The sequence below is a fragment of the Patella vulgata genome, chromosome 2, assembly GCF_932274485.2.
Source record: "Patella vulgata chromosome 2, xgPatVulg1.2, whole genome shotgun sequence".
Lineage (NCBI taxonomy): Eukaryota > Metazoa > Mollusca > Gastropoda > Patellidae > Patella > Patella vulgata.
In genome coordinates, this window is record NC_065880.2 from 40,917,637 (window position 1) to 40,989,725 (window position 72,089).

General features: G+C 35.6%; 3 protein-coding genes across 4 annotated transcripts; 1 reads left to right on the forward strand and 2 right to left on the reverse strand.

The window, feature by feature from the left end:
* Positions 1 to 10,122: 10,122 nt before the first annotated feature.
* Positions 10,123 to 49,738, forward strand: LOC126811832 (glutamate receptor ionotropic, NMDA 2B). Of its 2 annotated transcripts, XM_050537762.2 has the most exons (17): positions 10,145 to 10,263; positions 22,146 to 22,656; positions 26,735 to 26,949; positions 30,846 to 30,962; positions 33,515 to 33,651; positions 36,868 to 37,051; positions 39,345 to 39,474; positions 40,300 to 40,517; positions 41,770 to 41,905; positions 42,634 to 42,820; positions 43,346 to 43,474; positions 44,359 to 44,579; positions 45,361 to 45,521; positions 46,395 to 46,576; positions 47,176 to 47,411; positions 48,039 to 48,202; positions 48,740 to 49,738. In XM_050537762.2, the coding sequence occupies exons 2-17, from the start codon at positions 22,216 to 22,218 to the stop codon at positions 49,056 to 49,058; spliced, it is 3,177 nt and encodes a 1,058-aa protein (XP_050393719.2). In that variant the 5' UTR covers positions 10,145 to 10,263; positions 22,146 to 22,215; the 3' UTR covers positions 49,059 to 49,738. The 2 variants fall into 2 exon arrangements, with proteins under 2 accessions (XP_055954596.1, XP_050393719.2); XM_056098621.1 differs by lacking the exons at positions 45,361 to 45,521; positions 46,395 to 46,576; positions 47,176 to 47,411; positions 48,039 to 48,202; positions 48,740 to 49,738 and having other exon boundaries at positions 10,123 to 10,263; positions 43,346 to 43,483; positions 44,359 to 44,493.
* A 1,457-nt stretch (positions 49,739 to 51,195) lies between these two features.
* LOC126811841 (RING finger protein 151) lies at positions 51,196 to 54,628 on the reverse strand. Its single transcript, XM_050537785.2, has 5 exons — positions 54,514 to 54,628; positions 53,155 to 53,269; positions 52,446 to 52,492; positions 51,955 to 52,021; positions 51,196 to 51,547 (listed from the first exon to the last, which is right to left on the reverse strand). Exons 1-5 carry the CDS (start codon positions 54,567 to 54,569, stop codon positions 51,245 to 51,247), a joined length of 588 nt encoding a protein of 195 aa, XP_050393742.2. The 5' UTR covers positions 54,570 to 54,628; the 3' UTR covers positions 51,196 to 51,244.
* A 778-nt stretch (positions 54,629 to 55,406) lies between these two features.
* LOC126811838 (uncharacterized) lies at positions 55,407 to 58,415 on the reverse strand. The gene has a single exon (XM_050537774.2). It carries the CDS (start codon positions 57,527 to 57,529, stop codon positions 56,240 to 56,242), a length of 1,290 nt encoding a protein of 429 aa, XP_050393731.2. The 5' UTR covers positions 57,530 to 58,415; the 3' UTR covers positions 55,407 to 56,239.
* Between the last annotated feature and the right edge of the window lie 13,674 nt (positions 58,416 to 72,089).

Below are 72,089 nucleotides of genomic sequence, written 5' to 3' on the forward strand. Positions count from 1 at the left end.
GGTTTCCTCCCACAGCTAAGGACCCTACGCGCAAGCGAATTATGGAAATAAAAAAATTGAACCATATGTTAGTCCCGAAATGACCTAGTTTGTGTCGAGTGGACGTTAAACCCCATTTCTTCTTCTAAAGTTTGACTTGATTTAACTACACACAGTTAATAGTCTATTGCACGAGCTAGGCAATAATGTCTACATTTCCTAGAAAATATAACACCACTTCGTGTTTATTTTGTATTTTATTTTTTGGTACTTTCGTACTTACACAATGAGACCAGTGGTGGGACTGAACATTGCCCTGGGGTTGTCTTTTGACAAGTATGTGTAGCTTAGCCGTCTCTAATCCATGTCTAAGCTATCTCCCTCTTTACTTACAAGTCACTGGACAAGTTACTAAAGGCAGGTGTAGAGCACTGAACAGGCTACATTATCTTTTTGTTTTACTACTGTATTTGACCTTCAACTTTGCACGACCTGAAACCTTAGGCATGACATGGTATTATTTTTCGATTGCTCTAATTCCGTAAATCGCTGTCACTATTTAGACCTTTTTATATTTTGGAAATCTAAAGTTTTGAGGCAGAAAGTTATTCTTTTGATTTTCCACGGATCAAGTGGAATATACAAAAACCAGATGTTATTATGAAATATTGTAAAATGTATTACAAATTTATTACATATCAATATCGTTATTACTTTTTTTGAAATAAACAAAGAAATAATAGATCTATTAACGGCTAGACACATGGGTTATTTTTTGTATCAACCTGTCAATTTAGTTTCGTATTTTGACATAATTGATAGATACATGGTCGGTGGTATCTTCATCTAATTAAATTCATCGCTCATTCCATTTAGTTATTTTGATGTCTGTATGACGTCTTTACCAGCGAGGCATGTGCTAACCCCACATCTTCATTTTACTATTTTATTCAATAACGAAACGAGTGACTTGTAATAACATATAATTTAATAACAACTCTTTTTGACATTGTGCATATTCAACAATCTAGAAAGATTGAAACTGAATTTAATAACGATATGACCTTTATCAATTTATTAAATGTACATTATATAAAAAATGTTTTGTATCAAGTTGCAAGTCCATCATCTGTGACGAAATGATCAATACGATTTTGTTTTGTTTTTTTCACATTCCCGTAAGCCTCATCAACACAACCATCCACTTTGTAAAATTATCTATTTTTTCTCTGTTTCCCATTTTTTAAAAGATTTAATAAAACTCTTGATATTTGAAATGGGTGTCTTAAGATTTATCAATCATTCAAAGGGGCGATATGAAGATATGACTATAACTGGCACTATAAATCATTTTTATATATGTTAGTTCAATAGGAATTGTTTGACATATTGTTTTCTTACCCGCTTTAAAATGGCGCCCACGGGAAATATTCTTAATATTTTAATCCGATTAGGTGTTCAAAGATATCAATTTTAACACCTTTAAAAAAAATAATCTAAAAAAAGAAGCTTAATTTCTATTAATAGGACATTAAAGGAAAATTAAGTTTAAATATTGTTTTGGAAAGGTATTGGGTATGGAAGAGGGATATTAATAAGCATTATTAGCCCATCTGTTGAGCCCACAATACGTTTATTTTATTTCTAATGCAGGGAAATTAATATCATAGACTAAAACTTGAATTATCAAATATTTATACATCGCCAACGACCGATTTGCAATCGAATGCTGTCTCCCTAGTGCCTTAGAATTAGAGTGACGTGTGCTGGTTTTTTGACTTGATATATCTTACAAGACATCATTTGGCAACAGCTATATATATAATTTATGGTTAAAATTTATTTTCCAATCAATGGTTACCGATGATATCTTTAAAAAGATCCAAAATAATGTATTAATCTCTGATATAGAGCTATTTAGATAGATTACCTTGACGTTATCTTCTTGAATTAGGTTAGAATGTAAATATGTTGTTCGCAGAACACGTCTAAATTGCAGGGGTACATCATATCAGTACGTTCAGACACTAATAAAAAAAGTACCTGGTAACTGGTTTATAAAAGCAAACATTAAGGATTTTAATGGTTTATTCCAGAACAACTGTTTTCATCTTAAGTCTTAACTTTATCAACATGCAAATAGCATCAATAATTAGACATCTGTTAGGTATTATGTTTCTCCGCAGCGATTAAAGATTTCTCTTACTAAATATTGCCAAATCAACCAGACTTTCTTTCTTTAACGGAATGAAATGGGGTTTGGCGTCCTACTCTTTCTTTAAACCAAGACGGCAAAATTTTTTAACGAGATATAATAACAACAATTTCTAAAAGTTGGTAGTGGGGAGGGGTTTGAGGGGGGTTGGTTAACGCGTGCGATTTAGATTATAAGGTCAGTCATTAAGTCAAGTGGGGTGGTAAGTGACAAGGAGTAGAATCGCCTGTTCATCCACGGGTCCTCCGGTGTCCTCCCACAGCTAAACATCCGTACGCGCAAGCGAAATGTTGAAATAAAATAGAACCATATGTTCAGTCTCGAAATGACCTAGTTGTGTCGAATGGGCATTCAACCCAATTTCTCTCTCTGCATGCACAATTGACAAGCTTTTCTCGACCCTTGCCATGTTGCGGCTTTTTAGTGATACTACATGTATATCCACATATATTCGCTCAGGGCCTAATTAGACAGGGGCTTAAATTCACCCGGGGGTCAAATTTGCCCGGGGTCCAAATTCGATGGCCTAAAACATTCACGGGGTCATGCGGCGACGAATCGTGATGGGCGAACATGCACACCCGTACATACGCATACATAAAGACATCTTTGATTTTATTTATAATCTTGACCCTTTAAAGTATAACTTGGTCAGCTATGAAACTGAACGGATATAATTATAAATATACTATTCAAAAAAAGTAGGGGATATTTGATTTTGGGGGCATAATACTAAAATATGCAAATGACTACGAAAAAAGTCACTATAGAACCTAACAGAAGAAACATTTCCAGTTACATGTGACGCCCAAACGCACCAATAGCTACCGCATGGAATGCATGTGATGCTTGGGATCATCATGGGGGTCCAACCCAAGATTTGCACGACTCTGACTTTGAATGTTACAGTCATTGTGGCATTGAATTCCAGGGTGGAAACATCAGTTTAATTGTTTTAGTGACCAGAAAACAAATTTTGATATGCGTCGGCTTACCCAAAATGAAAGGTTACGTGCCCTTGGCATGCTACAGATCGGCACAACACAGGCGGTTGTGGCGCGGACGATGAATGTTTCTCAGTCTGCCATAAGCAGGCTATGGTCCAGATACCGTGATACACAATCTGTACAGGACAGACCACGCTCAGGTCGACCAAGGGCGACAACTCAAGCCCAGGATCGATTTATCCGTACCTTGGCCTTGAGAAATCGTGTCATCACAGCAAATCAGATCAGCGCTCGTCTTCAAACAGACACTGGTGTGAGAGTGAGTGGCCAGACGATTCGGAATCGACTGCATAGGGGTCACCTTCGCGCCCGACGTCCTCGCGTGATCCCTTGTTTGAGAGATCATCACATTCAGGCAAGACGTCGTTGGTGTAGACATCGTCAACACTGGGATAATCGACGCTGGAGCAATGTGATGTTTTCAGATGAGTCAAGGTTCACTGTTGATTTTTTGGACAGACGTAGGAGGGTGTGGCGTCGTCGAAACGAGCGCTTCCAAGACGTTAACGTCATCAGACATGATCGATTTGGGGGTGGTTCTGTTATGGTGTGGGGAGGCATCACTGTTGCTGGAAGAACGGCTTTACATGTTGTTGCAGGGCGTGTTACAGGCCAGTACTACCGGGACAACATCTTGGCAGTCCATGTTGTGCCGTTCGCACGACGTCATGGCCGCCGTTTCATCTTCCAGGATGACAACGCAAGATGTCACAGGACCAGCATCGTTACAGGTTACCTCCAACAACAGAACATCACCACATTACCTTGGCCAGCACTGAGTCCCGACCTCCCCCCCATCGAGCATGTCTGGGACATGCTTGGACAGAGGTTACGTCAACAACGTCAACAACGTCCTGCCAATGTCCAAGAACTTGCTGCTGCGTTGCAACAGGAATGGGACAATCTGGACCAAAATGACCTTAGACGTCTCATTAGGAGTATGCCACGTCGGATCAATGCAAACAGAGGGGGATTTACCCGTTACTGACTTGGTTGTTATGCTGTGGTATCATTTTACCCTTATAATGGTCAGTCTGTGCCTTACTTAGTCTAACGATCATTTGGAATAAATCGATGAATGTGAACTTCATTTCATTTTGTCATTTGTTTCTTCGTCAGTTTCATTAGGTGACTTTAATAACACTTAAAAATCAAATATCCCCTACTTTTTTTGAATAGTATATTAGGTTAAGTGTCCTTTATATGATCCGAATCGATTGAAGATATCCTGTCGTTTTCGAAATTTCCAAATATCTTACCGAATCCAAGCAGCCTGAAATTCGATGTGTTAATTCTTAACATCTCGCATGTCTTTAGCTTATTTTGCAGAGCTAAGCCTTGTGTAATACCAATACCAAAGGGACGATATTATGTTTTAAACTGTCAGTAGTTCGATGATAAAGTGATAAGAATACAGAGGAAAATCTTCATGGAATCAATGATGTACATAGACATGAAACATGATCGGCTTTGGTGTGGGGGTTCTTGCCTGTGGGGGATCATCCGATGAACGTTAAAAAAATGCAAATATGGGTTAATTTGTGGTTAACATTAAATTTGAAAGTTTATATCATCTCTGTATCTTTCTGCATTCCAACGTTTTATGTGGAATGAAAAGAAAATAACTCAGTGACATATCATGTTCTATTCTATAGTGAATTGATCTCTAAAAAGACAAATTTATTTCTCAATAAAACCTTTAGCTGGAAACAACAAAATTTATTTTATCAGTGTTGAAGAGAAAATCATTAAATCAAGATAGATGTTTTTGGTGAGTTCTTTTTTTCCCTAAAAAGCTGTTTTAAATTGAATTTGTCGATTTTGAGTTTTTGTGTTTAAGCCCATACCATCAGAGATCTATATTATTGCTTATGGTTCCAAACTAAAAATATACAAAACAATACAATACAATACATATTGAAATTAAAGACGGCAAAATAAAACTACATTTGTATGCTAACGTTTTCACCGCATTTATTATACAATCTATATATATATTTGAGACTGTCGTTTGTCTGTCAGTCTGTCTGTCTGTCTGTTTGTTCGGGGTTGGCGGCTCCATTAGGTCTGCCCCGAGTCTGAAATTTGGGTTATAGGGGTAGCTCGGACCGGGGAGTAACATAGGCCAAGTGGTGTTAGTCTACCACTTCCGGTTTCGGAGTTATGACCCCCGAGCGAAGCCCGTCTGTTCGGGGTTGGCGGCTACACTAGGTCTGTCCCAGTCTGAAATTTGGGGTATAGGGGTAGCTCGGACCGGGGAATAACATAGGCCAGGTGGCGTTAGTCTACCACTTCCGGTTTCGGAGTTATAACCCCCGAGCGAAGTCTGTCTGTTCGGGGTTGACGGCTACATCTGCCCCGAGTCTGAAATTTGGGGTATCCGGGTAGCTCGGACCGGGGAGTAACATAGGCCAGGTGGCGTTAGTCTACCACTTCCGGTTTCGGAGTTATGGCCCCCGAGCGAAGCCGGTCTGTTCGGGGTTGGCGGCTACACAAGGTCTGCCCCGACTCTCAAATTTGGGGTATAGGGGTAGCTCGGACCGGGGAGTAACATAGGCCAGGTGGCGTTAGTCTACCACTTCCGGTTTCGGAGTTATGACCCCCGAGCGAAGCCGGTCTATTCGGGGTTGACGGCTACACTAGGGCTGCCCCGAGTCTGAAATTTAGGGTATAGGGGTAGCTCGGACCGGGGAGTAATATAGACTAGGTGGCGTTAGTCTACCACTTCCGGTTTTGGAGTTATGACCCCCGAGCGAAGTCTGTCTGTTCGGGGTTGGCGGCTACATCTTCCCCGAGTCTGACATTTGGGGTATAGGGGTAGCTCGGACCGGGAAGTAATCTACCACTTCCGGTTTCGGAGTTATGACCCCCGAGCGAAGCCGGCCTGTTCGGGGTTGGCGGCTACACTAGGTCTGCCCCGAGTCTGAAATTTGGGGTATAGGGGTAGCTCGGACCGGGGAGTAACATAGGCCAGATGGCGTTAGGCTACCCCTTCCGGTTTCGGAGTTATGACCCCCGGGAGAAGTCTGTCCATTCGGGGTTCGCGGCTACACCAGGGCTGCCCCGAGTCTGAAATTTGGGGTATAGGGGGAGCTCGGACCGGGGAGTAACATAGGCCAGGTGGCGTTAGTCTACCACTTCCGGTTTCGGAATTATGATAACCGAGCGAAGCCGGTCTGTTCAGGGTTGGCGGCTACACTAGGTCTTCCCCGAGTCTGAAATTTGGGGTATAGGGGTAGCTCGGACTGGGGAGTAACATAGGCCAGGTGGCGTTAGTCTACCACTTCCGGTTTCGGAGTTATGACCCCCGAGCGAAGCCGGCCTGTTCGGGGCTGGCGGCTACACTAGGTCTGCCCCGAGTCTGAAATTTGGGGTATAGGGTAGCTCGGACCGGGGAGTAACATAGGCCAGGTGGCCTATCGTTTAATTGACAGGCGTTAACTCCACCTACATAATCTTTGTTGTCTTTTGCCTGCTGTCATCATATCCGAATTTGTGTTTTACCTTTTTGGATTTTTATAACAATTGAACAAAATGAGTGAGAGGGTAAATTTTCATTCTTACTTGTATTTTGGGCATGCATTAAATCAATTGAATATAGGACATAATATTATAATACAATTATGATAAATCTATAGGTATACACCAGTGGCGTCGTGCCTATTGGGGAAATAAAAATATTTTTATTGATATTATTAAGACAGAAGACCTGTCCGTCTGTATTAGTCATCACACGGTCTCCAGGAATTGTATAATTTGTCATTATGTTTGTTTAGTTTATTGCACTTTAAATAGTTTAGATGTCATTAATTGTTAAGGCATCGCTCAACAGCGGCCTCGCTTGGTACACTCTATCATTTAGCCTCGATCCGGGAGTACGACGTCAACGTAACGGTTAATCTCCGCTCACGACGCCATTTAAAATTAAATCAGTCAACGAAATCCCGTTTAAATCCAAGCTGAATCCAAGCCACCCGTGGGTCTACAGAGTTGATTTTGTGCTTGTTGTGTAAATAAAGATCTAATTTATAATTTCTATGACATCTAAAGCCTAAATAAAGACTTGCAATAATCAGATTTAGCTCTTGCATAATGTATGTTTAAGTCTATATAAAGAAAAAACACTAAATTTGCCCCCACCACATACTTCAAGATGCCCACTGAGCGGGATCATCCTGTATTTTGGTTGAAGTATATGCTGACAAGCAGTAGGGTGGCTTTAACAATCTCGTGGATTCTCCCCGGGTTCCTTCGTTTTCCTCCAACTGCTAAAGATCCCTACGCACAGGGGATTTATTGATATAAAAATTGCACGATATTTTAACATAGTATGTTTCGAGTGGATGTTAAACCCCATTTATCTCTCATTGTACCGAACGGCCTGTGCTTTAAATGAAACTTTACATGTATACATTTCATTTTATCCTTTTGATGTCTTATTTAGAGAGATATGGTTTGGTATTTTATCTTTTCAACAGGTATAAATATTTCAAAAAAAATTACGAATACAGCCCATGCACCCGATTAGATTTTATTACATACTTCGAGAAGGTATTTGTTGAGTAATAAAACCTTCTAGTAGTTTATCGAGGGCTGGCCGTCTTTACCGCAGGGTACAAATAAAACCTTCTAGTAGTTTACCGAGGTTCGGGTGCTTCCGGAGTCCAAAATGGCCGCTTTATATAAATGAGAATTTTGGGGATAGCTAACCCGAACCCTAACCCTAACCCTTTTTAAAAGACTGAACTTGGGTCTAATTTAGTTTTTACTTCTCTTAAAAGGGTTAGGGTTAGGGTTCTGGTTAGTATTCCCCTAAATACTCATTTGTATAAAGCGGCCATTTTGGTATGAGTTCTGGCTTGTTCTGGAATTTGTTGCTTCTAGTGGTGATAATAATTGTACCGTGCGGTAAGTACGGCCAGCCCTCGATAAACTACTAGAAGGTTTTATTACTCAACAAATACCTTCTCGAAGTATGTAATAAAATCTAATCGGGTAGCCCATAAGACATAACACTGATTAGTGTCACTACTTTACCTTTTTGGATAATTCCTTTATCATCTTTCTAAAACATTGTATTTAATTAAATCACAAAAAAATACAAAGGCTGGGTGGTAGAAGTGAGGGTGATTAGATTAATTCAATTAACAAACTAATGACATCATATTAAATCTGGTTTTACTTATGATATGGCCATGCTGTCTAAATTTGTTGCCTGACATTATAGTAGATCAGTGGCGTATGTTTTCCTACTAGTTGTATCACTATACCACCAGACCATTCACCTTACATGATTTTCTAAATTATACATTTTCAACGGGAAAGCAGTCCTGAAAATATGTTCATGGAAACTCCTAATAGAAGATTGGGCACATATTCGTGTCTAATTGTTTCTTCGATCCCGGTGTTAATCGAGAAAGTTCCTCTAGATTTTACAGTATGGTCTCCTCCTATCAATGGTTAAGACAACCAGGTCTCGCGTACAAATTGGCTTTTACTTGAAGGATCCCTTGGAAGTTCGAATTCGAAGAAGAGTAGGCGGAAACGTTGCTTTCTTGGCAAAACTTCCCCACATCATTACTGCATGCTGTATGCTCAACCCGATTCAATTTTCATTTCATTTCATTTGGTATACAGCATAGCTATCAATCAGTGTTATTTTTTTTATTTATTTATTTTTTTAACGCATCGTCAGAATAAGGCAGTCTGGTGGAGTAAAAAAAACAAATACTTGAAATAATACATTTTACAGCTCTTGTTTGTGTGTGTTCATACTTTGATGTGAGATGAAATTACACAACAACATATGTAATAATAAGGTAAGACATGACCAGAAAAATGTATTAATGAAGTTTTAGTTTACAAACATTAACGACATGGTGTATAACTCTGGATTAACATCACCAAGTACATCAACCTTTTATTTTACTCAATAATCTGTAAGATTACTTGAACCTTACGAAGTCATGCAGTGAGTGATGAAAACGTCTTTTAACCTGTTACCTACACTACACGAAATAGTTCTAGTTAAAGGGAGGGCTTCCTCGAAATTTGATGATACCATCTTAAATATCGGTTAATAATTGCACGTATTATTATTAAGAAGTTCTATTAGATGTTAGGGGTAAGCATACACTGTTTTAAAGTTCGGATGGCTCTATTTTTGGAACCTTAAAATATACGAAAATGGTTCTTAAAGCACATATTAATGTACTATGAATGTATATAAAGTGATTTATATTCAATTTTACCCCTGATTAGTTTTATCGTTCTTCTACATTGTCTTGTTGTTCATTACAAATGGCACCCAAAACCGTAGAATACACGAATCTTGTACTGACTTTAACATGTTCATTATATCATAAATATTGGATATTAGGATCCCATATTTTCACGGCAAGATAAAAACATCAATATTGATTGAAGTGGACCAATATTGAATTTTAAATCGTGTTTTTCATTTCGAACCTTTTCGAAAATACTCAGTTATAGGTTTAGCTCCTTTAAGTCACAAATTTCGTTGCAAGTAAACGAAACAATAGCTGGATTTAGATAACATTAATATTTAAACAGATCTCATAAGATTTTTTTCATCGTTCAAAATCTTTTATTAGTGGATTTATATATTTCACATTGAGTTTACCGATTTCTGAATACTGTACATTTTAATAAATTCACGAAATTATGAAGTTTATACCACTTTAATGTTGGAAGAATTACCCCCTCCCCCATATGAATATAATAGTACATGTTAATGGTGTCTGTTGGAGTCATTATTGTCTACTACGTAAGCCATTCTGTTCTCAGATAACATCAAGTGGGAAATAATTAAAGCCACTAACTCGAGTATAAATATCTTATAACTCAGGTATAAATATCTTATATACAGTATTACACTTTAACCTCTTGCCAGATATATACTGAAATATTGGATACATACACACATGCGTACTCGGAGTACTATGTGTACATTGACTTGTGGCTGCTACCTTGTTATGTCCCAACATTGTGCATGGATAATTGGTAAATACAGGAGGTGAGAATTTGTCTTCACATTTAGAAGTAAGTGTTTATTTAAATGTTGAAGAATGTTTATATTTCTATCCACTTGTACGATAATTTATTGGGGCTTTTTTTTTAAAAAAAAAAGAATAATACTTTTATTAATTTGTTTCCTTAATGTTTTGTTAAACTTTCCACTCGTGTAGTTTACGAAAAAAATGTTATTATGGCTGCGATATTTGCATTGATTATCTATGCTGTGCATTGTTTTCATTCTTGTGCAACATCCAATTAGTGAAACAGCTCCATCTTTATATTAAAACGTATTAAGAATTTGAAAAAAAAAATGTTTTTGAATTTAGATTAATCTCTTAAACACGAATATAATTATTTGTCTAATACCGGTAGATGAAATCAAATTCATTTGTCGCACTCGTGCATGTATAATAGGAAGAAATCGGTTCAGGATTTCATTTCCGCCGTATGATAGGCTTGCTTTTTCGTTACTGTTCGTACGCCCTGAGATTGTTACAAGAACTAAAGTTAATGACTTTATGATGAAGTGTCTATGGTCTGTGATCACATTTGGTCAACAGAGTTCAATCTCTATTTAATCTGTCTCGTAGTCATCATAACAATCAGTGTACCGATTATAGAAATAAGTTATAGAAACATTCCGTGACCATAGATAACGGTACAACTTTACTACAACAATAATAGTACTCATAAAGATAGGGTCTGAAAGATAAAATTATTAACGGTTAAAGTGGCGAAACATATTGCTGCCCAGTGCTACAATATTACAACAGATACAGCTATATATTAGTTTAATTTCAGTCCGATTGAATACGGATCTACATTTCGAGTTTTTTTTATACTTTCGAAAAAACTAACATTTAAAATAAAAAAAAGTAGGATTAGTGGAATCTGATTAAAACACAGAACAAATTTCGTTTCGATTTGTATAGTTTAAAATTTCAAATCTACTTGTCTTTACTATACTAGAATCTGGAAGAGTTGTTATATAACGGCAAGTTCTTGGTGTGAGCTGCACGGGGCTGTGGGTAACCCACTAGAAACATCAACGCTGATTGGTTAATCAAATGCCTGATGTCATAGGGTCAAAAGCCGCTCGTATGACCTCCGGCGCGACCTTTCACTACAACCGGTCAGATCTTCATGTAGTAGGGTCCATCCAAAGTATAAAAAAACGAAACGAAATAAAGATATGTATTTTAATCAGATTGGGATTAATGCTGAATGCAAAACAATTATAATGTCTTAAAGAATATTTCAGTGATCTAGTCGAAGGGGAGTCTTACCCAAAATGTGTTAACCCGTAGAAATGGAAACCTTGAACAAAGGGGTTAAGGGTATAGGGTTGCCATATTGTTTTATGATTCAGAAAAAAATATAGCTAATATACATCTGTAACTTTGTTAAAGCTTCGTATTTGATTTATGTTCGCTTTATGAAAGAGTTAATAATCTTGCCGCTTATTAATCTTTCTGCTTTCCACTTATACCAACAATAATATTGGTGTTTCACATTCTCTTATTCTAACATATGCCCTTCCTTGTTTTCTTTTGGCTGATATTTATTGTTACATGTGTAACGCGAAGCTTTCATTGTGCTTAGAATAAACTCTTACATGTGATAAGCGTTTTGTAGATACATGTTCTACCATCTTATATTACGCAAGCTGCATAAATATCATGAAACGCACACTGATAAGATGTACAACATTTAGAATAATTATGATGTCTTCAGCTGAAAAACTGACAATTACTCATCTTGAAAGTATCATTCTTTCTTCACACATCTTAGAAGCTTTGATTTGGGATTTGATCACTCTTTTGCTTGCATACAAGGATTCACAATTATCTGGTGATTTTTTTAATTTTAACAGCTTGCTCAGATCTCTAAAACAAAGGGTCTAATGATTTTGAACTATTGCGAAACTTATTTCCATAGTAAGATGACGTCAACACACAAAAGAACTGTGGTTTTACTAGATTATGGAATTCGAAAAAAGACAATTATCATTAAAGACAAATATAGTCCGAGCTATTTTTAGACAAATGTTTCCTTCCCCTGCATATGTCCTCCATAATTCGATCAAGAGTGCTTGAGAAGGATTTGCAACGTTATTGTAGGAATGAAATGAAATGAATTGGGGCTAAACGCCTACTGTTCTGTTCCGACTGGACTAATGAAGACGGTGTCTGCATCAGAGATAGTTTGATGTTATGAGTTTACAACTTTTAATATAGAGGCTTAATAGACGTATGCATTTGAAACTAACAGTAATTACACGTGAGAAGGTACACAGACTATTTTGCTTACCTTTTTATTTTTAAAAAAAATCAAGATAAGGATATAGTTCACAGATATCTGGCACTCAATCTTGTCAAAGTTTTTATAGAAAGTACAGATCTAGTTAGAGCTCTATCTAGTTTCACCTGCGCAACATGTTGGGTGTTTTTACCCCAGTCTTGGCAGCCTGTATTCTGCTTTTGCCGTTTTCGTTTTTCCTCACACCTACATTTTGGCAAACGCTGATGTCAGAAAACCATGGTGGTAATTGTGTCTACAGTGAGAGAAGTTCTCCGATTTAAAAAATAAAGTGAACAATGTAACGATTAGGTTATATATATATATATTAAAGATGCTTTTCTTCACCCATCCTCTTCATTTAACCCTGGTCTGTCGTCAGGAGACAAGAGTTTGGGTTTGTGATTTTTAAATGTACAGTGTATATTTGAGATGCTAAACGGCAAAGTCTTGCATAACTAAAATTGTATAAACTCGTTTGTTTCAGATGCGGTAATCAGCAGTTATCAAGCGTTTTAACCCTTTTCGCTAGACCTTTTTAGTTTTTGATTTTACCCAGTTAACAAATAAACTTAACGTCTCGCATCCCGATGTTACATTTTATTAGGTTTACTTTTATTCTTTTAACGAACCGTGTTAACATTTACTGTGGTTATTTGTACTGCAGACTTCCATTCTCGTTACAAATGGATATTTTTTATGTCATCAATTCTGAAAGATCTCCATTTGCTTCCAGTCCGTCAACGCAACAACTTTAAAATACTGTATATTACACATTCTGCTCTGTATGACGATTCTTCAACTCAATACCTCAGAGACCTTCTAAACACTAATATGCTTTCCAGAATCCTTCGATCACAATCAGACAATCTCTTAAGCCTTTTTCAAATACTAACTCCGTAGATACATCCTTCGAAATGAGTGCTCCAAATTTATGGAATTCGATATCAAACGAAACCAAAAGCACAAATTTTATAAGAGTTTTTAAAATGTATCTTTAAACTGGTTCAATACGGTTCTAGCTGTGTTTGTGTCAGACTTTTGTCACACGTGTATTAAATCATGTTTCAGTGATTTTAATGGTTATATCGTTTAACTGATTAATGTTTATCATTGTTGTAATTTTATTTATTTTTAAAGTTGTACTCATGTAAAAACAAAGCACCCGAGAGCAGTTCGCAGAATTGATGTGTCGGCCCTAAATAAATTGCTTGTTATTATATATTTATTACTAATTACCAAAAAACACTGCAGACTTCCTGCAGCTACAATTTATGTTTTGTGGGTTGACGCCCGCTGTAATAGGTAGATCATGGTGTGAGTAGGAAATCTCTAATCAAACTAATTGATTTGGCTATAAAAGGTAGTCGGTGTCAATTGACAGTAATCAGCATTACCTTGAAAAAGTATATTATAAAGGTTACACCTTATGACATTATCTTCTTGGCATGTGTATAGATCGATGGTTGACAAATTATATAACAGGGTTCGGATTCGGTCTCAAAGAGGGTTGTCTTACAGTTGTATTACTCTCAGGGTTCGGCGTATGATTGTTTTAAAACCAAAAATGGGCAATGCATAATGACGACGCCAATCACATTAAATATTTAAAATTAATGATACTTTCCACGTATTTTTAAATTTGAAATAGAGTAATATTGCTCGACTGTAACTCAAGATATGCTGTTTTCTGAAATACTTATAATTCGATATAGCTTCAGACAACGATTATGGTGGTGAGAAATCGGAGGCCATAGGAATTTACTTTTTAAAGATATAATGAAAAACTGCAAATTCTTATAGACATTTGTCTAAAACTCACTTTAAGCTAACCAATAATAAATGAATACAGTTCATCTGAATGTATAGAACATCATTTTATTGTATCTGACAATGATATTAGTATTTGGAAATCAACTTCAACCTGTTGTGTAACTCTAATAAAACCACGTCAATTGTAGACACAGTTTGATTATCGCGAACGTGTTTTCTTTAAAACTTCATTTTGTTAGAAATTCGACAGAAACGGGACTCTCTGAACGACTTCAAAATCTGTCAAATTACAGTCCAATTTTCTTAGAAATAAACATTTCTGAAAAGAGAAAAGGAACTGGATGCAAATTGAATAAGCAAATGTCATAAAGGCATTCTATGCACCACTGTACGAACTTGGTCACAAGGGCAACAATACAAACATAACAAATCAGGTTTATTTGATTAAATAAGATTCATACGCCAGGGTGTTATTTAAATAAACATAATATACGTCTAATCCAGTCACACTGTATTCATGAATAAATATTGTGTTGTTTATTGATATTTTTTGGATAAATATATCAACATTGCATACCTACCTATAAACATAACACGGGTACTTAGATTAAGAAGAGAAACGCATTAAATTACCAAATGTTACGCAGATGTATTCAAAAAAAGTTGTTTTGATATAGTTTAAGGATACTGTGATTTCATTAGACAGTTGTTAATGTATTTGGTAAGGTATTAATTCTGTGTAGTTTAATGGCCGAGAGTAAGACATTAAGTAATATATTGATACTGCACGAGGACGTTAGTCCGAGTGTTGTTTCAATATATTACACAATTTCTTGCTCGAGATCATTAAATAACTTAAAATACATACATTATTCCGCGCCTGCTTTTCCAATCGTATAGCGAGCCCAATAGTTCATCTATACTTTGAAATGATGTACAATTGGCACGGTGTCAGTACATGTTTTTTTAAATAATGGTACGCTAATGGTGACGCCACGTCTGTATTTTAATCGTCAGTAAAAAAACTCCCAATATTCTTGTGATATGGTACTTTATGTAAGCTTATAAAGAATCAGATTTGGAGGCACTATTTCTAGAAAAGTCTTCAGTGAAAGGGTAATATTTAGTAAAGCGTCAGAAATGTCCTGAGGTGTATTTTATTTGGAAACCTGATCCAGAGTATGGTTAACAAGCGTGTAATGAAATTATTCTGAATCGTTATACACAAATTCCAACAATTTGTACATTTCCGAAGCAATTTTTTAATTATTACTACACTTACTATGCTAAAGTTGTATTTCCGACTGGAGTCCAACTGGAAAATGTCCATCATAAGTCGGTAGGACGCGAGACGCAGTAAGCTCGATATTTCCAGGACTCTCACTCATGTTGTTCCAGGAATGCAATGAACAATAATGTATTGCTGAAAAAATAAATGAGCTGTCTTTGAATGATGTATATATAACACATTCTGGTCTTAACAGAAGTACGGGGTAAAGAGCACAAGAACGTCTAAAACATTGTGCAATTTTGCTGGCAGGAATTTTTATTTTCGTGCTTTAGTATTCGCAAAGTATTATAGAACTTGGTAAAACTGTTGATAGCTGAAACAGATAATAATTATATACCATTACACTCTAATTTTACTTCAACAATTTAATTTGTTCAAAAGTTATCAGCTGAAGAATTCATTCGTTAGTATCAATGTTACTCCAGTTCTAAGTTTGAAAATAAATATAATAATCTGAAAAAAAAGAAGAGAAATGGGGCTTAACGTTCACGCGTCAAAAACTATGTAATTTCAGGACCTATGATATACTACAATGTTATTTCAATAGTTCGCTGGCGCGTAGATGTCTTTAACGGTGGGATCAATCCGTAAGACGTGAAGAATACCCACGAGGTTGGAAAGGCGACCCTACTCCTTGTTACCGAAATCAAACCACTTGACACAATGACAGATATCGACCACCCAATGCCCCTCTTGATAGTAGGAACTGCATTACTAACTTAATAACGTGCTAAGCAACATATTTATTGGGCCGAGTTCATATTCGGAAATCAGCCCCCAAAAGTCGTAGACGGTATTATAAAGATAAATAAATTACAAATACTACTGTACTATTTTTTTGTTAACCGCCCACAACGTTAACTTGTTCTTCCAGAGCATGCATCAAACAACGCCAAAAAAAATAATCAAAATCCAGATTTAGAGAAAATGAAAAGTCAAAGGTTTACTACGGTTTGGTTTAGATGACTATCATTTTCGATCTCGAGAGACAACACCAACCCGCTGATTCATGGGGTATATAAAATAAAGACACGCAAACTAATGTAGGTGTGATGTTGTTTTATATAGCAATTGTATAAGAGCGTGCAAACAATTTTCAGTTGACGAAGCTGCTCGTTCGAGGTCGGTGTTTTTTGGAAGTGTATACATATTATAAAAGAAATTAGGGGGCTACGGTGGCTCAGTGTATAATACACTAGCTCACTTACCAGAAGGTCCTGGATTTTCAAGCGTGATATTCACTGGTCCGTGGTGTAGGACTGGGCGCCTGACAATTAACAAAGTCGTTCAGGTGGGTGGGAAAACCGAGGTCCCGTGTACATCTTGGAGTAGGCCTACGCGTAAAATAACCCTTGACAGTTGGAATTCAAATAGCACTCTGCATGACATATGTCCGTCTTCAATAGCCTGGTCGGTGGAGACAAGTAGGACATTAAGGGCAAGGTAAAGTGACACCATCTTGTTGCATAGTAGTCTCAACACCAACAAGGCTGAAGATATTATTTCTCAACACAGAATAATGGCCCTTGGATACACACGTCCAAAATAAACTCTATTACTCACAATAGACTATTTCACTGTCAATACCCCTTTAATTCGTACATCCGCGTGTTATCACGTAAACGAAAATTTCAGTTTCATCACTTTCTTGCCCAATCGCGGTTACACCTACAGACAAAACGATAAAACTTGGGGACAGCTATTATCTCTTTATTTATACTCTGATCTATGTAGTACAGTAGTCGAGTCCTAGATTTTCAAGTTGCTTTCCTATTTCCTTGTAGTGTGAGATTTCCACGTCCTTGCTACCACGGTGTTGGGATCCGCCATTTTCTTTTTCAATAATTGTTAACTGACAACGCTTAGCGGAACATTGTATCGATATGCAAAGGTCATTTACATCACCATACATACAATTATGTCATATTCCCTTTAGTAATAACACATTTCGCCGTTGTATAAATGTAAACAATGTTTCGTAGTTAGCTTTTCGTGTCCGAATATCTGGTATGTCTTTGACCTTGTGCTAATATCAATGAGCAAAGTGTTAATTTTAAATACAAATTTTTAATTTTTTAATTTAAACAACCGAGGAATACGGTTAATTCATATCAAAATACAAATGAGGTGTCATTTACGGGATTTGATAATATTAAAAATAAAATAAGTCATGCATGAACTCATTGATGCGAGCAACACTTCCTTTGAGCGGTAATTCGACACAAAAGGGTAAATAAAAATGCAGTAAATACTTTTTGACTTATACTATCACAATTATCCTTACATCAGATCGTAAATCGTAATATTATAGGCTATTGCGCTTCATTTGCAAGAACATTATTCATATGGACCGTTCTGTAAATTGATGAAAACAGAACTGTCAAAATCTAAGCTATCATGACTGCCGTTGTCAAGTGTTGGTAAATGTTAGCAAAAAAGCTTGTTTCTAAATTTTGGATAGATTATTATTCATTTATGTTAGAATAATAATCATTTTGAGGGTCTGATATAGAATTTGTTACCTAGATATAATTCATTTCTATGGAGTACCATTTGAAACACATCATATTTTCCAATCAATCATTCAGCTGGACCTTTCCACATTCAATAGTGGACTATAAGTGTACAATCTAAGATTAAACAAGTGTTGAGTGTGAATAAATATTGAATAAATTAAATTTAAAACAAATTATTTTACTGTAAAACTTAGTAAAAATGTTCATTGTTTAATTGTAAGTGCATCGTTATGCTCCCTGGCACAAAGTTTCAGTTGGTGAATTAAGAAGTAATACAAATGATAACAATGTGTATTCATTATAAAAAAAATTGCTGAAAACCAAAAGCAGTTTCAAGGAAATTGTGATGTAGTATTTACAATTTTCCACACAGACCCGAAACATTTAATCCAAATGATGTTTATGATGGTACTCCATACAAAAAGTCTGAACGTTGTCCCTTGAAAAAAATGGAGGATATTTCAAAAAAAAGTTTAATTATATGGACGTGGTGTGCTAAAGTCTTGATGGTTATAGTATATATATTCAGGTATCTCTGTGAGACTTTGTGATTTCCCATGTTGAGTTGTTTACCCTGTAGCTGTGCAGTGCTGAATGGTATATTTGCTTCATATTTTCCAAAGTTACAAATTCCAAAGTCATTATTTGTTATTTTCATCCATTTTTTATTGTTCAGCATCATCTAAAGCACGTTTAGACATCAAAATAAAGGCACTAAAGTTGTTGTGAATTATTTTTTGAGCCCCCCCCCCCCCCCATTTCAGGTGTTGTGACAATTTGTGTCACTTTACCTTGCCCTTAAACCCCATTCTATTCATTCATTCATAAGAATTTACTAGCGTTACACTAAACGTTCACGAACGTCGACCTATTTTTTTTTAAAAAAATCATAAAATTATAATCTAACGATTACAGATCATTTGTAAATATGATATCATAATACAAATAGTAAACTGACAAGTTGTATATCATTTTGATAGTATCCATCCTGTTTGTAATAAACACGAGATAAATTCACAGCTGTAATAAATTAAACAACAATACCATATGTATTGTTACTTGAAATTAACAATTATTATAATAAGTAATAATGACATTTAACTATTGATTTATCTGTTTACGTATAGCAAGTTACAATTGGTTCTATGCCAATTCCATCCCGAGCGTCACATGACTGAGATTATCTAGCGCCAATGGTGGTGAAATCTACACAGCACGTGGAAGGCTATCAGATGAGTGACAGTTTCATTTCATGTGTATAATAAATACCCCGTGAGTTTTAAGTCTAATGGAATACTAGATACAGCTAGAGATCTGGGTAAATGAATTTTCTTTTATTTTTTAGTAATATATTTGATGTAATTGCGTTTAAGGTTTACAGAGCTATTGACTGAACATCGATTTTATTTTATTAACATGTACATGTATACTAATAACTTTGTAAAATAGAAATGGCGTTTTTGAACGAAAAATTAACTGATAATTTTATTATCGTCTGCATTTTGGATAGGGTTAAAAGTAAAAGTACCGTTGAGGTTATTGGGGGAATCGTTGGTATCGTCGATCATTCCTTTACGACACTCGCTTTCCAGGTTTCTTATTTGAATTATCATGCCGTCACCAAGGTACTGCTGGATAGACTGACTTACATGGGATACCGTATCACATTCTTGGAAATGTGCCGAATCTGTCCGTTCAATTTGTTTATATTTTATATGTATGTAAGGGTCTACTATATTCCATTTTGGACATAAACTTGGTTGTCGTAATATTAAAGCAGTTATAACTACTGTTACTATATTACACGTTTTAAATTAAAACATGACTTCAATTGAAATAAAATAGTCGACTGATGTGTAGCAAACTGTAAATTAGATATAGACTTTTATTCTCCATCTATATTGTCCTTTTAATAGTGAGAAATCGATAATCACTAAAGAATTGCGTGCCAGTTCATTCGAATTAGTAATAACAAGTTTACGGTTAATAACATTCCATTCAGTTCGCCTATTTGGTCCATAAATTTTTGTTAAAATGACTTGTAAACGTGTGGAAATATGTAATAACAATTGAGGATTGATTCGATAACAATTGCCTTAAAAACATTAATTTATATTTATAAATTTTAAGTTTCATTACATATTTAAGGGCCCACTGCGACAGAAAGCCAATGGACATTTTTTCTTATTATAATTTAACCATGTAAGATTTTTAGATTAGTCAGTTGTCGACAGCCGATTATAAATGAAAGAAAGATGCTTTTAAGTTAGACAAAGTGTCTTAATTCTATATTTGCCGTTTATTTTGGAAAGCTAAAGAACATTTGAAAGAAAACAGTGGCCATTAATGTTATTTTGTACAAACATTATGGTATACAACCATGTTTCAAATACAGCCTTTATTGTGTGTACTGTATTGTTTATTCTGTCTGTGATTTGGTGAGCAGTATTTTAGTAGAATGACACTAGAGTACCCACAAAAACCCCACAAGACTAGGCAGCCGATTTACTATTATATTGCTTACTCACCTGCAGTTTGAGTTCATAGTTGAATAGACATAAGGGAAGTTAACATGTTTAATTGTTCAATTTGTATTATCAATTTGTTTAGTAGCAGATATTCAGTATTACAGGTTTCGAATTTGTCCATTGTAAGATTTTGTGACGTGGCATTCTAAATCACGTAACATTCTACATAATCAATTCATTTTCTCATTTGCTAAATGTGAAGGGAAGGTGGAGAGAGAGAGAAAGAGAAATGGGGTTTAACGTCCACTCGACACATACTAGGTCATTTCAGAACTAACACATGGTTTAATTTTATTTCAATAATTCGCTTGCGCGTAGCGGTCTTTAGCAGTGCGAGGAAACCGAAGGACCCGGAGAAAACCCACGAGATTGGACAGGCGACCCTACTCCTTGTCACATACAACTGGGGATTCGAAACCACGCCAGTTGACTCAATGACAGGCCTTATGATACAGCACGCACGTGCTAACCATTCGGCCATCCAACCCCCCGAAGGGAAGGTGGGCGCGATGGTTGTGTGATTAAGCCCTCGACAACCAAAATGTTCATGGCTTGGGCCGAAAACAACCATCAGCCTTTTTTCAAGGACGGTTCTCACATGCTGGAATTGGCGTCTGTCTAACTAATAACGAAAGTTTTTCTTGTCACTCGGATGGGACCAAAACTGGCGCCCGGTCTACAGACTGATCATGCACGTAAAAGAAATTCACCTCCTCAGATTGCACATGTGACCATTGATATGAAATTACCATATGAAGTTTCAAAATGAACACAGTATTATGCCTAACACTTTTCCATTCTTTTCAGTGCGACCACCCAAATTGTATCGCTATCACTGGTCTGTTATGTTGCGTATTAAATCTGTATTGCCCATGAATATAATATTGCCAATGCACAGAGCAAATGCTGCCCATATTTTCAATCTGCTTATACATGTATCTGGTAATAATATTGTATTATTCCCTTTGAAATTGTTCAATTAATCACGCAGAAAGATAATACAGTTTGGGAATTGCTATCAAGTTATTTCCTTTTATGTATATAGTTTTACGCTTTATTTATATTGATCAAATGGTTTTCAATTTTATTCATATGAAATTGTTTATACCGAGAGATCTTGATTACAAATAAAAAGGGCGGGCATGTTCTCTGGGCAATTGATGAATTGTATTTGACTCTTTCAATTAGACGAAAAGGATTCAACGGCTATTTATCATTTTTTATTGTGTATTATATATGAGTATATGATTTATAAACACAGTTTGTTATTGGGTATTACATATAATATAAGGACGATTTATAACAATAATATGTTATATTGCGTATGATTTATAGCCTTAATCTGTATTGTGTTGCAATTTTACCACAATACTGGAGCTAAAATTTAGTTTGATTTGTATATCGACAAATATTCAATTGTTTCTACATAATGCATTGATGGGCGGAATCTATTATCACAACCAACCACATTTTAACCTTTCTTGACTCTTTATCTTACAGATTACAAGACCCAAAATGAACGACAGAGTTTGAAACCCACCCAGTGTTGAAATTAGGAGCATCTTCCAATATGGACGTTCACGTGTGGCTTGTGTGGTTATTTTCTGTGGTGTATTTGTGGGATTTTTGTTATTCACAGAGGCCGCTTCCGGTGACTTTTCATGTTTTGTTTCCTAAACACCAATTCTGGAGTTCAAATATAAATAGAACTCTGAAGGCCACTTTATTTAGTCCGTCCGCAGCCAGGAAACGTTTTGGAGAATATAGAAATGTGTACAGAGTTTTCAGGCCTGACATCAAGTTAACGTGGTTAGAAAGAGATTCGCCTAATGAAATATTAGAGGCTTTTTGTGACCAAAGTACCCCTTCCAATGCTATAACAGTTTTCCATGTAAATAATCCGTATGTGTTCCCACAGAGAGCTGCTGCTAACAGATACATTAGACAATTAGTTCAAGTTTTAGGATTACCCATGATTTCATGGGATACAGATTTTGCCGGTGCTTTGGAGGTATGTATCATATTGAATTATTATTGATTGTCAAGGAAAAGAATCCAAATGAAATGGGGTTTAACGTCATACCAGTATGCTGTAGCGGAAGTTCTGGTTATTTAGCCGACCTTACACATTTGAATAGTATACAATACAGTGTAGTTCGAAAGAGATAAATAAAACTCGATACAGTATACATCTTATTAAAACTGCTTGGCATACGAAATATGCTATATATATGTGTAGCATTTCCATACCAATACTACTAATTCAAAACATCTATACAGCTTATTAACTGAAATATTCTTATAATAAATATGTGGTTGAGAACTTACATAAATCAAATATTAATGAAACGCCAAGCCAAAGCAAATACTGATTTTGTATATAAAATACACCTGGCCGCAGTAAAAACGTGTTTAGAAATAGAATGCGGGATGTACATCATACATTCTGGTTCCTGGTTTGGCTCACTAGTTTGTCTAACTGCATCTGATTTCTGGACACTGCATTTTATTTAGCCGACCCCGCGCACTACCGGCACCCGCACTACTATTTAGATTTCATGCTGAAATAATCTAATCATTGATTCTGCTAGCATATACACTTTATTGAGGTCTAAAATAGTCCAGTCTTCAACCCACGACGGAGATTTATGCCAGTGATTCTGGCTGTAAGCTCATATTGTCAACAATAAGCCATGATGTGACAGTTGCCTAAGCGAGAGTTGTCATTTGTGACAATATTCAGGACAATTGCTTAATCAGCTCAGTGTCTGATCAAATCTAATTTTATTCTACAGGTATTTGTATTAAACTCTAAAATGTCAATATGATATATCGCCCCCGGAAGACTTTTAAATTCATTTCCCGAATATAAGCCAATCAGATTTCCTAATCAATATTATTAACATTTAAACGTATCACATGACAGAAAACTGACTAAAATTAGGGACCAAGAAAGGCTAGAAATTATTATTTATTTATTTTTTAATTAAAAAGGTTATGACAACATGAAGAGGTTAAATAACCGTTTGACTTTGATGTAAGCAGATAAAAACTCATATATCCTCTGGGTATTAAGATACTTAAGACAAAATAATCTCACTAAATGTCATAAACATTGCATTGAGATTACTTGATAACAAAGACTAGAGAATGGCAAACCCCCAGATCCCTCTTGGACACAGCTATAGTTTAGAACATTGTCTTCCTGGTTAATTAGGTTTAAACTATGATTATATCGTGTTCTCTATGGTTGAAAAGCGAATTAATTCCTTGATCATTCCTGCTTTTCTGGCATGAATTATTTAATTAAAAGTATTAAATTTATTATCTTTTACTGGGGTCAAATACAAACACCAACTGGGCTAATGAAGACGGCGGTAATAATTAGAAGTATTAAACTTGTTATATCTTTCAGACACCACCGACTAGTTTTAACCCTTGACGTTGACGCGGTCTCGGGTCGATTTGTCCGTGACTTAAGACACAATGATTAACTTAATGATATTGGTAGGCAGGTGAAAGAGATTTAATAGTCGACATGTTAGGTCTACTGCCTGGAGCATAGTAAGAATAACCTCTAATACATTTCGATTTATTTGATTTAAATCTTTAAATAACAGTCGGGGCATCTAAACTGCTAGTACCGGACACCTAGAAATTTGAACTAGTAAGTCTGCCTTGAGAACAACAGATATCAGAAAATGTTGAAAATTTCGGTCACGGCAGTCCGATGACCCGTATTTAGTGTTTAGGTTAACCAATAAACTTTCTTGAGATGAGGGGTGGGTACCGGTATATTTTCTTTTTAAATTTTCATAATAGCTTGCCTCTGTTTGTATAATATTCACATTACTTTCATCAATCAGATCAAATGGGGACAATGGTTACATAGAATGTGCAATGAGAATTAGAACACCATAATTATGTATATTAATATATCAATTTATAAAACTGCAGGAAACCCAGTCTTAAACAATTAACATGTCTGAAAATAGGTCAGTCCTTTGAAAAGTGCTAATCTTTTGACGTAATTATATTAATTAAGTCTTTAACTGTGGTTTGTACAAAAAAAATTAAAAATATACTTTGATGTTGTATTTATACGATATTATGCGAATCGTAAAGATTTTTTTCATATCATAATACCTCATTACAAATAATTTCTAGTTAATTACTACTATACTATATAACATGGAATATATTTAAATATGAAAGTAAGATTACTTAACTGCAAGACATGTCTTATTGAGAATGGTTTATAAAATTTGCACTAAAAACGCTTGAATTTGTAAAATGGTATTTAAATAGCATTACGTGTTATATATATTAAAACCCACAAAGATTTTCCCAGAACGTCATAACCTGATTACCCTTTGCGGTATCTAGTCCATTTTCCTTAAACATACATTATGCGAGAGCTAAATCTGCCAATTACAAGTCTTTCTTTAGGCCTGGAATGTTATCTAAATTATTAATTAGACATTAATTAACTTATCCAGACCATAATCAACTCTCGGTGGCATCACTAGCCTGCGATATTTACTGGATTATGATCCCATTTTCTGCTCGACTTCCATTCATAATTTAATCATGAAATGGATGATCGAGACTATGTTTTTTATGGTACAGACTTAAGTAATGATGATCGAGGCTAGGCCGAAATTTCAATCGCTTAATTATCGGTTCATAGTGGATCAATTTGACTGAAATTTTCAGCGAATTAACTTTACATTATCTAGTTTTTAAATATTATAGTGATAACTGCCAGCTCTTAATCTTATCTCCCATAATGTATCTTTAAGTAAATTTAACCCCGAAAAGGCTGAAAAAATGTTCGTTAGTTAGTACTTTAGACGACTGAAAATGTAGGTTAAATAATATCGGGGATTCAACGTTCGCGGATAGCATTTAGTTATAATGTAGACTTTGACGGGCGATTACCAGAAATCAGTTATAGTGTGAACTTTAGATGGCTATACTTACTATAGGATTGACCAATGTATGAATCAATGTGAATGACCCGAAAGTCTATACTTGCTACATTAGTATGGACCTTTAATACACTTTAGTTATAAAGACCGCGACAGTACATGTTCCAATGAAATGATCGGGTTCTATCCTGGGCCCTTATTCACGAAAACTTAAACTAAGTTACAACCGAAATTTTAAGAAATACTGCAACTTCATTGGATATATGCAAATTGATTTTACTGGTCAGCCAATCGAATTAAAATGATTTCCTTAAATCTATGCAGCGTTGCAAACTATGAGAGAGAGAGAGAGAGATGGGGTTTAACGTTCACTCGACACAAACTAAGTCATTTCGGGACTAACATATGGTTTAATTTTATTTCAATAATTCGCTTGCGCGTAGGCGTCTTGCAAACAATGAAATAAAGTATAAATGTAGCCGGAGTATGGAAGACATGAGTGCACATCCATCTGAAATAAAAGTTCTCGGTTAATAGATTATGCAATTTATTAATGGAAAGTTTAATAGGGCTTTTATTCTAACCAGTTTCTACGTAATCCAAATTAATAATGATTAAATCTGGAATTAATAATGGAATCTGTCTATTGGCCTTTGGGGACGAATGTCTGTGATGTCACTAGTATTAAATACCAATATTTATGTATGTGTTTCAATCATTTGCCCCAGTAACTATGTTACAAGATTGATTACAAAATGTGAAACTAAATTGCATTATTTTGACCTTTAATCCTCATAATTTGTGAGGAAACTTGTTTTACCTAACCGATATTATGTTTCTGGCTATGCGTCCGCCCACTTTTAAGGTTTCAGAGATTAGACCATTAAAGTCCCATTTCATATTAAATTTCATCGATTTTCATCAGCACATGTTTTCAAATTCCAAAGAATAGACGGGGTATTACCATTGACTTCCTTTGGTCATTATTGTATTTTTAGAAAATATTAACTGATTGTACTAAATTAAATTTAAAGTGGTTCTTTAACACTTCAAATGTTTTTACATTTTGTTGTACGGATTGTTTTATCTGTCAAATTATGTACAATCGTGTAATTTGCCATGCAAAATCTAAATATGGTATTTTATTTTATGTTTTAGCCTCAACATGATTCCCGTATTTTACAAATAGCACCGTCGTTATACCATCAAAGCCATGTGATGTTAGGTTTACTTAAGCGATATAACTGGACAGATTTCTCAATAATTACAACCACAGATCCGGGTTACGAGGAGTTCGTCAATGCTATCCGGGCACAAGTGAAAGAGACAGAAAATATTCCCCGTTTTGCTCCTTCTGGTGTACCTAACTTCAGGTAAGTACTATGAATAGTGCAGATTGTTGATAACGAAAGCCGGCCGATTATGGACCGAGAATAAAACACGTGGATAGTTTAAACCTGCAGAGTTGACAACGAAAGTGTTGCTCGTTAACGTAACCGGATGTAAATGCGCGTATACAATCCTAGACAAATGAAATTTGGAAACTATACAAAATACAGTATATTATAGTCGCAAACAAACTAACATATTGTATTTACGATCATTTATTGTAAAGAGTTCTCCTTCAATCCGTCAAATAGGTTTGATTATTTTTGTATCTATATACATTCATTAACACTTTTAAGTGTACTTGCGATCGGATGGGATAATGAAAGACACATCGTGAAGAAACTGAAAGTTGGCCACATTTGACTAAATGAAACTTCTAAAGAGTTTTTTTTTGTAATTTCGACCAGCTGATCTATATTGGAATTCCGATCTATTTTTCATAAGAGACAAATCGAACAGCATATATTTATAAGAATACCATGGGGACGTATTTTCGACAACTTAAATTGCTTGGCATCGACGGTAACTTAAAACTGGTATTTTCTTACCATAGGTTACTATATATTCAGTTACCAGTTTTAAGAGAAGCCACTGGTAATTTTTACCATGATAAACACTATACAGAAATGTAAAGGTTCTAAGTGACATGAATACATTTGCCTTTATAAAACATAAAAAACCCATAAAATTAAAAAAATTTCCTTCAGAAAAAAAGTAAAGTATTCCTTTATTAATACAATAGCCGTTTTTCTTCAAGCCATGAAGTAATTACTTACATTTATAAAGATGCTAATTATACGAACAAATAAATGAGATGCTTCGTCAGTATGTACAGTCGAATTCTGTTATCTCGACTATGGTGACGTGTTGTGCGTCGTGTTTTCATATGCTGCCTTGCATTACACCTTTACATGTTTCAACATGTGTTATTATTTAAACTTTTTTTCCAAATGGCAGAAGAAGAAAATAAGGAAACGATTTTTTGAACCAAACACCGCCTTCCTCTTTTTGTACGCCTTCTCATTATATTTGACATCTTAAATATGATATAATTATATATATTTAATTTGAAGCGGAAGCTAAGTTAATGAAAAAGGCAAAAGTAGTTTATATCTTTAATTCCTATGTATGTATAATTATTTTTCTTATATGTAATAAAGATTATAGATTTTAAAGTTGTCGCGGGGTTATGTTGAAAGAACAGGAACTGTATGAAATTTATGAAAAATGAGTAAATGTTTAAATGGGATAGTCTTAGTGGAATGAGCGTTGAACATAATATTATACTTTTTCACCGAACCTCTGAAGCGAAAAAGATTTTTTTTTTTTTTTTGGAAGATGCTGTTAGTTACCTACAGTATTGTAAATAAACATGTTTAATCCCTATTTTAGTCAAGTATGTGCAATGTGGGAGACAACTAATCGGATCAACGTTTTGAAAATTGCTAGACGCCTACGTTCAAGTGCGACACTAGATTAAAGATTGCGTCCATTTCGTCAGTAGCGTCACCAGAACCAGCAATTATCGACTTTAAAGACTAGATACGCGACTAACAACTAACAAATTTGACAGATCATCTAAGAGTCTGACAGTTTTATAGCTTGGATCACAGGCGCCTGTAACGTGGAAAATATTTCAAAAATAACATTAAGCTATGACTAAGTATATTGTTTAAAGTCCGTTATGTCCATATTCGTAAGCGACATTATCAAATAACTGGTCTGATTCCGATTTCTAACTCGGGACAAATGACTCATCTAAAACCGTTTCTCTTTCAGTAGATATTGGGCATGCTCGATTGTCATACCTGAAAGTTCCGAATTGACAGAATTGCAATCGAGTTAGGTGGAATTCAGTTCTGTCAACGTTCTGTCAGTCCCGACAACTGAGGTGGTGTGAGTAGAATCGTGACGTAATTAAACACAACGATTATGTTTCAGCTGTCATGGTTGGTTGAGATATTTACTTATGCAGTCGGCACATGCGTTCTAGCTCCAGATTCACATTTTCACTCGATTGTCATTATTTTGGGGGTTGACGGAATTCAATTTCGGAATGTTCAATCGAGCATCCCGATAATAATACCATCTTTAAGTCACGTAGACAATTTTTTTAAACGTCATCGTAGACTCGATTGTCAACCTAGCCAAAATTAGTAAGTATTGCCACAGGTTGACGGAATCTAGAGTTGTGAACTTTGATCCAAATTGTTTTAATCCAACCCGTTTCTAACATCGGTATTATTATATCTACTGAAAGAGAATCGGTTTCAAACGGGTTATTCGCCCCTGGGTTAGAAATCGGAATCAGACTAGTTATTTGATAATCTCGATTACGAACATGGACGTAATAGACTTTAGCCATTATACTTCGTCATAGCTTGATGTTATTTTTTAAATATTTCCACGTTACAGGCGCCTGTGGCTTGGATGTTGGTCCGATTATCTGTTATCATATTATTTCTTTTGGTAGAACATAAACGGATAGCCATCTCTTCTTTTAAAGCCTGAACAGTTGAAAGAAGGGCTAACAATACAACGGACTAATTTAGCCTATAAGAGAGAGCACATGCAAATCAATCTGGTCTCGATGAGGCTAATTAGCCAATTAGCATCAGGTATTACGGTTTCAGGAGCACTATGGCATCACCGCAGCCGTCTTAGAATTACGACGTCATATCAAGTTTCATGTTGATGGTTGCTGGTCTAAAAAAGATATACAATTGCTGAAATCAAATATCTTTTCTCTAAATTACTGTTGACGAATATGATGTAGAGTAACTCTAAGGTATTTTAGCGGGAACCCACATGATAAATAATTATAAATTGGCATGAAAACTTTGCTCAATGTACTGTAAACAAAATATACACGAACTATAAGATGAAGATGGATGCTACAACTGTTTTGAAACATTAATCTTTAAAGCCGAGTTCCTGGCACATGTTATATAGAAATTTAATTTAGATTAATGTAAGGTATTAGTGACTTTATTAATACTATGATGTTTCACTAAGATATTGAAAGGAAATGTTACAAAGGACGTATAGTCTTACATAGGCAATGTTTTATTCTGCACCAATTCTGTTCCTTTAAAGCAAGATGCCCAGGTATATATAAATGGTGAAAATGGAACGTATTTTGTCGTTACGTAGCCATTAATACGTCGTAAATTGACCAGTTTATCCGACAATATAAAATAACACTACTGGTATAATTGCTGGAATTTATTTTATCAAATTGCAAATGATAATCTTTTTTATTTCTTATCGTGCGAGGAACTAGATTCTTTTTTTCCGTCGAAATCAGACGATAGATTTTAAGTAAACTTTGATTTAGGACATTATCTAAACGTCGACTATGGGCTATATTTTATTCCTGGGACCTTTCCTTTAATGAACTCCTGACTTTTATCCGTTTCTGTTCAAGCATCAAACAGTAATACGATTAGAGTTTGTTGTCAAGGATAATTAATTAATTAATCATAAAATATCTCTATTAATATAGTTATATAAGAACCAGGGCAATATTCTTATTAGATTGTATAACCTAATTTTGTAAGTGGCGGTGAGTGCAATGATCTTTAAGTAAATCTTTAAGTAAATCTTTCAAAACGAGCATATAATTCCCTAGATCTTTTTTTTTCTTAAGCAATATTCAAAGCAGCCGTATGTTTATATTGGCTCCATACTTGGTCTGAGCTTTTCCTTTCAAATAATTCAATTAATAATTTTCTTCTGGTTTGTGATTAGGGATTAAAAACGAATTTAATTCTCGTTTTAGACATAGAAAAAATGTCTGATAAGATTCATTGGGTTTATTGCTGTTTTCTTATATAGATTTATATTTAATTGGTTTGTTGGATTTTTTTATTTCTTTCAGATTTAAACTGTTATCGAAAATAATAATCAGCGATGCGACGAATACGACAAAAACACGAGAAGAGTTAAAGACATTATTTGATACAGATACAAGGATCATTCTCCTACATTCAAATAGGTTTGTTATTTTCATTTGAAAAGCGAGTTAAAGGGTGAACTTCTTAGAGATAATAACAGACAGCTTTATGGATAACATTCACTAGTTTTATTAACTGCAACGTTTCAATGAGATAGTTAACTGGTAAGATGCTATCGAGGACAGCATTCCAGTACTTATGTTTCAGCAAGGCCATTCAATATTGTTTGCTATACGTACAATGCAGAAAATCTGTCAAAAATTGATTGACTGATCATTTCCACTCGTTTTACTTCAGCAACATACGGTTGATCACGCTCGCCCTAATTCGGACGTCCACTCTACTCGACACCTCTAACTTTATTCTCTTGCGTAGGAGCTAATACAACATACTATCTTGGCAAAGCTTCAAACACTCATAACTTCGTCCAGAATAAAGTAATTTGAATGAAATTTTTAAGGTATTCGTGTTTCATTTTCGAACTGTTATAGTCAAAACGACCAGCTCTTTATCTAAATATTAGATTATGTATCTATAAAGGCAAAACTGTGTTGTTTTAGTTTAGTTCTACTATTATAAAGGTTTTTGGACTATAAGTGTAGTACTATAGGACTTCTTTCTCGTTGTGTTTGTTTCTTCGTGATCGCAACAAGACTACGGCATAAAATATTTTTACAACTTTATTGCTAAGCTGTAATGGCTTTGCAGGTTCCTCGTTCACAATAATAATGGCTGCTAGGAATTTCTGAATGAGCTCTGATCCAACTCGCTCTACACCCTATTTTATACCCCCTAATTTCTGCAGGTCTTCGATAACCTTGACGTTAATTTCCATCCCATATATGTAATAAACCTCTTTATTTCACACGACTAAGATAGGAGACATTACCTTATTTTCGTCTAACAACCATAGGTCAATTAACAGCCAGAATTTGATGGATATTTTGACAATGATTATGATTTAACCAAAATATCACTGGTTTTTTTATGTATAACTATATATTCACGTTCATTAAGTACGTGTGATTTGACTCTATAGACAAGAGTGAAGCAACAATTTTGCAAAGAACCAAAATTGTCTCAAGGACCAAAGTGTTACATTTGACAGAAAAACACAAGTAAAATTAATATTCCAAAAATTTTATTTTTTAACGCAGTTTACTCCGGACTATTTACACCCCGTTATTAATGTGATTAAATTTTCCGAATCAGCTGGAAAAAAATCTGTTTAATTTTGATATTTAGTAGAATGCAGAAAACACACGCGGATAAACTTTCTCATTGTGTTTAAGATGGTGTGTATTTATGTCTTGGTGAATTTAATTATTGCAACATGCTAAACATTGCGAAATACGACAAAATAACACAGAGAAGGGCTATTTTAACAGTTTATAGCAACTCTATATTTAATAAAACTTGACATAAAGCTAATTTGCCCAGCTTAATGATCGCCTTGCTAGTAATTATCCTAATTGCCTTCTCCAACATCTCCATTAAAGTAGAGAGAACAAAGTATTATTTTTTTATCTGTAAGTAATAACAGTAATAAAACCAGCAAGTCTCGAAATAATTACATTAATTTTTTTTTTTAAAACTTCTGTTTATTACCGTGTTTAATTACACTCAACCCATCTTATTGTCACGTGTGCCTATAGTTACTTGTCAGTAACTTGCATTCTTTCCAGTTTTAGTTTAACCGAATCGAAAAATAAACAACAACCTATTGCAATAAGATTATGAAATAAGACTTAAATTAATGGCTGTTTCTTTCAAGGGAATTGTTTTCACGATTTCCTGAGTGGGACTCTGTTTGTTTTTTATTGTGTATCTGATGTCTTTTGTCGATTAATATTTTATCAGTCTAATTAAAGTTACCCTGCTATTTCTTTCCGTTTTATTTCCCAGTAGTTTTCTCAAAAACAACATCTCGGTCTGGAGAAATGTTTCATTGCGCTCTTTTAAGATTGACTGAAATGTGACTGGTCGAATCCGGGTCGTATAGATTAAGTAAATCGAGTGAGACTGCAAAGTTCGAAAGGGAATTTGTAAAATGTGTATGAAAACGGTGGGGGTTTATTTAAAGTAGACGACGTAAGCAGGCTCAGCACATATTAATAGAATGTCAGAATAAAGAAAGCAAAACACCTTCCATTATCATTCTAAACGCACATCTAATGTGGTATTTGATAACTCTCAATTTAAGCTGTATCCCCATTACTGCTTATTAATCTCTATTAGGCAATACATGAAAAATATAAAACAAAATCTAACTGAAAAAAAGAACATGATTACCAGATAGACAGTACAATTAAAACTAAAAAATGAAACGAAACGAAGCGAATCATATAACAAAAGCGGAAACCGGGTGTCCATCTTTAATAGTTAAAGCTCTGGAAGCCTTATAATAAAGTAAAACCCAGAGTCGGTGACTAAAGTAATCTACGAATATTTTGGAAAACCAGACAACATCCATGCCTGCTACAACTGTATACTATATTAAAGTTGATAAACATGTCAGTGACATAATCAATGATGTCGAGACACTGTTATGTTAATCATGATGGACCATGATGTGTATTGTCATGTTTTTCAGTCGAGACTCTAAGGAAATCATTGACATAGCTGTGGAACTTGGTTTAACTGGCAAAGAATACATGTGGATTATAACATCATCAGCAATAGCCAGAGGCAGATCATATGCTTATAGGGGATTTCCTTTTGGTCTTTTTGGTAAGTCTTTAAATCTGGCACTTCCTAATTACATATTTCTACGTTGAGAAAACAAGCCGCCATTTGTACTTTATCAGAGCATAATATGGTTTAAAACTCAAGAATTGCAAGTGCAATAAAGGTGAAGGTTATGGCTGTTGTCGTTGGAAATACAAACATACGGTAAGCGTGTTATACCATAATAAATGTAAAATGAGAGAGAGAGAGAGAGAGAGAGAGAGAGAGAGAGAGAGCGAAATGGGGTTTAAAGTCCACTCGATACAGACTAGGTCATTTCGGGACTAACATATGGTTTTAATTTTATTTCAATAATTCACTTGCGCGTAGAGGTCTTTAGCAGTGGTAGGAAACCGGTGGACCCGGAGAAAACCCACGAGGTTGGACAGGCAACCCTACTCCTTGTCACGTACAACCGGGGATTCGAAACCACGCCAGTTGACTCAATGACAGGCCTCGTGATATAGCAAATGTAAAATAAATAAACAACCACAAGCACGGAATTTAAAGGGATGTCAACGCAAATTACAAATTTTATGACGTGCTTTATTTAGAGACCGACTAGAATAAGGTACTATTTCAGTCCTTTTCTTTGGTTAATTGCTTAATACAATATTGACGGTGCCTCACTGTTAGTTTTTAAATTTGATGTGTAATGGGCAGGGAGAGAATGAGATAATCTATGTTCTGTTTGTAAAATGCTTATATGTGTCCTATCGTATTAATGATGTCAAAGGTACTGGGAAAGGGATGTGCCGTTTCAAGTACCACTACTACTACCACTATTTCGGGTGAACGTCCATTTCAGCCTAGAGTAATATCGCCTTTCTAAAGACATATTATCTGGCTTAAATAGTGACTATTTGTCTCCTTTTTCAACGCCTAATCTCCGTGGGGTAACATTAGTCCCCGACATATCATTGATTAATTTTCCATGCCATCTATTATGAAATATTGCCGTGTGAACAATGGGTGATACTGAATATTTGGCGTTTCGCAATGTGCAGTTATCGTTCAAACCGCACAGCAGTGTTTCTGTCTTGTATTTCTTTAATACATCAGGGCCAAAATCAGTTGTTTTGTTCTGAATAACTTTGTTATAAGCAACTAAAACATGATAACATAGATTAAATACATTAACTTTCATATGTTTTATCTGTTATTCGTTTTCCACGAAACATTCTCTTAATTTAATACTGTTTTGAAATCTGATGACGATCTACTGCAGTAACTAAATTCAGAACTTTATCAATGATTATGAAAAGAACGCAAATATCACCTAATGGATTTTAATGCATACCGAAAGTCAATTACCAAACGCCAGACAGGGGAAACTCTGATATTAACTAAGATATCATGCCAAGCTGAACGGCAATCTGGAATAAAGTGTACTGGTAATCTACACCTATTAAAATAAATTATTACTTATGTTTGAACTTTGGGAATAGGTTAAAGTATATCGTTAGATTGTATATTAAAATTACACTATTAACCGTTTATTTTAGGCTATTTATGAATTATTTTATCGTAAACTTAGACCGCATGGTGAACGACTTTTACGAACAAAAGAAATTTTTTTTGTCATTATTTTTTGTTGTCTTTTTTTTTTTTTTATCATATTGTGATATTCCATGTTACACTTGTTCCATTTACACTACATTGTGAATTGGGTTTATGCTTAGAATTTATTTATCATTAAAGGCTATTTATGACGGTATAATTAAATTTGAAGAAACAATAAACTGTCTCTGGTTAATTTGAAGAAGTCATCTAACTATTGATAATTTTGGTCCCTTTAGTAGGTTAAAGTGGCGAAGTCTACCATCCTCACAAAAATTATAGACCATTTCAAATCTTTTGTGATATGGGTGATATCGTACAATTTCGAAATTAGAATTTTGTAACTTCAACATCTATTGGGATGTATAACTCGTAAAAATCCTTATAAAAATACTTTTGTAATAATATTGAACAGAATGGACGAATAGTACTAGTAGAATTTTGAAATTAGAAATTTGTAACTTGATTATCCATTGGGGTGTAGATCTCGTAAAAATATTATTTCGGGAATTAGATCCTTTAAATGTCATGGAAAATTATTTCATACTCCTATACCTAACGTTATCTGAAGATATTGCTTTGTTATTTTATTTATTGTTAACTTTTATTAAACACGTTCAGTTTACAATTTATAAAAAAATATCGCATTACAGCTAAAATAAGGTTTCAGATTACAATAGCTGACTAATTAACCCTTGAGGGAATATACCATAAGATAAATATGGTTTAACGTCCACTCGACACAAACTAGTTCATTTTGGGATTAGCATATGGTTCAATTTTATTGAGCGTAGGGGTCTTTAGCAGTGGGATGAAACCGGAGAACCCGGAGAAAACCTATGAGGTTGGGCAGGTGACCAAACTCCTTGTCACGTGTAACTGGGGACTCGAAACTATGCCAGCTGACTCAATGGCAGACCTTGTGATACAGCGCGCATGAGCTAACCATTCGGCCATCCAACCCCCCAGTTTCTAAAAGACTTTGATGTCAAGTACTCTTCATATATTTGACTTATATTAGGAACCTAAACTCTGTATATTACTGTTTTACCCATCAGACGTTGATGTCAAGGATAGCTCTTCATATACTTGACTTTCATAAGGAACCAAAAGTCTGTATATATTACTGTTTTACCTATTGATAGATACGTGTATTTAAAGCGACGATCCTTTACCATTTTGCTTCTAGGTTTCCTTTTGAAAAAAATATATAATAGACTCCGCTCCAAAATTGAACATTGTTATAACCATCATTCTTGATATTTGGAATCTGAAATAAAGATTGAGTTAAGACGTTTACGTCTGGGTTCCAATTACTACAATTTTGTGAATCCCAGTGAATTTGAACCTTTAAACGACATGTCCCCAAGCGCTACGCATCTTGATGTTGTTTTTCTTGTGGGCCTAAGACTCTGCCAATTCAAGTATGATTGATATGAAACTCGGGAGGCTTGTTCCTTGAACAGTTGCGCATCGATTGTTGTATGACGTCACAATTCCAAGATGGCTGCGATGACGTCATGACCCGTCTCTGGTCCATATAATTCGCTCTTACTTGTTGAATGAAAACCATGATCATAAGGCTAAATTAAAATCGATAATCAAATGAATATGAGGGCCATAAATACTAAATGAGCTGATTAATATTTTGGCTTCCAGCTATATCTTATGAACGAGAATTACAGGCTATGCAGAACAGTTTAGTGCGGTCAGTAGATATTTGGATGGAAGGATTAAAACAAATGGCTAGACAACGTCTTACCGCCACGGCTAATTTATCACCTGGTTTTACCTGTAATGATAGTAATCATTTATACTGGAAAGATGGAGAAACTGTTTACAGGTAATGTATACCTCTCGCTATTTACCTGTCATGATACCTGTCAATCATGTTAGAAATATAATCAGCAAGGATGTACGTGATAACGACTATAAGATCATTCTTCTTTGGGAGGAATTAAGCTAGTTCATGTGTAGTATATAAAAACATTATTTTGGCATTTTTCAATGTAAACGAAGCTCTTGTAGCTCAGATTCCTCAATATTTGTAATTCAATAACGAATTCTGTTTTCTATTTGGTAAGGCTTACAAATTTTTAGATATGTTTCCAATTACGCAGTGTATGTTTATATAAGTGAAACATACATATTTCATGGTAGTGTGATATTTTATCTACCAGCCGATATATACCTGTAATATAGTTTACCAATTCTTGGCGTTTTGTTTCTTTAAAATGTACTAAAATGTACATACAAAATGTACTTAACGTTATAATAACTATAATCCGGTATAATGCGAATCAATAATACTCTCTAATATTGAACTCAAATTTGAAATGAATTTGAGTGTAATGTCCTATTTTTCTGCACCTGTCAGACTTATGAAGGGTCGACATACACCATGCAGTGTGCTATGAGTCAACTTTGCCAGGACAGATTAGCTATTGCACTTCATCGAAATACAACTGTCAAGTATCATTTGACATGTTCAGTGATTGTCCTATGTGTTTGTACCATCCGAACGATAAGACGCTATTCCATGACAATCCCCCATCCTGCACAACTGACAAAGGAAAGCCATTTTTTGAAAATCCAGGGGATCTTTAATTACCAAGGTAAAACAAATGAGCAATGTAAGAATATCAAACTCGTTGAATTTGTCCAGCGAAAAGCATGCGATTTTAAAAGAGTGAGAGGCAGATGTTTAAGGCTAAGGGTGTTTAATCTTTTATTTGCCCCGTAGCAACTCGATTACCTATTACCAATCCGGGTTTAATGTCGGACAATGTATTTAATGTAATTGGGCTATTAGATATCATAAATTCAAAACAACTGCGAATACGAGAAGGAAACCATATTCTTTTATATTGTAGATGTCTTACTGAGACTAAGTATTCATTTTTATACAGCCACATTGTGATTTAACAATATTTATTTGGAATTTTTAAAATCTTACAACTAAATTAATGTATTTTGCAGTCACCCCTGTTCGCTCTCCCTGAAATCTATATGGATTTATATCTCTCTGATTTTCTACGACTTTCTATAAAAAAATTCAGTTATTCCCCTTTGATACGACATCTTGTTAGCGCTCTATGGGCCTCAATTATCAGTTTACCTTTCCAAAATTCATACTGGTAGTTTGTCCTACTGAAAGAATATTTACATTGGGGCTTCAGTTACAATCTGATCTTTCCTTGAAAAAAAAGAAACAAACATTTCGGAACTAATATATTATATTTCAACAATTCCCTTTCATTGGGATGCGGGGGGGGGGGGGCAGAGGACACGGAGAAAACAGATCGATATCAGTCAATGGAATAATCCAGTTGATTTTCAATGTTTTTCATGGATCTCATCAAGAGTCGTGCCCCTTTGTTAATGAATCTTGTTTAACAGTAACTTATACTTCTGAAATGTATATTGTTGGTCTATCCTTCCTTTTGACTTTCAATAATAACTTCCAGGGTTACTCCCCTTAGTTCCGATTATTGACAAATTAAATATCGCTAGAAAATGATCTTAGTTAATGGAAATGTTGGGTAATTGGTCCTGTGTAGCCGCTTATGTTTATGTTTCGATATCCGAATTGTTTCAATGGGAACAATTCGTCATAAGTTACTTTTTTTAATTTAATATGCCATGCTCAGCATGTCATCTTGCTTTGAAATTGCTATCCGACCAGCAAACAAGTTAATGATTTGATTGTCTATGTGGGGTCTATTTCAAGAATATTTTTGACTAATGTAAAATAATTAGTATGTTCAATACGATTAAGTAATTATAATTGTAGTTCGAGATTTATATTTATACTATCTTTGATAGCAATAATACACTATTAATATGCTCTATACACTATAATCAAGTCTTCCTCATAAATATTCAGTAGATTAAATCTGTTTTAATAAATGTAATACTAAATTATTCCAATCTCTCGCTACAACATGTTGCCATTATTGACCCATTTCACGCCGCCAGTAAATCTCTGTAATTCACTTAGTATCGTAATATCCCCTATGGCACGCTGGAGTCAGAGAACATAATTTGAATATACATGTACACAAAAAAAGCCACAAAGGTTGCTAGCTGTAGTTTTCTGTACAATTGATTTCTGACACATTCTTGTCTTTTTGCAGATATTTAAAGGATGTGATTATTCGGGGTACTGATCCGGTCAAATTTACCGATAATGGTGTTCTCAAATATACAGAATTTAAGATACTTAACGTTCAAAGAAAAGGCCCCATTCACAGAGATTTTGTTGAGGTAAAGAAATTCACTAATTTGACAAAAACAAAATGTAAATTGATAGTTATTCAAATCGATCTAAAATTACAATTGGCTTTAAAGAAATTATGTGCTGTTTACTCAGAAAACTACATGATTAACTACATGCAATTCTACTTTACACTATTGGACACTGTATCTTTGGTGTTGTTGAATCAACTTAAAAGAGATCATGACACTTGTTTGTCCTTTGAAATCCCTTTTGTTTCACCGATTTTAGAATAAATAATTTATAAGTTAGAATTGAAAATTGTACTCTCTATATTCTCAAAATGATGGATCATTTTCCAAATGAACTTAAATGCATCCTGATGCTGGTGATTTAAATGGGTCATAAACATCGAAGCTACCGGAATAAAAACTTAAAACTTTAACCCAAAATTGTAACTATGCAAGGGACAGTCTGGTTATAATGAAGCTCCTTGGCTTTTATTTCATTTTGAGTCATGTTGTCTTGGTTATGCCTTCTCTGTTATAAGGTCATAATAGATTCAACTTAATATTATGACAAATTTAGACATTGTTCACTTCTGTTTAAAATGTGCAATTGCGTTGTAATAATTTAGTAATATACGTATTTGCGCTGCCTATTCAGAAAATGGAACCTCTCGCAAGACAAGGGGCAAATTGACATGGAAAACTTAGATATAAATTCAGCTTGGTGGATTTGTTGCATAAAAGCCCAACGTCAGTGGCAGAAAATCATTGATTTCAATGCCCTTATCTATGAGGAAAGGGATGTGACAGTCGTTGAATTTTCGTGAAGGATTACACTTAGTGCTTCTTTAATACCCGATATTACAGGTTGGTAAATGGACATCGTTGGGTATAGAGATGCAGGATATAACATGGCCAGGTGAAGCTGCTGGACCACCTAAAGGTAAACCAGAGAAATATCATCTACGTGTTGTTACGTGGAAAGAAGAACCGTACGTGATGTATAGAAACCATAACGATGCTGGTATTTGTGATATAGGGACCGTACCATGTCGCGTATATCCTCGAGATGAAGACACAAACATGTAAGAAGATTATGACTACATAAAATTTTTTTAACTTATTTATTTCAGACACCCATATCGCTGTACCGTGACAACAAATTCTCGTGTCGGACTTAATGATATACAACATGGCATACTTTTGTTATGGCTTTGATAATAGTTGTGTTTGATTTTATATACATACACCATTTCTGATGGCAAACCTTCTAAAGAGCCCCGCGATATCGAAACGTATTCTTAATTAGAATGCTCTATTTTATAGTTCTTTGTGAGATAAAACCATACTCCACTCTGTGTTCGCGTTCATTAAATTAAGGGAGACTTCTGTCAATACAGCGGTCTATTTCTGGAGTGTTTTATCTAAAAGAATAGAAAATTAGTCTTTACCCCAAATTAATTTCAAAGCAAATGTATGGAAACGCAATTAGTCAGTAATGTACCGTTGACTGTGCTTGGCCTTGGGACAATATTGCTATTTACCGAATGTTTAAAATAGATTGCTATTTTATTAGAATTTTTTGTTTCTTTAAGTTTTACCTATTTTACCTTTAAGTATCACTGCTCTCTGTTACAACCAGTATGTAGATATAGACTAATAGACCTGCATAATTATGCACATATAAATCCAATTGACAAATGGCGCCATAAATGATGGTATCATTGAAATATGATAATGATTATATCGAGTGTGCAGTAATAATATAATGTGTTTCTCTTGGCATGTAAATTAATATTTGATTACGGTGTGATTATAATATATAGTGCGGGCTTGAGATTTGGGCTGAAACATGCAAATAAATAAAAGTGTGCAAAAATCTGGTGTTAAAAGTACGTTTGAAAATATGCAGCCGTAAACTAAATTCAAATGAACTGCGATTTAACGTCCTGCTTTATTGTACCAGTAGTAAATGAAAAAAACTTTGTTTGAATTTCTTGTTTTATTTCTTACCAAGAATCAAATTCCTCGATTGTTTTAAAGACGTTTGTGATGTCTATGCACTTATTCTGTAAGTAATGGGATTATTTCACGTTTAACCCATTTCCACGCCCAACCCAAATTCTAAAAACAAAATCTAAATCCCGAATTCATTGAAATCCATACTCTAGTTATGTAGAGTGCAGTTTTTAGACGACAAGGGAAGTGGGCTCAGTTCATCAAATATATTTTATATAACCCCCGAGTTAAAGCTCTATAAAGCTAATAAACCTGCTAAAGCGAGGATGTTAGAAAATAAGCGAAGTGAAATTGTCTATTAATGTTTACATGTTTCAGACGAACTGGTAACACAACGGTGGTAAAATGCTGTGCTGGATTAAGTATTGATCTCCTCAAGTCTCTAGCTCAGCGGTTAGATTTTGATTATGAACTGTTTGAAATGCCTGACGGCCAGTTTGGATCTGAAGACAATGTATGTTTAATATAAATTTTGTTTATTACAATCAAAATAATAGTTGCTGTTTGAACTGTAGATGCGTGCTATTAATCAACTTTAAAATCATATGAGACCCAATAACATGAAACCGAAGTGAGGAAAATATATCTGAAATTCGCCAATCTTATTAAAATTAATGTCGGATACGATTCGTTTTATTTATGAAGTCGTAATAACTAGGTTAACATTTGACATATTTTCTTTGAACTTCGTATTCAGAACAAGTGAACTTTATGACTAATCAAATCAGACATTAATTATATTGGTCACTTCTTGAAAATGCCCCTGTCCAGACACGCCTATCTAGTATATAATACGCCTATGGTCTTTGACATAAGATTATTTATTGCTGCCGGTTATAATTTTATGTCAGTAAAGACATTAATCGGGTTTGATAACAGGAAATTCTAAATTACATGACATTATTGTTCTTTCGATCAAATAACAGTATATTTAACACAGGTTCTAAAAACAGAAGTAGGCTACATGAAACTAATTTAGCATCCTACCATCCTGGAATGTGTTATTTTAGAACAAACTCGATCTGTTTATCTACGATACAATTGTGCACACTTTCTTTACAAAGCTTTGGAATATGACGAGGCCGCCCCTCAAAATAGAAATATGTCAAATAAACGGAGTACAGTATTGTCAAACTTAGTATCAATCATAGCCCTAGCAATGGATATATTATTATATTACAGAGAACAGGTGAATGGAATGGAGTTATGGGTGGGCTACAAAGTAAACAGGCCGATTTGGCCATAACGTCATTAAAGATAACCCCTGAAAGAAGTGAGGCAGTTGACTTTTCTGTACCATTTCTAGAAACGGGCATAACTATTATAGTAGCACTTAGAGACGGCGCTATTTCACCAACAGCTTTCTTGGGTAGGCAACGTTTTAACTCTCTAGATTACTGTATTATTTTTAAAATTTCATTTCTTTGTTCTTTTTTAAAGTTTCCGAATATATTTTTGTAGATTGCCAAAGAAGAAATCCATAAATATAAATCTCAAAAGAAAGATATAATGTTTAATATATGATTACTTAAAGATAGGTTACTTATGCACGATCTAAACATGACTATTGCCGTCTTTTTTGTTCTTTAGACATTTATTTACATAAAAAGCCCATATTGAATGGGATATTGAATGGATTGGGTCATCCTCGCTGTATAATTGTTTAACGTTGAAATGGACGTCACTCAAGATTGGGCTTCGTTTATTGTACTTAACAATCTGCTATTTCTTGTCAAAACTTCAAACACTCATAACTTCGCTCAGAATAAAGTAATTTGGCAGAAATTTCCAATATATTCATTTTAAATTATCTATGTTTGAACTATTATAGCAAGACCGGACAGCTCTTTTCGAAATCGTAAATAATGCATCTTTAATTAATGTGTATTTTCAGAGCCGTATGACTACCCAGCTTGGTGTTTAATTCTGTTGTTTAGTGTCCACGCTACGGGAACTTCTATATTTATCTATGAATGGCTGAGTCCTTACGGTCTTAATCAAGGAGGCAAAAGTCCTTTGAGAGGTAACTGAGGTAAATCTTGGGTGTGATATTTGAAACGGTTAGTCGCATATATATACCTCTGGTATGCGGATATTTGTCGAGTTACTGGTCACCCGAGTAATCGCCTCACATGAACTCGGTTTATCTGGTAAAACTGAGCAGAAATTGTATAGTTGGTTGGGTGAATGTACATTAAATAAGTTGGTTGAGTGTTCAGTGAATAAGAGATACCGCTTAATTGAGAAACTAGAGTAAGTAATCTGGAAATTTGAAATAGTCTAGATTTTCATGTCCCGTTTATATTTATCAGGCATAATGCTGGTTTGGTTAAGCTGCATGTAGAGCAAAGGTGCGAGTTTCCTTTTCCTACTACCGATGTACAGACCTAACATATTCCGAACATCGAAAGAGAATATCGATCTTGCACACGGCTCAACGCAGAAACAGTTATGCCACATTTATGAACGAAATATATGTACAATCACAACATTAGTAAAACCACTTAATTATGAGAACAGTGACACTTTGAACAACTTAATGAAACCATATGCAACAATATTATGAACGCTGATTCTCAAATAGAAATGCCTGTTCCAATTAATGGTTCGATTTCATTGAGTATTTACAAAGTAAGATGAATTGAATATTTCCGGTATCACCTACAGACGATACAAATAAGCCAGCGTCACCTATACGAGTTGGGTAAAACATTAGAATGGGTCTCTCAAGCTGGGAGATTAACGAAATTATGTAGGTATTTTGATGAGGTCATACTATCAAAGTTTTAATGATCCATGTATTTTTTTTAATCCTCTCCGAAAAACAACGGTCGTATTGTTTAGCCGTAATAAAAGTAAAATTGTCGCGCGTGGGTTACTCAAATATGGCTTTTTTTAATGTTTCAGAGCACAAATTCTCATTATTCCGATCTTTTTGGTTAATATGGGCCATGTTATTCAGTGCTGCTGTATCAACAGATACACCTCGAGGTGTTTCCAGCAGATTTCTAGCAAATATTTGGGCTTTGTTTGCATTGGTCTTCCTTGCAAGTTATACTGCCAACCTGGCTGCCTTTATGATTACAAAAGAAGAATATTATGATTTATCAGGCATACAAGACTGGAGGGTAAGTTAGTCGATAGATTTTAATGCCGTGTACACCACACGGCACCCGTCGCTAATTTTCTCACACGCTGTTTAATGAGTTTTTATCTCTATTACACAAAAACTGCTTCAATGAGTTGGTGTCACACAAAAACTGCTTCAATGAGTTTGTATCACACAAAAACTGCTTCAATGAGTTTGTATCACACAAAAACTGCTTTAATGAGTTTGTATCACACAAAAACTGTGTTAATGAGTTTGTATCACACAAAAACTATGTTAATGAGTTTGTATCTCACACAACTGCATTGTACATTTGCTCTATTAATATGGTATAATGCCTTCAACGTACAAGTAAAGAAATTATGCTTTAATATGTATGAGTATTTATTTTAAGACCCATTTATAACATTTGCAACAGGTCCGCACTAACTTAATCTGAACCTGGCTTACATCAGTTTATATCCCACAGAAGCTGCTTTGATGAGCATCCTAAGCAAACTTCTGCAATGAGTTTGTATCCCATAAAGGGCACTCATTTTTAAGCTTCTACAACATAGTATACATTTAAAAGCAGACACGCATTCTGTGCTCTTGGGGTGGTTTACTGGGTCCCAACCGCGACTCATCTTGTTGTTCTTCTTCTTGGGGGCGACGATCGACATGATACTTGACATGCTTGTTCCTTGAACAATGCCAATCGATTGACGGACTTATATGACGTCACAATTCCAAGATGGCTGTGACGACGTCATGCTCGATTCCTAGTTCATAGTACGCTCATACGTGTCTGTATATTTCAGCTAAGAACACCATATGCTACCAAGCCACCATTTAAATTTGCCACTTTACCAAATGATACGACGGAAATCAACATGTTAAAGAATCATAGAACCATGGCGGAATATATGAAAAGATTTAACAAACCAACAGTTAAACAGGCTATCATTGCACTTAAAAAACAGTAAGTCTCTAGTTGCATAATATAAACATTATAGATCTCGTTGTACTATACAATATTGTTGGTAGTTTACTGGCAATCTAACAAGCATCGTTTTCTTAAACGACTAAACAAAATGAGTGGAACGACTCGATCTGCGATGAAACAAGACGGCTAAAACCCTTCTAGATATACAATGAAATCATACATCTTACTGTTCCGTCCCCACAAGGCTAATACGCTGTTCATTGCCAATCAGCCTGGACAATCCCGAGGAACCTTTTCGGCCAACAACCAGGATCGTGCTCACTGTGACGTCCAAAAGAACAAATGTTGAGAATAAAAATATTCAAAAATTTCAATAATTTAAGGCCAAAATGTTTTGGGTTTTTTTTTTACTAAAAGTACATATGATTGTTTATGAATTTAATGAAGACGGGCATACGCCACGCAGTGTGATATGGGAGAAATATTGCCCGGACAGCGACACTATGAACCACTCTTATATCGAATTCCAACTGGTTCTTTTAGGTGCACGCATATGTATAGACGAGGTCGAACACGGGTCTTCCCGCGGCTCCGGTTAGATTATACCACAAAAAATCATAATATGTTGCAGCCCCCCCCCCCCCCCGTGAAAAAATTTTCTACCATAAAAAATAGATATACATTGTCCGTCAATATTACAGCACCCCTGAGAACACTTCCCGTCCCCCCTTGTTGCTCTGAGCTAGTTACGGCCCTGATATGTTTACTATGTAATCAAACTCCCCAAAAAATGAGAAGCCCTTGGTATTAATAGTCCTATAAAGAGTAAACATACCCTGCCTCTTGTACGTTCAGCAAACGAATTTTTAAAATTATTTCAACAAACTATATTTCTTCTGACTATTTCAGGGAAATCCAAGCTTTTATTTATGATGCCACAGTATTACAATATTATGTTGGTAAAGATGATGGATGTAAATTAAGAGCTGTTGGTAAATGGTACGCCATGTCAGGCTATGGTGTGGGTTTTCCGAAAGGTTCGCCCTGGGTAGAGAAGGTCAACGAAGCCATGTTAGACCTACAGGATATTGGTGAGTTTATCAGAAACCTTCCTTCAGCTTCATTTACTTCTCTAGAAAACCTTCCCTACCCACCACAATTATTTATTGAGGACATTTTAGACGGACGATTTATATGTGTGTACTTAAAGATCTGCAATGTAAAACAACCATCAAAAGTTTATATATTTTTTACAATAATGTGTATACGTAACATAGCATACCTTACACTAGAAAGCTATAATTGGGGTTAACGTCTTACGCTGGTGCTTGTCTGTGATATCACCCAAGGTGGAGGCGGACGTAAAACCCCACGAACGAACGTACCCTGGTGCACCAACCGGAATAATAGGAAATTATATCATGATAGCGGCGTTAAGGCCTATTATAACACAAAAACGACCGTCAAGTAATTTGTTTTTGTACTCTATTGTTTAAATAATCATAATCTTTTAGAGGCATTTAGTAACTGGATAGAGCAATAAGTTATAACACATACTTATGGAATAACAATGGTTTATTGTTTAAATACTCGTAAATCTGATTTTAAAAATGATCGATAACTCTTTAATCAACAGGATAGGTTATAACATATCAACGTTATGTTAACAGATTTTCGTATTGTATTTAAGGTGAAATCGAACGACTAAAAAAATTCTGGTTAGCCGGTGTCTGTCACAAAAAACAAAAGAAAGGAATGTCGAGTCAGACTCTTGGAATACTGAATTTCACAAGTGCTTTTATTTTACTGGGAGGAGGCATGTTCCTCGGTGCGGTTTTGCTTATTCTTGAACATCTCTACTTTCGGTTTGGACGAAAAACTATACGGAAGTGGGATAAATGTGGTTGTTGTTCATTGGTTAGTTTGGTAAGTATATGGGTGTTTGTGAATAAAAATCCCATTTCTTTCAGTTTTGATCATAGCAAGCTTTGGCTCTTCTATTGCGGAAGCAGACGTTAAACGACCATGTTACACTGCAATAGCTGCGATTTAGCTGTTCTGATAATTTATATTTCTGAACTCTAGGATGACATTTGATTAACACTTTGGGGTGCTTGTTTTATCAGATGTTTCCGCAGCTCAAATCTTATTATAATATTGTATTGCATTTGAACTTTAAAAAAAACCAGTAATTATTGGCCCTCTTGTTGAACACATATCATCGTCATTTCATGAATTGTTGCACTTTTGGCTTAATCCTGGCATTGGTTTGCTTTTATTTAATGGAGCCGCGAGGGCTCAGTAAGACGTTGACTTGCTAACTAGGGGTCCTGACAAGGAACAACGTACAGTCGTTCGGATGGCAGGTCCCGTGGACACATTGGCGTGCACGTAAAGGAACCCTTGGCAGTTGGAATTCGATATAAGAGAAGGTCGTAGCGCCGTTATCCGGGCAAAATTTCACCCCGTATGGCGTATGCCAATCTGCATTAACCCAGTCGGAGCAGAGCAGTAGGGCGTTAAACCTTATTTCATTTTTTTTTAAATTAACAGAGTATGGGGAAATCACTTAATTTTGAACAGTCTGTTATGGAAGCTATTGATTTACACAGACGACATAAGTGCAAGGATCCAATTTGTGAAACTCAGTTATGGAAAGTTCGACATGAATTAGACTTAGCGTTGTTAAAAATAAGTAATCTTCAAAAACAGATAGCGTAAGTATTGTCTGTATTAAAATTGAAAAATAAAGTTTTATCTAATAATAAACCCAGATGCCATATCTGCAAATTGGTGCTAAATTTATTAAAGGGTCTTTATAGAAGATTGGATAAATAGCTGGCAGTTCTCACTATAATAGTTAAAAACTAGATACTGTAAAGGGGGTACGCTGAAAATTTCCGTCAAATTGCTCCACTCTGAACCGAGATAGCAGCGATTGAATTTTAGGCCTAGCCGCGATGATCATTACAAATTTTTTAAAAAAATAGTCTCGATTATTCACTTTTGCATTTAATCACCAATGAACGTTCATCAGCAGATCGGATTCAAATCCAGTGAAAACCCGACATATAAGATGGCATCGAGAATTGATTAAGGTCTTTTTATATTAATATATGTCTAATTATATTAATAGTTTATATAACATTTCGGGCCTAAAGAAAGACCTGCAATAGGCATATTTAGCTTTTGCATAATGTATGTTTAAGTGCAACTCTCGTTCAGTTTAAAAGCTTATTTTGGTAATTTTCTAGGCGACGCAATGCAGAAGACAGCAACGATGTTTGGAAGTACGACCCTGAGAGCACGCGCCAGCAGAATGGATTGCCTCGACACAGAAATAAAGGAGACCGAAAATCAAATAATTCGGATAACCTTCAGTCTGACCCGCTGACAGGGAAAGAAGCCGAAGCCCAGCTAGACAAAGAAAATATTGGCAGTGCAAGTGGAACTCAAAGTGAAGATGACGATATTGGCGAAGGAGAAGGTAGAATGGGTAAAAATAGAAGACATGATGGGAATTATTACATGGGGGTGGGTAAGGGCATGGACATCGAAAGTGTTATATACTGAAACCATGTATATTACATAAAAATCTCATTGTCATTATATTTTAATTGGACACATCTCAGTCATTGTATAAATTAACATCTCACATCATATTATAAGAACATTTTCCATGTAAGATTTATATTCCGGGTTGTTAAATCTAGTATTATTATTATTATTATAAAGTTTAGAGATTAAAATGAATAACACACACAGATGTTCAAGGAGATGGTATATAGAATGTATGTTTTTTCTGCTATAATACTGTATATGTATTTTGTATGTAATTCTATGCAAAATAATGATAGATTGGGAGGAAATAAATGGGCATCTTCCTGGGCTAACCCAAACTGCTGTCGCCAAAATTTATTTATATACTAACTCTATTAATGAATTATGTAACCAATGTGTCAAAATAACATTCAGCTTGAAAGTTAGCCTGTCTTATTGCAAACCAGAGAGGGTTAATCGCTTCTGTATTGGCAGTGTCGCGGTTCTGCTCGGTACTGGGGACCTTCCTCCGCTTAGTGGAGTAGAGCGGAACGATACCAATGGGGATATCGCAGATGGGTTTGGACCAGATCCTACCTTTATTTAGTTACAAACTAAGAGTCCTAAACCTGGACACTTTTGCAGATAAAAGGGCTACCCTCAGTCATTTGTAAAACATGATGTGTTGAACTGAGACACTCAAATTTTATTTTGAGAAAGTTATATTTTTTCAGCATGCTTTAACAACAACTGTAATTTGTACATACATGTACATACATGTACAAACGATGGTTGATTGATCGTTGCGATTTTCCCTTTCCATGTGAAATAAAACGAAAACATTAAGTGTTAATTTTGAGCTATTGTCATTATGAGATACTATAATACCTAAATTATGTAGCTAGTTGTGGGGTGAGGAGAACTATATTCCTTTATAAACGTAATGTGAGTGTTAATAAAACAGCACCCTGGCAATGTGTCTCTTTGAATGTGTTAACAAAACATGAGAGAAAATTCGGTTCAAGAACAAAAAAAGAAATATATGGTATTTATTTTCAAATTATTAGTATTCATTACCCAATTATATGAAATTTATTATTATCAACTGACATTTTATTGTACATAATTATATCAACAATATGTAATAATATACATAAATAGGTACAATAGTATATTCTCGAGCATACTTTATTGTAAATAAATCATTATTTAATAAATGTGAGTTATGCCCCTTTTAATTCAAGATACTTTCCCGGGTACAAACTGGGTGATTTGATGATATATTTGGACTAAAAACATATTCAAACTAATTAATCTCAAAAATTTTCCTCATATCCCTCTCAAAACTCTGTATTCGCCGGAAGATACCTATTATTATTTTCTGTCAACTTCTTTTTCCGCCGTTTAATTGTAGAGTCTCTTGTACGTTGACACCCCTCAATGTTCCCCAAACCGCCTAATACCATTTGATCAAGAAAACAACTAATCCGGGCAATCCCTTCGTCAAACAAGCACACAAAAAGCTGGCATGCAACACTTGGGTTGCCAGTTAGTGATACCCTGACATTTTTGCCCAGTGCTTGCCCCATGGGTGTTTTTGGGGTAGTTCAGTATAGATTGGGTGTCTATACTTTCCATATATACCACATCTGCCAAACTTTTATTGGAATTAACCACACGACAAATACTGTCGGGACAATGTATCTTTAATCAATAGGTTAAACCACGAGCGTGTTACGTCACCGTGGATGAGATTTAGGGCCCTTTCCTGGTTAGATACAAAGTGCAACCGATGATTTAGTTGCAAAAATTTGACTAAAATTAAGGTCGCCATGATTGTACTTTGGGCGGGGAAAGTTTATACAGAGAGGAAACGTATATGATAAAGATAGGTAATTGTACTTTGGGCGGGGAAAGTTTATACAGAGAGGAAACGTATATGATAAAGATAGGTAATTGGGGCATTTACAAGACAATTTCACAGATGTGGCACCATCTTGATCAAAAGCAGGTATGGGGTTCGCCATGATAAACTAGAGAAGTAGCATACAGGTAAACATGCAACTGTCAGTCCTGCATTTAAACCTAACCAACCTCTTAACTCTCGTATTGGTCCACCTCAAGAACATGACTATTCACCACACAGAATAGCCAGAACAACCAAAATAACAAAGAATTTATGAATATTATTGAGCACTTCCACATATATTTTAACAATGTCATTCAATGTGAATGACAGGATTATTTTCTTTCTCATCAAACATAGTTTCCAATAAACGTTTTTGATCATTACCACGGCGATAAAGTCTCATCATTAATGTTGGTTTAGCAGGCGAGGCAATGGTATCTCCGGCTAAAGGATCCACCACCATTGCATCAGGTGTACCAGCCCCACTGCCTGTTCTCTCACGTATATAGTCTGGCAAATTCACAGGATTAAATTCACAAGATTTTCTGTGGCTGGATAATCTTTCTAACTGTCCAATAAAATCACAACCGCTATATCTAAACGGGCATCCAACCTGAAAACAGCATCATCCAATTCAGTCAATACATTCCCCAAATGAGCATCTACACCAAATGAAATGGGGTTTAGCGTCCTACTGTTTTGCTCCTAAACTGGGCTAATGAAGACGTGCATCTACACCCAAGTTTAAACACTCTAGTCTAGTCAGATGCAGAGTCATTGTGTTCCAGAGTTTTAACCAGTCAAATTGCTTATCTCTACTTCACCCAACAAGTAAATGTTCATCATCCAACATAGTCAACAAATTCACCTAACAAAAAACCTACACCAAGTTTGAACATTCTACTAAAGTTAGAAATTGAGTTATTATGTCCCAAAAAGGTGATGAATGGACAGACTGACAGGCCGAAGGAACTCTACCTTCTTTGAAAGAAGGGGGACAAATAAAATAGTATTGCTTACTATTTGATCTCCTATAATATTCTCCAGTATAAAGTCATGATGTAATGAACATCTTGAAATTGGTTTCCTGTTCAATAAAAGTAAGATGGTGTATTAAACCTGCCCAAAGATGATTCAATAATAAAAAAGATAATTTTTGTTAACTACATGTACCTGTTAATACAAAATACAAATTAACAGTCAACACTAATGTAAAATTATCATATAATTTCAAATATTTCAAACCTTGTCAGGTACAACTGGGGAATCGAAACTGCGCCAGTTGATTCAATGACAGACCTTATGATACAGTGCGCACATGCTAACCATTAGGCCACCCAACCATCCTATAGTAGATGAATAAAAAATAATTTACCTTGAATAAAGAATGTTACATTGTTCATTCAGAATGGGTCTAAGAGTAAAGATCCAATTCACAGAAATCGCAGCTAATATCTAAATGATTTACAAAAAAAGGAAAAAGGGGAACTACTCCTGTTGACATAACTTACCTGTCCTCTGGACATGTCTTGCTATTTTTAAGCCATTGCATAATACACTATAATAATAAAGGAAAATTATTAATAAATATCTACAAAAATTAAATAATATTGTGCATGCTTTCCTATCACTAGCCAGTATGTAAATTTAATTTTAATTATAATATTTCACAAATCTAAACATTGCTTAAAAAAGATAAAGAGACTTTCGTTTTAAAAAAATATAAAGATACAATCATGCAGGAATAATATACAACAGGGAAATGAAATGGGGTTTGTTGTCCTACTTTTCTCCACCAACTGGGATAATGAAGGATATACAATATACACATACACCATGCAGTGTGCTATAGGTATGACTGTAAGGGAATTTTTCCCTAGACAGCAGTGTTTATCGAATTCCAACTAGCAAGGGGTTTTTTTTTATGTGTATGCCACAGCATGGCAACATGTATTCAGGACCTCAGCTTTTTTGTACCATCCAAACGAATATGGCTGGCCATAATCTCGACAGAACTGGTGAAGCTTGGTTTAAACAAAACCATTGCTTTTGGGATGTGGTACACACACTGTAGTAGGTGTGTTGAAATATCAGGAGATTTACTGTTGTAGGCCGTAATTACATTTTAACCAATGGTACAAATAATTTTGGGGTGTTTGGGTCAGGTAAATGAACCTTATTTTAAAGCAATAATTATTAATAATGTACAATGTACCATACCTTTTTGCAATAGCTGTGACCACAGGGTGCTCGCTGTGGTTCTATAAAAACCTCTTGACATATTGAGCAGTATAAATGACGACTTACCGACTCAGGATTTAAGAAATATCTGGGGCTGAAATATGTAAGCTAATTATTATATAAGTAAATGAAATAGTCTTAGTTGGACTGAAATGCTATTTAAAAAACGTAAATGTTTTTTGAAGGCATAGCCAGTATTGACAAATTATTCATCTTGGTTCCAATTAATTCAAGACATTGAAATAATAACACTATTATAAAAAAAATAATATTGTAAAGCAAAATACTGTACTTACTTTTGATCAATGTCATTGGAATGCCATGTCAGAAATGAAACAAAATTGGGATTAACCAGGCTGATGAGATATGAGTGAAATTTTGCCAGGATGGACATTGGCGCTACACCCAGGCCTACATGTAGTCTACTATTAAATGGAATCCCAACTGTCAAGAGTTCTTTTACGTGCAAGCCAACATGTAAGCATAGACCAGACCTCAGTTTTTCATCCGTTCCCAAAGATTTGGTGCTGTACTTTGCCAAGCCCTCTGTCTTGCACCACTGACAAATGGACACATAATATACATACTATGACTGTAGGTACACTAGCCTTAGTCTATTTTGTTTGTGATGACAAGGGGGTCATGGTGGCTAAGTGGGTAAGACGCTGGCTCGCTAGCCTGGAGAAAGTTCACCCAGATTTCCGGCGTGGTTCCCCCTTGTCAATGATGCAGGACGGAGGGCCTGACAAGGACAGCTGTCTAGTCATTCGGATGATACGGAAAACTGAGGTCCCGTGTACACATTGGCGTGCACGTAAAAGATCCCTTGACAGTTGGAATTCGATATAAGAGTAGGTCGTAGTGTCGCTGTCCAGGCAAAATTTCCCTCATAGCACACCGTATGGCGTATGCCCATCTTCATTAGCCCAGTTCGGAGCAAAACAGTAGGACGTTAAACCCCATTTCATTTCATTTTGTGATGACAAAACTCTAGTAATAGTAATAAGCTTATCTTATACTTATAGATAGTATACACTGAATCTGATATAATCATTCCGTGTCTTTCAATTTCATTGATATATCTATATTTAGTTTCTGGTACTTCACAACTGATAAGATTTTGCTATACGTCTATGTTGATTGCTTAAGCTTTGTAGGGCACATGAAGAGACGGTATTGTAATAATTGTATACTGGTATTTTGATTTTGTTCAATGAAGTCCACGGCATTAGCCCACTACTACTGGCACTAGACATGTAAATGTAAATATATAGGCTACCTTAATAAACATTTAGGAGAATGAGACCAAATCTCATTTAGTTTAGGCACTATATTTACCTCTCATCTTCAATGATTTTCGAAAACTTTCCTCCTTTTGACTTCGATTTTGACATGTTTGTTTACTTCTAGAAACTTGAATTTGCCAATTTGCCAGAAAAAAGGGCCCATTCTTAAAGAGTTATGCAAGGGGAACAACTCTAACAAGATTTGACATTATTGGCATGGAGTAAGACTACAAAATATAGAACCACTTCGCCAGTTACGCATATCTCGATTTTTATGCTGCTTTCGGGTTTACTGGAACTATACTCGGACATCTTGATCTAACAAGTAGGGGATGTCATTTCCCATTATGATTTAGAACTAATGAAGTTCTCCCGCTTAAGGGCAAATTACTAATCACGATGCACGAGACCGAATAGTTCAATGTATATTTCCTTAACTACGCCATGGTTCGCTCTATAAGTTAATAAATGATGAAGAAAAGGAAGGTTATATGCATTTTTGTGTCATATCTTTGTGGTGGGATTGTGTGTGGGGGGGGGGGCGGTAGAATGTTACGTGCGATTTTGATCATAAGGTCTGTGATTGAGTCAGATGTCGTGGTTTGATCCCCATTCTTGTACATAACAATTAGGTTGATTGTCTGGCATGAATTTTCTCCAGGTCTTCCTGGTTTCGTTCAATGCTTAAGACCCATACGCGCAAGCAAATTATTGAAATAAAGATAAAGATCGGGCCATTTGTTAGTCTGGAAATAATCTAGTTTGTGTGGAGTAGAACTAGGGGTTCAAACGAGAGGACCGAAAATATTCTGCACAAACCAGTCACTTTTATAGCAAAATAATAATTTCTAGAAATATTCTTTTTATATATTTCTTATTAGATCTATTGTCTCTCTTTTTCAAGTACAGAGATTGTAGTATACTATTTTATCTTTTGTTATTTTATTTTAGACATGGGGAAGAAGATTATAAAAGTTATGTAGATAGTCAATCCAAAGTTGACATTAGGACGTGCCTAAGGGTGAAGATAAGTGGTATACAATATAGGCAAATAAAGTCATAAGCCACCATAAAATCCGTTTATCGTCAGACCCTCTACAAATACTTTCATATCTTTACACTTAGCTACATGTTATTTGTAACCCGGTAGGGCATAAAATTTGAAGTAAATATAATCAAAATGTATGACTAATATTTACGTCTAAAAATTATGAATGATTATAATTTTGGATTTAGCTTTTTAACTGTTTAGCCTTTATGTTATTTAGTGGTATTCAGCACACGTTATTCTTGTTTTAATTATATTTATATATAATTGTTTTACAATAAAACAAATACGTTCATAGTTATAATATGTACTTTTGAGCAGAATTTGCGTCCTTCTTACCATGGGGTTTTGGCCATCTAATAATACCAGTTGTCCAATTGTATAACAGCAATGAACAAATTACAGTTATTTTCTAAATGTACTCATTATATATAGTTTATAAGAACAACACACAGTATACACAATTTTCACAGAAATTCGAACGCTAAATAATGTCAATACATTTAACATAATATTATATTAGTGACAGATCTGTAAGATATCAAAGTAGCACGTTTAAAGCGGTTAAAGTAATTAATTCCATTAAGAGTAATAGACTGCATTAATAGTAATTACATTCACAACAAAACACAACTAAAATCTCCCCTTCCCAGGGCAGATGGGCGGCTAACTGAAGCACCGTTCCTCTGATTTTTAAATGCTAACGGAAGGGGAATAATTACAATACACATTACACAACTTTATTGTGGATATGTATTTGTGGTAATGTTGATATTGGTTTGAGTTTGTTGAATCTGTCATGTTTATAATTTAGGCTTCTGTCTGTTGAGGACAATTTTGTTCTGGACCGTGGAGTGTTCCCTCTTGTCGGCCTTCTCCCAATGTTGGCTGTTTTTTCGACCCCTTTCGTCTGTTTTCCTAGAATTATTGCCAGACTTGATACCTTGCTTTTGTCGTGAACCTTTTTCATATGCGGAACCGAAACAGATGGGGGAATTGCTGACTTTCTAAACGATGGAGATTTTTGAGATGAAAGTACATCGTAAATTGTGTGTAAATCTCCAAATACATCTTTATATTCAGAACTTTTCGTTTTATCGAATTCACTGTGACGAAAACTACGTACTAAGTGACCGCGTTCGTATGATGTCAATTCGAGTAAAGATCTAGCTGCCATGCTACTCTTTCTGATTCCGATATCGCCGTCTTTTGGATGAAAGTCGAAGCTAGTGGTTACTATTGGTAACGATTGAACAGAGGATTTACTCACGGTACCAACATTTATCCCTGTCACTTGGGGAGATTTTGGGGTATCACCATTCTGTACGAATTTGAAATCTCCATTAATTTTGTCCTGAATCTGTTGGTACATTTGGCGTTGTCGATCGCCCCTTTGTCTTTCTCGCTTTCCGTAATGGGACCATTCTCTACAACTTCGGTATTTGGTCGTATCGAACTGAGCTGGGGATGCCTTCCCTATGTCTTGCAAAACATTGGCGATATCGCGAAATCCGAGACGTCTGGCAATGATGTACGGCGTGAATCCTTGATTGTCAGGAATATCAACAGAAACGTGATACCGCACGTATAAATTTACCAATGATGTCACTACTGAACAACAATTTACTTTGGTAGCGTGATGAAGCGCTGTATAACCATCGTTGTCTTTATCTTTTAGATCTAACTCAGCGCCAAAATCTCTCAAGAATACGTCAAGTTCTCTGTCGCATTTCAAAACACAAATCCAAGACAATACGCTTCTATTGTTCTTCTCATCCTTATAATGTACATCAGCGCCCTTCTTTAATAAATACTGGAAAATTCGTATTCTTTTAGAGCTATCTCTCACTCGAAGAGCAGCTATTAACACATTTTCTCCGAAATCATTTTTAGCATTAATATCCAGTTTTCGGCCCAACAGAGATTTAATGCTGCGAATTCGTCCGTGAAGAACATTCTGATATAAGGTATTGGCTGTAGAAATCCTAGGAGAACTGCTGTAAATTTCGTTCCAATCCATGACTGAGGCAACTAGATCTTTGAATGTATTCCTTAAAGCATATGATTTAACTATTAGAGCGGTTCAGGTCTTATACACTTATTGTCCACAAATACTTTACAAGTGTAAATGGCACACCTGTAAGATTACGCACATAAATACATAAATTAAGTTACATATTGTTATTATCTACTTTAAATGCTAGAGACATATTTTAAAATGTAGATAAAGTTCATGTCCTATAGTAACATAATAAGCAGATCTCCCTAGACAAATCCAATTGCCTATAGTGTCGGATATAAGGGGCAGTTAGTAGTGACGTATCTCCTTATCCAGACCGTCAAATAATTATAAACCTCCCGAGTTTATCTACTGGTATATCAGTTAATACACAAACATCACAATTGATATAGTCTTAATATCAATAATTATTGTAGATCCCGGCCACTCATTGATGTCTAACACGGTTTATGTAAAAACATTCACAACAACATTTTCTATAGAGTTGCCAGATAACTTTTATCCGCTATATCATTGTATCACCACGAAATCTGTATTGTCTTCTTAAATAATATTCTGATCAGGTGGGTGAATCGTCTTTGTACTTTGATCATTAGTTTCCCCATTTATTGTAGCGGAAAAATCAATCCACTGGTATCCAATATTGGTTGTGCAATTTTTAACCCACAATCGAAATCAGTACTATATACAGATAAATCGAAAGTATGGGTTGCCATAATCATATAACTATCGGCATTAAATTAGAAAGAACATTGTCCAAAATATCAATCGTTAGTGTATTTTTAATGTATATCGTTTATTAATGTATATCGTTTTTAGCAGACTACTGGTAATGTTCACGCACTCTAAGGGTAGAAATATATATGCAATAACCCCCAGTGTTAATATTGACCTTCTCTCTTGGCAAAATGTCTACCGTCCTATTGCCTACATGCCAAATTATAATACTAGTTTAAATAAGGTTCGAGCACAATAAGACATGTAACAACGATAGTATTATGCTGTCTATAAAATATACAGTAGTTGACCCATGCCTGGCGATTATTTGATATATTATACCTATCTAACATGTAAAGATCGAATGACGTATTCAAGCTGTGTATGGTTTTGGGATCATGAAGTTTTGATTAAATTTCAATCAAACCGTATTATTTTCCCGTATTCGATATATCAATGTATCAATGTGCTGTATTTCAGATAAACATTAAAGTCTCGATGCGCCATTGACATTTTCGCATTTCTCAGGGTTTAATTCACGCTAATATATAAAAGAAACAAAATCAAATGTCCCCACTTGAATTCAATTGGATTTTTTTTAAAAAGGTCTATCAATACATTTTCGCGGAAAACAAAGTAGCGGTGGGCTTATTGCAATGCTAGCAGCATAGATTGATGCAATTTTAATTCTACATATCTTTGTGAATACTGAAAGGAACTGAACCATTTTTGGAATGGTATATTCCTACTAGCGATTTTTCTTTCACAATATTGTAGTTTGCATGTGATTTTATAGTGACTCATCGGGGTTTTAATTAAATATTTAAGTAAATATTGTCTACGAAATACGCGATTTTGAGAATGTACTGGACTACTGGATAATGAACACAATCTACAGAAAGAATTGCATCTTATCATCGATCAGAAAGGGGAAATATTGGCTCATGGAGCTGTGATATGTCTAACATCGTATGAACATACATTAATTTTTCATTTTTTTAATATATATACATCGGATATCCCCCGTTACCATCACAGACAAATGACACAGGTATAAGTAAATATATCCAAGTTAATTAAGAATTTACTTTTTGACTTTTTAGGTAACGTAAACATTGTAGACAGACAGACTAGACTGGTGGACCGACGACTGTGGGTTGCGCAATGCACGACTAAATAGAAATAGTAAAAGTCATATCGTGAGTACTATGAGATCAATACTCGTGTGCACTTCATTTATTCATATAGAGTTGTTATAATGCACCAGAAAAAAGTCACCTTTGTGAACAAACTTCAATAATATGTACAAAATAGGCTATTTAAACTTATACAATATTTCAAAAAGAAAATAACAATGACATTCATGCTCATACATACAACTTATTTCTTATATACAAAACAAGTCAATTGAACAACTACTCGGTCTTTTAAAACATACAGAGATGGATTTATGTAACATCACTTACAAGCATTAAATTCGGGCCTAGCACTCACGTCACTTCCATATTACGAATTCATACATTTATTCAGATACCGGAGAGATCCGATCGCTCCGAACCGAATGATAAAAGTTTGAATTAGAATGTAGTACCATACGTAGCCAAATTTACGTCTCGATACGATCAACACGATTGCTACGACTGACCTCAGTATATGATAATCGATACGATTAATCCACGATTAAAATCGTAGCGCGAATCGAGATAGTGTGAAACTAGCATAACAGCAAGCATTTAATTTCAGTGTGAATATTAGTGACATAATTTAGTCCACCATAGGCCACCAGACCACAAAGTAATGATATAACACGAATCATTTGAATAACACTAAATAATAAGTGAAAGTGCCAAAAAATCCCATACATTCCATTTTGAATATTGATATATCCCATTTGGGTGAACCAATACGTATATTGGTATAGTTTCTGTTTGCGTTAGGCAGGTTAACCACATTTCTCATTTACATGTAGGTGGCCAACAATTTTGGTCGTACTTCCGTGTCCAACTCGCACATTGCGATTGCATTTCAACTAAAGTTATATCCCGTATTTATTAGCCCACTCGGTGCAGAAAAATAGGGCGTTAAACCCCATTCATTTCATTTCCTTAGATATTTGTTTGTTAACTGAGAAAGTCCTATATGTGCACTATTGTCATTGCCACTGCCGTCTTCTAATCTATTTGATCTTAAACAACACATCAGCTTCTTAAATGCTTTTCGAAAATCGTCATTGAGCAAAGCGTACACGATAAAGTTCATCCCACCACTGGACATACCAAAAATTCCAAAAAGGTCCAATAATGTGTCATTAATGCACACAAACGTTTTTAAAATTGAACAGGTTATCCATGGAAACCAACATAGAAAAAACACGGTGTTAATAATGAGAAATGTTTTGATCATTTTCATGTGGCTTATTATTGGGGTTTTTACAGCAACTGATGGGGATGCTACGAAAACCGTAGTGTTCATTCTACTCCTATGTCGAACAGCAACTCTGAGAATACTTATGTTTAAAAACAAACAGAGAGCCAGTGAAATATAAAAGGATAATCCAGTTCCATAAAAATAAAACTTTTTGGACACAACTCCATAAAAACAGCCTTTAAATTCATGTCTGGCGTTGAGAAAGAATGGAAATAAACCGAAGCAAGACGAAATCATCCATGAAACAGCGATTGATTTCTTGGCCGAAGCTGACGTAAAAAGTATCTCATATTTAAATGGATAACAAATGTACATAAATCTTTCAAAGGAAATAAGAACAACACACAACATGGATTCACAAATAGTAATATAAACAGAAACAAATACCGATGCACACACAAAATAATTTTCATCAAGATGTCGCCGAACGCCTGGTAAACGTAGAACGAATTCGTAAAACATCAAAATGCCTGTTAACATATCCGAGATCGCTAACGATATAACATACATATTCGCAATACTTCTAAGTCTTGCTGTTTTCAAAACCGCCAGAATAGTCAAGGCGTTAGCACAAGTCGTAAAAATGGATTGAAAGAACTCAATAGCTGCCGTCAGATTCCCGTCCAATCCACCAGCAACTATTTTGGAAACATTATCTCCATCTTTGCACGTATTGGGTCCGAAATATAAAATGTCGTTTATAGATGCGTTAGTTAAAACGTCAAATGTTCCATTGTTTTCCATTTCAATACAAAGATCTCATCCACCTCGATTATTTCTATATTTGATTACATCAAGAGAACCATCTTCTCCCAGGACATGTTTTCAGAAACTGTTTTCCACGATTCAAGCAATTGTCGCATTTCATTTACCATTACATTATAGCTTCTAAGTAACCTCAATGCATGTGACGAGGGCATTTATTTTTAATGAACTACGCAAACACTAAAAATGTGAATCTAATTAATGACATCAAATGATAACTTGTGTCAATAATTTATATGAAGCGTTATATTAATATATTTGTCAGTAAATTGATGTTTAATGGACAGGTTAATTGGTTGGTGTAGATATACATGATGATACATCAACCTATGATAACATGTTATTAGAATTGCTGCTATTGGTATTAAGCTTTCATCTACTAAACACTAAACAAGACAAATACTTTTTTGGAATGTTTATTTACTGTGATTTTAAAGCAATGTTGTCAGTCGAAAATATTATTTAATGCTTTCGAACTCAATTTCGCCATATGCAATGTCTTTCTTTAAATAATTTTTGTAATATGGGGAATTAGTTTAAAGTCACATTTCCATCCAATTTAAATGTTAGATACTCACAATATGACCCGTAACGCATATACAACACAAGAAATCCAGATATCTATCCAGAAAATGTTTGCATGAGAGAAAATTAGTCAAATTTGGTGGGGTTTTTTTTTTATCTTATTGAAGTAAAGAATAATAAACAAAATTAAACTATATGGTGTAAATGATTCATGCATTTTAATTTTTGTTTGTGTTTATTCAGTTAAGATTGCATTATTCCAATAGTTTCAAACGATTTGAAATTAAACAAACTTTCTTTTTGTCTGCAATATATTAAATAGACTATAATTAAGGTTGTAGCCCATTCCCTGTCATGGAATAATCCCATTGAACTATATAATGGACGATGTTACGCTTAGGACACATACCTAGTTGGAACAAATTGTTGTCTCTCGAGTGGAAGTAGTCCTGCCTAACACAATTTTATTTTAGTAATAAATAATTGGAACATCTTTCAATGAACAGTTTTGAAACATTTGTTTCAGAATTTATTTTTTTGGAGAATGAGAGAATTCACATAAAGAAAAGGTTATTCGGGACTGTAGCCCCTGATAATACCATTGTTGCGTTTTGTGATAGCCATAGAACGAAACAGTTAGTAAAGAGCAAGCTCAAGAAAGGCAAGTGTAAGTCGTCCACATCACTCTAAAGATCTGCTAGCGAAATGGTGCAATAGTTTGGAACTGGAATTCAAAAGATGATACTATACTAATGTTTAAGATAATTTGATCTGTATGGCATATATGTTACATATTGTATATAACGTTAAATGATGCTTTAATGTGTATATTTGTATCCTAGGAGGGGTAACAAAGGGTCATTCATACATATTTCTTTTAGTCGAATAAAATACTGTTTACTCTCGAACACAGAGAGATATCTTTCAGCTTTCAGTGCAAGCTATTTTCTATGATGTCCTCTATTATCATTCTGTTTGTGTAATACATCATTTATATATCAATTATACTCTGGCATACTTGTTTAGCGTAACATTGCCAATAGATTTATATTGGATATCAGTACAATTAACGACTTAAAGCTGACTCGAATGCGTGCGATTTGATTAAAATATATCTTCAAATCCTACTTGAAAAACCAAGGTATTATAATAATGGAAAATTTCTCAAGTGCAACACGTTGATTTACATCAATTACAACCTTTTATCCAATGACATGTAGGACAAAGTTGGTTCCAGTGACAATGTGCTACTTGTTTGCTCAATGAGGAAGGACAGTGTCGTTTACGCGAGACCTCTGGGTTTCGTCGTATCCAAACGACTAAGCGCCAAAGATATAGTTGGAAAATCGCGAGGAACGTTCTCCGACAATATGGGGATCCAACCTGGAGCATCTGGTTAGTGAACAAGTGCCGTACTCACAGAGCCATCGTGACTACCTAATGGCCTACTAAATGAACTATAGGAATCAACTGTCGTCTCGTGTCTACCTTATACAGAATAAATGATACTGACATCACAGCTAATAAAATCTGTAACTCTTTTATATTAGACACAGTTGAATAACGTGTCATACTGTCATCTATGCCATGACAAAATCTATATTTCCCGATGGAGAGATGGGGGCGAGGGTATTCAAATAACTTTCTTGTGCCCAGAGGTCTCTAAAAGCAGTAGGAAAGCGAAGACCATTGAGAAAACCCACAAGGATTGCAAGTGTACAGCGTTGAATCCCAAACGCCGAACTTGATTAGATGACGTCCATATTATGTTCTAAAGGGTGCGTCTCAAATTTCAGGTTAGAAAGCATCCTTGTTGTATACACAAATAAAACCTTGACCTGAATATAAAGAAATGTATATCCGTGACATGACTTTCTAAAACTTTCTCCAAAAATAAAACCCGGACATTTCACTAAAATGTAATGTTGATAATCTTAAAGCGATAATTTCATATTTTCTAAGAAAGTCAAAACATAATTATTTCTATGTCTTTTGCTCAATAGGTTATCAACTCACTTTTATACGACCATGGGCATTATTTCCCACCCTTAAAGATCATTGACACAGGAAAACAGGAAATAATAACACAATTACCTCCCTTGTTTTCCTATTGCCTACATGCATTAGCTACCTTCAAACGTTGGAATTTGAAGTTGAAAATGATATTTTTGCCAATTTCTCAGCTGGCAATAGTGACTTATAGGATTAATAGGATTATTCTTTAACAAGGTAGGGCTGTTTATGGATACCATCTATTTTAAGGCTTTATTTTAATAAATTTTAAAAATATAACTTAAAAATATGAAATTGCAGCTTTAAGTTAGTCCGTGTTTGCTAGAAACAAGCCTGTACCTTCTGTTATTTTTTTTCCGATCAAATCCAAACCCCAATGCTAGATCATATGAATATAATGTGTAGCCATGGACTCCCAAGTTGGCAAATACCGAATATGGCAAATACCAAGACTCTTATAACAAGACACATCTTAAAGTTAAATCAAGGAGGCCTGATTTGGATGCGAAATTACCAAACAGGCCCAAAAATTACATGCTGGGATTGTATGTTTACAAACACCGCAAATGGTAGGAAATAAAATGAAATGAAGTGAGGTTTAACGTCCCACATTTGTGCAACGACAAGTGGAAATCAGGCCTGAAAATCCCAAGGAACTTTCTCGGCCAATGGCGGGAGCGAATCCGAGATTTCAATGAGCGTGCAAGTCTTCCCCAAAAGTTAGGAGAGATGAATATTTCTCGAAAACATCTTATCAAAAATAAGTGATGTGGTTTTGTAAGATGTCACCCAAATACAATGCCACTGGTTTGTTACATTCGAGATAGATGAACCGCTGTGACTCCTCAGATTCAGTCATACACTATAGTTAAACAAACGATGACAGGGTACTGATATGGTTTCCGTTATTTACATCAGTTGTTTTATAGGTTTTCAGGTGTTGTATTACTTATAGTATGAACATTCCTTGACATGTTTACAGACATAGTTAATACGAGAATATATTTCTTTGTTTAATATCCTACCATGAATTAGCAACCCTGAAGAAATCAGATTAAGATCGATGTTGAAAGAATCCAAGATTACGTTCAATTCTGCACACAGTCTATAATCATTGAATGAAATATGAGAACGAAAGTCAGCTACTAGCAGGGCCCTCACAATCCTATGTGGCACCCCATGGCAAAAGTTTCAGTGACGCCCCCCACTCGCTGCATTCTGTAACTGCTTTGTTCAGTGTCTGCGATCAGTTGATACTCTTAACACTTTGTCTAAATAACTATTTATTAAATCAACTTACATGTAAATTTTTAAATTTATTTCCCCTTCAACTCTCCATTTTATCGAAAAACCCGGAAAAATCATAATTCTACCCTCTCTATTTGCTGAAATATGTCCTGGTTTACACATGTTTAGGAGAAGCGAAGGCCGGTGATTTGTTATCTCAGTATCAAAAGCTAAGCACTTAGATAATTATCCGCCTCCCTAGCCCCCCCCCCCAAGAAGACGCCCTCGGGCATATACCCCTCGACCCCTATGTGAGGGCCCTGGCTACTGGTACAAAATGATAAAACATTATACTAGGATATAAATTTCAAATAATAATTAAAAATGAAAACAAAACCAAAAAACTTGCAAAAACGCTGGTGCATTTTTAAGATTAATTGTATTTACATTTAAAAAATGTAAAATAACGAAGTCTCCCTATGGGAAGTCAATCTATATACTGAGCGCCATGTAAAACGCATCACTTTTTTTTCCAAAATATTTTATTACTAGGTGGTTTTGTATGTATAATATTATGCAATACTATGAACTATTGTTTCACACAATGCTCCCAAACGCAAAAAATATCGGCCCGTGTGCACAAAAAAAATTGCACGAGCTGCACATGAAAAACCCAATATTCACGTACAGCATTGTGTGTGCGCCCTTTAAAAGCATGTATTCAAATTAATGTGCAGTACATGAACTGTGAAACGTCAATCTGTCGTAATTCGTCTTCAAGACGAATCGATGGGGTAGGGGAAGTGTAATGGTGTGGGGAGGCTTCACATTTCATCACCGGACCGCCCTACACATTTGAAGGGTCGCGTTAATGTTGTAGCTTACTGTGATGATGTCTTGCAACCAATTGTTGTTCCAATGTTTCGAGCGCACCCACAACTTCAGCAACAGGATAATGCACGTCCGCATACCGCCCGTTTTAGTATGGACTACCTGGCTGCTAACAACATCAATGTCTTGGACTGGCCAGCCATGTCTCCGGACATGGCACCGATAGAACATGTCTGGGATGAGATTGGACGCCGTATGTATCGGAGACCACAGATGCACACCATTGCTGCTTTAGAAGCTGCTCTTGTCCAAGAATGGAACAATTTGCCCCAGGCCTTCTTTCAAACATTGGTTAATTCCATGCAACGTCGCTGCACAGCGTGCGTAAGAGCCCGTGGAGGACACACGCGCTACTGACATCTGTGTCGTACTTTTGGTTTTAACCCCTCTGACTTTGTACCGTTGATTACAGATTAAACATCCATAAGTGTACAAATGTGTTGTTATTGATGTGTTCCCATTTGAATGTTGTTCACAATAAGAAGCAAAATAAATAAGATATGTTTACAGGATCATTTTGTTATACGAAAAACTAAGTGATGCGTTTTCCAAGGGCCTTATAAAGGGCGACGTCGTGTTAAAAAGTCAACGTCGCTTTTTGTCTCAATAGCTTAACATTGGAAAAAGCGACGCACGACACGAGAAGTGGCCGAAATAGAACACCATAGGGTTCAGACACGCAAAGCTTTGCGGTTAGCCTATTATGTGTTATGAGTTGGTGGGGGATTACTGCATATTGTATCCCATAACACAACACTTTTAATATTTAATCTTTATGTTTGTTTTGATGTGTCTGGCCTTGATCCTGAATGCCAAACAGGATCCAGCCTTGTTTCTCTGAAAACCAAGATTTCAAAGAATCTAGTGTACAACAACAGGGAAGGAAAATGCCTATTGAAGGATATCTATAGTAAATTTAAATAACAGGATAAGATAAGAAAGATAACATCGTCAGCATTTCCGTTTACATTACACTGCGTGCTATATAAAAGGTTCTTCGGTATTCTAGTCGAATCACACAACTCAATCACTTTCAAAATTATACGAGGAGCTTCATCATGAGGATGTGGATGGTATTACTATGTTTGGGTTTACTACAAGTTCCAGTACAAGGAATAGAAATTCCTCAACACGAAGCTTGTTATATGCAGTCTCTGTACACAGCATTCGTACCACAGAACAGGAACATTCAGTTTGCGGTCCTGACATTGGATGGTGCTGGGCGTGACGAAACCTACGACCCATCACCCAGCAATCCTCACGGCGGTAATCTACCCAACAACCCAGTGAATTACCTTGTCAGAACTCGAACCAACACAGAACATGCAGAGCGTTTGCTAGTAAATGAAGCAGAGGGGATGATTAATCGCTACAGACAGCAAAATGGACGTCTTCCACGCACTATGCATTTGCTGTCGTTTCTGGAACCGTGTGCAGATTGTGGACCAACATTAGTTAACTTTCTCCGAAACTATGTCTCTCAGGGTGTAAGCGTGTTCTTAGGTTACATGGATGAATACCGCCGAATGAGTATTGGAGACAGAATTCAAAACATGATGGCCTACGCACAAGCGAATATTCCTTATGACCAGATCAATGAACCTCCACCAGATCACAATGAATTGAGACGAAAGAAAAGAAGTTCAAATTCATGGTGCCAATATCCAAGGCCTGCGTTCCTTAGATTTATCTATTGTGGCTCATGTTTGGCATAAATCTAATCTGATTTTAATACAATCGTTTCTTCCTCTTGGATAAATCGAGAACATTTTGTTATGCTTTATTACCATAACAAGTGGGGTTTTTTATGCTTAATATTACAAAACGTAATACCTTAATTATGATTTTTGTTGTTATGTGCAGGTCTTCTTTTTCCATTGAGATCAATTTTGGTATTTTGCAAGACTCCATCCTGGCATTTAAGCAATTCGTCTATGATTTGTTCATTTCAACCTCCTTGATTGAAAATGCTTAGAGATTGTAAAAATTACCTAAAATTTATATTGGCTTATTTGTCATTTTAGCCGTTTATATTGCAACATAAAACCAGATATTTTAATCAGTTTTGAAAACTGAAACGGATCTTGCCAGATGTTACAGCTGTGTTTAACGATGTAATTTATCAATGAGTCAGAGGCCAAGTCAACGTGTCAATATTAGCCCGTTGAAAGATGGCAATTGTATGTTCTCCACCATTATTCCGATGGGGCTCGATCTCGTGAACAATAATAGGTAATGTCGGGGAATCTTTAATAGTTCTTTCGGGTTTAATATATAAGGGGGACCACAGTGGAACAGTGAGTAAGGCGGTAGCTCACTAACCAGGGGTTCCGGGATTTGGTCACGGCGCTAGGCGGTACCGTTTTCAGCAGTCCAAGAAGGTGGATGGGGAGGGGTGCTGGCTGGCAAGGAAATGCGTATAGTGGGACGTTGGCATGTTGGAATTCAAATGTTGTCCGGACAAAATATCCCTCGTAGGACACTGTATAGCATATCCCCGTCTTCATTAGGCTGGTTGGTGCAGAAAAGTGGGTGGCTAAAGGTCCCTTGGCAGTTAGCACACTGTATGGTGTGTGTCCGTCATCATTAGCCCAGTCGGGGCAGAACAATGTGACGTTAAACCCCATTTCATTTTTGGAGCCACGGTAGCTAAGTGAGTAAGACGCTGGATCGCTAACCTAAAGGTCGCCTGTTGATTTTCCGGCGTGGTTTCCCCGTGTCACTGGTTCAGAGCGGGGTGGGGGTGACAAGGACAAGTGTCTAGTCGTTTGGATGGGACGAAAAACGACGTCCCGTGTGCGAATTGGCGTGCATGTCAAAGACCCCTTCGCAGTTGGAATTCGGTATAAGAGTAGGCCGTAGCGCTGCTGTCCGGTCCAAAATTCCCTCATAGCACACTGTATGGCGTATGCCCGTCTTCATTAGCCCACTCGGGGCAGAACAGTGTCAGTGGGGAGTTAAGCCACATTTCATTTCATTTCCCTGTAAGGGATACAGGGAAGTAACTCGTGTACTGTAATCGGGTTTCAGACGGACACAGATCACCAAAGCTATTTTTAGTCTTCCTCTCCCTTTTCCTTTTTCCCCCTTTTGCATGGCGATTTTTGTTGACTTTTTGGTGTAGAATCGAGGAAAAGGGTTTGAAAATACATTTTCTGCCAGGTTTTGGTGAATATTCATAATTTTGATGCGGAAGGATACAAGAGTTGAGAGGTTGGTTAGGTTGAAATGTAGGACCTGAAATTGCATGTTTATTTGTCTCTACTTCCAGCTTGTGTATCTCAAGTTTTTCATGAAGAACCTCATACGTGCTTTTGGTCAAGTGGTTGCCACATGTTGCTCCATCTGTGGTAGAAAGCGTTCTACCCAACGAAAATTTGGGAAAAAGTTAGAGCCGGTCTAAGATACGAGAATTAACATTGGAGTCAATGGGGAAATCTTTAGTGATCTGTGGCCAGACAACATTGTCCTTATTCCACACTATAACCTTATCTAATCCTTACATCAGCAAGTGAGGTCAATTGAACCTTTCTATAGCAGCGGGACGATTTACCCAATACCACCCAATACCACCCGAATATCACCACATACTACCCAATACTACAACATAGTGGTGCCAAATGAGCATATTACTTGATTTTTTTCAAAAATAGTGAGATGTATCGTGGGAAATGTACTTCAAATGTGATTACGGATGTCTGGCTGTTCCATATCACCCAAATAATAACCCAATACTACCAAATACTACCCAATATTATAAAATACAAACCTAATATCGTCAATTAGCAGCACATCATTATAATAAATAATTGCAACGAATATTCGATAATTTACAGAAAATTAAAATATTTACGCAGTTATCTCCCTTTACAACTGACAAATAGATTTTAGATTGCTACTCAGATTAATCACCTTGTTGGGCTTTGCAGTTTCTTTCCAAGACAAAAAGAAGTTTTAAAAGAAGTTAACAAACATTTAAAAATGCATTAAAATAAAATCAGTTTATAAAATAAACAGTCAAGCATCCAAATAAAAGAGTATTTTAGAGGTTGATTTAAAAATGTTCATTTAACGGTCTCGTGGTCGTTTGTTCGTCCCTAAAGTTTTACATCCACTTCCACTTAAGGTGATATCGTAGACAAGTCTCGTGGCCTACTCAAAAGTCTTCTTATATTATAATTATTTCTTCATCCTGGTGATTTTAGTATGATAACACGCTGTCTACAAGTGCACGCGGTCCTGTAAAAATCATTTGGGTATAATATGTCAGGAAAGCATACGCATTTATCTTTATATCTATCTTTTAATGACTTATTAACGCGTCTTCTTTGTCTTTTAAATGATTCCGGTTTCAAACCAGTCGCCTTTGAAAAAAAAAAATTTTGTCAAAATTTCACCGCATCTTCGAATATCGACACTATTGAACAAATTCTAAGTATTCTACGGTATATACCCACAGGTGACGGTGTCGCGGCGATATCATTACCACCTAAATGAATAGACACGGTCACCAGTTTCCTCCCACATATGCATATGTTTATATTTATTTTTTCATGTCAACGATTAAGTTATTGCATATATAGACGATGTTTTAGTTTAAAATTAACGAAATTGTACATGTTTATTACAATGCACATGTTTATTATAAATGTGTAATGCTCTACTCGTATATATATTCCACCTGAATTTACAATTAATCAATGGGGTTAAGATTGTTGATTGGGTAATCAAGTTCTGGTTTATTTATGTTATCAGTATGGAAGTAACATACTAGTAAACAATATGTAAACTATCTTTTGTAAATCTCACCGATCACCGAAACGAATTTCATACCTTTTATCATTCGGTCTCTAAATCATGAATAACAAGCCAACAGTGAGGCTGATGTCCCCGCCGAAAACCCGAAATAAATAGATGACACATCACTCTCTATCAGATAGAATCAAAGTCAAAGAATTGCTTAGCTCTGCTTAACTTTAGCGGGAAATGTTAATCATTGAACTCACCTAATGAACATCTACATCAGGTTTAAACATTCTACCTCAATTAAAAGTAGAGTTGTTATGTTCCAAAGTCTTGACCAATCAAATTGCTTATCGCTTCTTAGCCTAAGCAGAAAATTCTCGTCAAACTTAGCCAAGGTATGAATCTGTGCGCGGAGTTTCATAGCCCTCAATTAATTATAACAAAAGTTATCGTGCCCAAAAGCATCAACCAATCCAATTGCTTATCTCTGCTTACCCTAATCAGACAATGTTTATCATCGAACTCCATCAAGGCATTCACCATATGAACGCCTACACCAAGTTTGAACACTTCTACCTCAATTAGAAGGGGAGTATTTGTGTTTCAAAGTCTCTGCATACCCTCGGAAGAAAATGTTCATTGTCGAACTTAGTCAAGGTGTTGATGTGATGAAACTATACTAAAGTTATCGTGTCCCAAAGCATCAACCAATCAAATTGCATATCGCTGCTTACCCTTAGCAGAAAATCCTCATCTTCGAACTCCATCAAGGCATTTACCTAATGAACACCTACATCGAGTGTGAATATTGTTGCTCATTTAGGAGAGTTGTTGTGTTCCAAAGTCTCGACCAATCAAATTGCTTACCCTGAGCAGAAAATGTTCATTATCGAACTTAGTCAAGGTATTGATGCAATGAAACTATACACCAAATTTCATCACTCTCACTTATAAGAATTAAAGGTATTGTGTCCCAAAGCATCAAACAATCAAATTACTTATATCTGCTTACCCTAAGCAGACATCGACCTAATAAACACCTACACCAAGTTTGAACATTCTACCTCAATTAGAAGGAGAGTGTGATGCACAGATAGACGGCCGGGCGGACAGTCAGACAGACAGACGGGCGAACCCATTTTAATAAGAGAGAGAGTGTGTGTGGGGGGGGCGTGTGTGGGGGGTGCGTGTGTGGGTGGGTGTGTGTGTGCGTGTGTGTGTGAGAGAGGGGGGGGGGGGGCGTGGGACA

Coding starts and splice junctions, on each gene's coding strand:
- LOC126811832 (XM_050537762.2), top strand. CDS start 22,216: ATGGACGTTCACGTGTGGCTTGTGTGGTTATTTTCTGTGGTGTATTTG. Junction 43,475..44,358: donor AGGCAAAAGTCCTTTGAGAG/GTAACTGAGGTA, acceptor TTAATGTTTCAG/AGCACAAATTCTCATTATTC. Junction 45,522..46,394: donor ATCATTGCACTTAAAAAACA/GTAAGTCTCTAG, acceptor TGACTATTTCAG/GGAAATCCAAGCTTTTATTT.
- LOC126811841 (XM_050537785.2), bottom strand. CDS start 54,569: ATGTCAAAATCGAAGTCAAAAGGAGGAAAGTTTTCGAAAATCATTGAA. Junction 52,493..53,154: donor GTCACAGCTATTGCAAAAAG/GTATGGTACATT, acceptor TTATTATTATAG/TGTATTATGCAATGGCTTAA. Junction 52,022..52,445: donor AAGACATGTCCAGAGGACAG/GTAAGTTATGTC, acceptor TTTATTGAACAG/GAAACCAATTTCAAGATGTT.
- LOC126811838 (XM_050537774.2), bottom strand. CDS start 57,529: ATGGATTGGAACGAAATTTACAGCAGTTCTCCTAGGATTTCTACAGCC.